The sequence below is a fragment of the Meles meles genome, chromosome 1 (genome assembly GCF_922984935.1).
Source record: "Meles meles chromosome 1, mMelMel3.1 paternal haplotype, whole genome shotgun sequence".
In the NCBI taxonomy this organism is placed as follows: Eukaryota; Metazoa; Chordata; class Mammalia; order Carnivora; family Mustelidae; genus Meles; species Meles meles.
In genome coordinates this window covers 64,439,889-64,511,977 of record NC_060066.1, presented here as the reverse complement: position 1 = coordinate 64,511,977, position 72,089 = coordinate 64,439,889, and the positions used below count along the sequence as shown (strand labels likewise).

The 72,089-nt window shown below is 35.8% G+C and overlaps 1 long non-coding RNA gene and 1 other non-coding gene across 2 annotated transcripts; both read left to right on the top strand.

Moving 5' to 3' along the window:
• The first annotated feature begins 40,095 nt into the window (after nucleotides 1–40,095).
• LOC123951160 lies at nucleotides 40,096–70,537 on the top strand. Its single transcript, XR_006820357.1, has 3 exons — nucleotides 40,096–40,152; nucleotides 56,358–56,455; nucleotides 69,658–70,537. It is a non-coding gene; the product is annotated as an uncharacterized LOC123951160 (long non-coding RNA).
• On the top strand, nucleotides 60,737–60,839 carry LOC123928413. The gene has a single exon (XR_006815692.1). It is a non-coding gene; the product is annotated as a U6 spliceosomal RNA (small nuclear RNA).
• Nucleotides 70,538–72,089: the final 1,552 nt, after the last annotated feature.

The window sequence follows — 72,089 nt, the reverse complement described above, 5'->3', positions numbered from 1 at the left end:
TAGGTCAGGGGAGGGGGCTTTTCGAGCTCAGTAAAAGAGGCTGTCTCTGAATGCAACCACTGAGCTTAACTTTCCATGAGAATGGCAGAAAGAGGCTTACTTTCCCCTTAGCCTGAAGCCTCTTCTTATAAGATCATCAGGCGCTAACACTTGGTGCTATCAGAAACGGCCCGTACTAAGGCTTTTTGGTGCCAGAGCCCTATTGACTAATAGGCACACACAAGGCTATTCTCACTATAAAAGACATAACAAAGGACCAGACTTCATCCTTTGGAGCACAGCCCTATGGTATCCAGAAGTATCTCAAATGCCTCTCTGTGACACTCTGAGAGAATGAGGTGTGCCTCCTCTTAATGATCTTGGGCTTTCACATGTACACAGTGAAGTCTGACTTTTTCATCCATAGTGCATGACACTGTTTTGCTATCACACACCTTGTCTGTGTTGAGCCAAACAGATAAAAATCCTTGCCCCAAGTGTATATTCCATTGAGAAAAAGAAAAACAGGAACAGAAAATAATGAAAATGGATTCATAAAATACATCACATGGACAGGTAAAATACATACATACGTAAAAGATATATATGTATGTGAAGAATATGTAGTAGAGAAGGTAAGTGCTTTGAAGAAAAATTTAAGCAGACAATATGGAGTGTTGGGGAAACACATATCTTATGATCTGTTCATTTACCAACAGCTGGATGTACCTACTCAATATATGTTCTAGGAGACACACACAGTGATGCTTATTATAGTAATGTTTAAAGTTTTTTTAAAAAGAGGAAAGTTAGATGTCCCTCAAAGAGAGGTCACCTGTTAGAGAGCTTCTGAGAGAGAGATCACAGTAGTCAACTATAGCTGATGGAAGGGAGAGAGATAAGACTGGCATAGAGAAAACTTGGCAAAAGATCATGGAGGTAGATTAGAGGAAAATAATCATAACAAGTAATATTTTTGGTGGCTTTCCATATGCTGGGTGATATTCCAAGAAGTTAGTATAACCCATTTAATCCTCACAACAACTCTATGTAGTAGATATTATTGTCTCTTACAGAAAGAGAGAGCTTAAGGGATCTTTGCAAGATCACACCTTCGTGGTGAAGACAGGCCTCAAACCAGACAGTCTGAGTTCAGAATTACCATTGCAACTGTGATTAACTGTTCTACATGCCATATGTTCTCAGTAACCATAAGAGCAGAGAAAGCATGAAGAATTTCCACAGGAGAATTTTTCTAGGAAAAATTATATTTCCTTCTACCTAGTTACCAACATTTATGTTCTGTGATTCCTGGACAAAGGTGTTATATGGAGAATAATTTATATGAAAGGAATCTAATTATAATATTTGAGATTATTGTGTTTTGCAGTCCCACATCTAGTTGACAGAACAAAGTTTCATCTTCATCAAAATCTGCTTAGAGCAATTTGTCTGCTCTCCTAGTTAGGTTTAGAAATATTTGAAGGAAAAGTATAAGAGTTTTGTATATATCATAAAAATATAATTGTCTCCCATCTGCTCTAGAGAGAAATTTCATTAAGTGCTAACTTATGAAGCCTAAAATTATTCAAAGGTATTTTTTCTTTTGTATTGTCTCATGTATGTGTTTTTGTGTTATTGTTACTAGCCTTTGATTTAATGCCAGATTTTTTTTAGTTATTCCATTATCATTTGCAGTGCGAATCATAAATCTAACATTTTAATGAGATGGCAATAGCTTAAAATCAGACACCAAATGTTCCAAATTATAGTGGGCCTGAATTTTTTTATTGCAACCATCCTTTTCCCTCAACTGTGAGATCAAGTGTGTGCTACATAATAGGGTTTGTAGCTCTAAGACTTCTAAAGACTTATAAAACTGCCTCTCTTATACCAAAAATATCAGAAATAATGTTGTACAATGTCTACAGCAAGAACATTGGTAATTTTGAACATGGTGAGCTTCTTTAAAAGTTTATTCTCTTCTTTTAATGCATTTATCTTTAGGTAGAGTTCATTTTATTGTTTAGCCATAAAAAGAAAATAAAGGAACATTTTAGACAGATTATTGGATTTATTGGCCTAAGAAAATACACTTTGGAATAATAAGAACCTTATTGAGTCATTAAAGACTGAAATATGGTATATTTGTTTCTATAACTTGAGTTCATGTGCTTCATGCTACATTGAGATTTTTAGAACTTAGTAACTTTTTTTACCTTGAAATAAATATGTTGTTCAACTATTAAATATAGTTTTCCTTCTTCCCAGAAAGTCTCAAGGATGTCAATAACTTTAAAATCCTGTGACATTTTTCTTTTTTGTAAGGAGGAAATAACCATAATTCAAATATGTTCTCAATCCAACCTAATCATTGGGAAAATTGAGAAACTTACTCCTCTATGAAGAATAAATGCCAAAATCTCCATGGGCTATAGAAAGTCACTAAGACTAATTTCTACTATTTCTGTATAGTCAGATGAAAGGAAGACTAGACATTAGTAACAAAGATTTGGGTTCAAGTCTCACTTCTGCCCCATATTCTGTGATCTTGGAAGAGTCTTGTTTTCCTTTTTTAACTTCAGTTAGGCTCAATTTCCTTGATCACATTTGTAAATATGAGATAAAAGTAGTGAAAGTAGTGCCTACCTTGGAGAGCTGTGATGCAGGCTACATAAAACAAAGGTTCAGTGTGGTGCTTAGAATATACTCAGAGCCCCATAAATGGCAGATCTTGTCATTATTTCTGCTTCCTTATTTCATTAAAGCCTTCATGATATCCTGGAGTTCAGTTTGTCAGGCATGCATGATAAAATGGAGAGACTATGATCTCTCCAAATGGTAACACTACTTGAATGTTCCAGGAAGCCAGATGTTGGGCAAAGAAAGCGTAAGTTTTTTATTTCAAGGCACAGTCACCCTAAGATAGCATGACCAATATATCAATATAACCCATGATTAATAATGCAGACATTGCACGGAGTGGATTTAAGTATGGGTCACACCAGGTGGTGGGTAATAGGGAGGGCACGTTTTGCATGGAGCACTGGGTGTTGTGCAAAAACAATGAATACTGTTACACTGAAAAAATAAATAAATTTAAAAAAAAAGTATGGGTCACATCATAAATTAACCCTGCTGACAGAAATAAAAAGGATCATAAGAGAATACTATGAGCAAAATTTGTATGTCAACCAATTGGGTAATCTAGATAAAATAGGCAAATTTCTGGAAACATGAATTATCAAAAGTGGCATAAGAAGAAATAGGAAATCTGAATAGATACATAACAAGTAATGAGACTGACTTAGTAATCAAGAACCACGAAACACAGGAAAGTCCAGGATAATTGGTTTCATTGTTGAGTTCTACCAAACATTTAAAGAATTAACACCAACTTCTCTCAAGCAACTCCAAAATTAAAAGATAAGGGAACAACTCTTAACTCAGTTTTCGAGGTCTGCATTACACTGATACCACAGCCAAGAAAAGACGGCACAAGAAAAGAAAACTGCAGGCCAACAACCCTTATGAATATAGATGTAAAATTCCTTTGGAAAATACTAGTAAATGGAATCCAACAGCAGAGTAAAAGGATTATAGATCAGGTCCAAGTGAGTTTTTTTTTTTAAGTTTTATCCCAAGAATGCGAGGGCGTTTGAAATACTGAAATCAACCAGTGTAATATATCACAGAATAATACTTCAATAGAATAAGGGGAGAAACCACATGACCACCTCAATTGATGCAGAAAAGCATTTGGCAAATGTCATGATTAAAAACACTCAACAAACTAGGAATAGAAGGACACTTCATTAACATGACAAAAGACATTTGTCAAAAACCTGCAGCTAACATCATACTTGCTATGGACTGAATTGTGGTCCCTCAAAATTCATATGTTGAAGCCCAAACCCCCAATGTGACTATATTTGGAACCAGGGAAATAATTAGGATTAAATTATGTCATGTGGAAAAAGAAGAACAAAGTTGGAAGGCTCACACCTCTTTAAAACTTACTACCATTTGATAGTAATCTAATCATTATGGTACCAATATAAGAATAAAAATATAGACCAATAGAATAACATTGAAAGTCCATAAATAAACCCATACTTCTGTGGTCAAGTGATTATAGACAAGGATGCCAAGACCTATCAATGGGGAAAGAATAGTCTTTTCAACAAATGGTGCTGGAACAACCAGATAGCCACATGCAAAAGAATGAAGTTGGGGGCACCTGGGTAGCTCAGTGGGTTAAGGTCATGATCTCAGGGTCATGGGATCAAACCCCACATTGGGCTCTCTGCTCCACGGGGAGCCTGCTTCCCCATCTCTCTCTGCCTGCCTCTCTGCCTACTTGTGATCTGTCTCTATGTCAAATAAATAAAATCTTTTTAAAAAGAAAAAAGAGTTGGACCATTACTTCACAACATATACAAAAATTACTCAAATGGAGCAACCACCTAAATGTGAGAGTTAAAACTATGAAGCTCTTAGGAAAAAAATAGGGAAAAATATTCATGGATTTGGCGAAAGATTCTTAGATATGACACTACCAATACAACTACCAAAAGAAAAACAGATAAATTGGACTTCATGAAGATTTAAAACTTTTTATGCAGCAGAGGACATTCATTATCAACAAAATGAAAAGAGAACCTACAGCATGTGAGAAAACATTTGCAAATCATATATCTTATAAGGGCCCAGCATACAGAATTTTAATGAACTCTTACAATGCAACAACAAAAGACACACAACCCAGTTAAAAATGGACAAAGAACTTGAGAGGGCAGTCCCTCAAAAAACATATTCAAAGCACAAGAAAACATGGTCAACATCAACAACCATTAGGGAAATGCAAATCCAAACTACAATAAGACTTTACAGCCATTAGGATAGATGTCATTTTTCAAAAAGGAAAGGAAAAGAAAAGTAAGTCTTGGCAAGGAGGTGGAGAAATTGGAACCCTCAGACATTGCAACCCAGCAAGTCCACTCCTGGGTATAAACCAGGCATAATGAGAACAAGAGTTCAGACAAAAACATATACACAGATGTTCCTAGCAGCACCATTCACAATAGCCAAAATGTGGAAATCACCCAAATGCCTATCAATGGATGAATAGATAAACAAATTGGTATACACATACAATGAAATACTATTCAGCAATAAAACGGAATGAGCTACTGATAGCATGCTACAACATACCTGAATCTTGAAAACATTATGCTAAATGAAAGAAGCTGGGCACAAAAGGTTGCATGTTGTATTCTTCCGTTTATATCAAATATCCAGAATAGACAAATTTGCAGAGACTGAAAACAGATTGGTGGTTGCTAGGGGCAAGGGGAGAGGAGTCGAAAGTGACTACTTAATGGGCATGGGAGTTTCCTTGGAGGTGATAAAAATGTTTTAGAATTAGAGGCAGAGATTGTAGAACACTGTGAATGTACCCACTGAATTGTGCATTTTAAAGTGATTAATATTACGTTGTGTGAATCTCCCTTCAGTTTTTAGGAAGGAAGGGAGGGAGGGAGGGAGAGAGAGAGAGAGAAAGAAAGAGAGAAGATGGAAGGAAGGAAGGAAGGAAGGAAGGAAAATTGACACCTGTCCCTAGAATACCACATCCAATGGCATTTTCTAGAATAAAAAAACCTGTAAGAATCAGCTCTGCATATCCAAAGGCAGACTCCCATCACTACAACTAAGTACAGGATTTCTTCTTGACCATTCTTCACGTTTCTGGGATCTGAGCTCTACTCAGGCAGGGTAGCCCTAAACTCCCTTGAGTTAGGTAACTTTCCCTGACTCCTCATATCTTCTGCTGCATGAGTCCTCCTAATCCCCACCACCATCAATCCCTACCATAAAAGAGTTTAGTCATCTATTTCATTCTGGCTCTCAATGTAAGCCTCTAGTATTAAAACAGAAGCCCGAATAAAAATACACCATTCTGGATCACCTTTACCCATATCTACCTATCACGTATCCCCCCGACTGCCCAGGATTCCCTCCACAGTCTAGCCAGATAAGCTTAAATATCCTTTTATTCCTAAAGCCACACTTACTCAACTAGATTATGTGGCGTTACAGCTCTACTCACAAGTATTAATTCTTTTCGAGACGAAATACATTTATTAGTATTATTTAAAGCCTGCTTGGCTTAAGTTAATTTCTAATCCTCTTATGAGTTTCTGGCCTTGGGCTTTAGTTAATCTATGCTGAGAATGGTAAACCCCATCCTTGCCATCCATTATCCCTTATTTTAATAAGCTTAAAAATGCTAACACACATTCAGCCTCTCCAATCCATAGCATTATGTCCACATGCAAATATTTGGTTTGTAGGATAGGACAAAGGGCTGCATAAAGGCAGGGCAAGGTTTTGAACTTCAGGAAGGAAAGGAACAAAAGGTGACTTTCGAAAGATATAAAAATTTTGGTTCAGAAATGTTGGACCAATAGCTTGCAAAGTAAGTTAACAGAAAGGTTTAAGAACCCTTCAGTCACCAAGTAGTAAACATCGCCACCCTGAGAGGCCTTTAATTTAGAAAGTCCTGCAGAACTAGAAAAGCAGACGAAGTCAAATCATACAAGACATCTTGCACCTTTCCAGCTTCGCTTTTCAAAGACTTTGTACTTGATCTTAACCCATTTAAACATGCCACTCCTAGGACTCACAAACTTCCAAAAGATCATTACTTCTGTAGTAATAACTAGCATTTATGTGATTACAAAGCAATTTTAAACACACTGTCTCATTTGACAGAATGGAAAATATAACTGTTATCACTCTCATTTTAGAGACGAGCGGCCTAAAAATCAAAGCATTTAAATAACTGATAAGCCACAGAGCTGGAAGCCAAACGCAGATCCTTTGATACTCACACTCTCCAAACTCATTATGCTATTTCTCAAATCACACATTATGCCTGACTGTGATGAATATCTTTTTGTCTCTATTATTTGTGTCTACTTTTTCTGGTAGGATTTTAGGTACATATAAATGGATATCCCATATGTGATAATTTTTAATTCAAGCAGACATTTTTTTTATTATTAGCTAACCTGTAGAAAACTTTGCATAAGACAGTTGGAAGATTACAACCAAAATAAATGAGTAAGACGTTGAAATGAATCTACTGAGTGATAAGATTTACACAAATGGCTAAAATGCACAACAGTGTTAGCCCAGGTTCCCCTACAATACAATCCCCCTAGGCACACTTAGTAACCCTATAGCATCCTGCAGGCCTCTCCTGAATATTGTGGCTTCATGTTGATATGTTACCAAGTATTATGGGGATTCTTATGATGAGAAACACCAGATTATAGAAAGCTGGTGGTAATAATAGGAATAACTAAAGTCCTATGGCATCTCAAAGAACATACAGGTTACCTCCAGTTGTGGAAATCTATAAAGGCCACATGGAGAAAGTGATATTTAAGTCATTAGAGCTGGTTATTGTTCTAATAGCAGAGGAAACTCATAAAGTATCATGAGTACATAGAATACATTTTGGAATGAAAATTATTTCAGCATAACTAATGCTTATGACAGGTATAAGGAAAGATAACGCCATTTTGAAAGGGGTTTTTGACTATTTATGCTAGAGAATTTAAATTAATTCAGTATGTTATAAGGAGCAATGATAAGCTTAGGGCTTTTAGAAACTGAACCAATGGATTGTCTAAAGTTCTCTGTTATTCTTTACTAACTCCAAGATGAGCTAAAAGTGACCTCTTATTTTCATTACTTAAAGCAAAAACAGTTGTTTTTTTTTTAGAAAAAGAAGAGCAGTTTATGTACTTTGCTATGCAAGTGAATCAATCATTTATATAAATGCAAAATTAGGTGTGCCAATATAATAGATAATTATTATACTTTGTGTATATTCATAGATTATTTATAAATCTTTCCTGGTAGACTTAAAGTAAATTTACCACACTGATCTTTGTACACCACTTTTTTTATATGTATCTATTTGTTTCCCTCTTGCATCCTAGTATAATTATTTCTCTAGCATCCAGCTAAAAAGCTTATTAAAGTACCTTGACTTGGGGAAGTATTTTGGATCCCAAATTTATTTGTCACTTACGATTGGGAGATTCAGTCATGGGGGGGGCGGTAATAATCCTACCAAGCAATCATTGAGTCATCCAAATATTTATCATTCTAGATTAAGCACCAAGTTTAGGAAGGCACAATCCTGCCAATGAGGAGCTTACATTCCAATAGAGGGAGACACAGGAACTAGTAAATTAAAACAATGATTCACTACAGGGCTGTGATAGAGGGAAGAGATGGTAAAGGAGTAGAGAAGTGTGTTCAGTTCTGGGGATGAAAATAAATGAGGGAGAAGACTGGACCAGATGTAGAAAAGCTTCTACTTACCCAGGGACATTCAAACCAGATTCACCGTATTGCACAAATCATGACCTGCAGATACTCAAGAGAAATTTTGCTTATCTTTTTGAAGCACTCACACTGGGCCCCCAATGCGAGTTTTTCATTTCTAATCATTTATATACATTTATGTCTTGAAGCCATGCCATTTCGAAAACACTCTCTAAATATAGTGAGATGTAGAGATGCTTTGTTACATATAATGGCAAAAATAGGAATAAACTATTAAAAATTTAATGTGTTAGATGCCAATTAAACAGTAAAGCAGCACTGGAAAGTTAGCATTTGTGATATACATGCACCAACAATAATAATAGGTCATAAAATTTCACAAAGCACTCACTGTTTGAAGTAAAAAAAAAAAAAAAAAAAAAAGTAGTTTGGCCAGTGCTGTGCGTGGAAGCTTCATCTGGCATGGCCTGGGTGGAATGAGAAGAGGGGACCTGGGTGACTATTCAGGGGACTGTTGCCAGAGTCTAGGCAAGTGCTAGAGAACTGGTAATAGTTAAGGCCAAGGCTTCCAAATGATATGATGTGAGGAGACAGGAAAGGAGAATTCAACATTACTCTGAGGTCTGAGGTCTGAGCAAGTGAAAAATTAGGGGTGTCATTTATATAAGCCAAGAAAAAAGCTGGCCTTGAGGGAGGGGTGGATCAGTTCTAGTTTGACTTCAAAATATGACAGCAAGTGATTGTGGGTAACGTTTGGTTCATCGAGCCGTGCGGACTGCTATCACTTATAACAATAACCTAACAGGCAAGATCAATAACACATTCTGTTGGAAACAGGGAAATGTTATTATGGTTTTTGATCAGCATATCCAAGTGATGAGTGAATTCTATCCCCAGACAATCACCCTTCCCATAGATTCCTGTGAGAGGTATGTGGATAGAGATTGATATTAGGGAAAGAAACATCTACTGGGATTTTGGCTCCAAAGTGAAACTTTAAACCTATGCAGTGCAAGGCTAGATTGTGGAAAGACTTAAAGATTCCTTTTGTCTAAGTGGCCTCTTTTCTCCTAGATTTCTCTCTGGTGGTTTCTTGACTTAGAGCTAAGTGCTGGGGATGTAGGTGTGAATGTGTATTTGTTGGAGTATTGGTGTGGGTTTGTGTATATACCTAGGACATTTATCTCCAAACTGGAGGAATTTCTGAATCTTAATTGCCTCCAGTTTGGTGATAGATAATAATAGCACTATTTAGCATTACTTCGATTATTTAAGTGTAACACAAGAATGAATGAATTAATTCTTATAGAAACCATGTATTACTAGCTTCATTTTACAAAGGGGAAAACTAAGCCAAAGAGAGGTTAAGTAAGTTAACTGAAGTTGTAGAGTTAGTAAGTGGCAGAATCAAGATTCTAATCCAAGCAGACTGTGACACTGCTTCTTAGTAGAATCTTTTTTAGTCAATTTCAAATTAAGTAACTAACCAGCTAGACTAGTGTTCTCCATCAACTGTGTAAGGTCTAATGATGGCCCACTGCTCTGCATCCCCTCTCTCAGGTCCAATGACCATAGTGTAGTCCCATTATATATTCTTCCCTCCATTGTCAAAGATAAATTGACCATATAATCATGGATTTATTGGTGGGCTCTCTATTCTGTTCTATGACTGTGTGTCTATTACTGTGCCAGTAGCATATGTATTGATACTACAGTTTTATATTATACCTTCAAATCTGGGATTGTGATGCTTCAAGATTTTTTTTTCAAGGTTGCTTTGGCTATTTGGGGTCTTTTGTGGTGTCATATACAAATTTTAGGATTATGTGTTCTAGTTCTGTGAAAATTGTTATTTTAATAGTGATTGCATTACACTGATGCAGATTGTTTTGGGTAGTATGAACATTTTAACGATATTTGTTCTCCCAATCCATGAGCATGATATATCTTTCCATTTTTTGGTGTTATCTTCAATTTCTTTCATCAGTGTTTTATAGTTTTCAGAGTATAGGCCTTTTAACTCTTTGGTTAAGTTTATTCCTAGGTATTTATTGCTTTTGATGCAATTGCAAATGGGATTGTTTTGTTAATTTTTCTTTCTGCTGCTTTATTGTTAGTGGATAGAAATGCAATGGATTTCTGTATATTGATTTTGTGTCCTGTGACTTTACTGAATTCATTTATCAGTTCTAGCAGTTTCTTTTGGTGCAGTTTTTAGAAATTTCTTCGTATAGTATTATTTCATCTACCAATAGTAAAAATTTTACTTTTTTTTTAACCAATTTAGATGGCTTTTCTTTTTCTTGTTTGATTGTTGAGGGTAGGGCTCCTAATACTCTGTTAAATAAAAGTGGTAAGAGAGGATATCCTTATCTTGTTCCTGATCTTAGGAGAAAAGCTCTGGTTTTTGCCATTGAGTATGATGTTAGCTCTAGGTTTTTCATATATGATCTTATTACATATGTTCCACTTAAACCTACTTTAACCTAAACCTACTTTATGGAGGGTTTCATTATGAATGAATGTTGTACTTTGCCAAATGCTTTTTCTGCATCTATTCAAATTATCATATGGTTTTTATCCTTTCTCTTATTGATGTGATATCACATTGATTGATTTACAAATATTGAATCACCCCTGCATCCCAGGAATAAATACCATTTTATTGTGGTGAATGTTAACATATTATTGGATTTGGTTTGCTAATGTTTTGCTGAGAATTTTTGCATCTATGTTCATCGGGGTAGTGACCTGTAGTTCTCTTTATTTGTGCTATATCTACTTTTGCTATCAGGGAAATGTTGGACTCACAGAATGAGTTTGGAAGCATTCCTTCACTTCTATTTTTTTGGAATAGTTAAGAATAATAGATATTAACTCTTATTTAAATATTTGATAGAATTCCCCTCTGTAGCCATCTGGTTCTGAATTTTTGTTTTGTGGAGTTTTTGGTTCCTGATTCAATTTCATTGCTGGTAACTGATCTGTTCGGATTTTCTATTTCTTTCTGATTAATTTTGGGAAGTTATATGTTTCTAGAAATTTATCTATTTTTTCTAGGTTGTCAAATTTATTGCATATAATTTTTCATAATATTCCCTTATAATCCTTTGCACATCTGGTGTGCAGTTGTTATTTCTCCTCATTCATTTCTGATTTTGTTTATTTGAGTTCTCTCTACTTTTTTTTTTAATCAATGTGGCCAAAGATTTATCAATTTTCTTGATCTTTTCAAAGAACCGGCTCCTGGTTTTATCAATCTGTTCTTTTTGCCATTTTAATTGCTATGTTTTTATGTGGACCACCTTGGGTTAATTTTGTTGGGAATACTCTGTGCCTCCTGGGTCTGGATGTCTGTTTCTTTCCCAGGATTTGGGGAATTTTCAGCTATTATTTCTTCAAGTAATTTTTTTCTATTCCTTTTTCTCTCTTTTCTTCTGGAATCCCTATAATGTGAAGATTATTAAGCTTGATGGCTTCGCTGAGTTCCCTTAATCTAGTCTCTTTTTTTGTTATTCTATTTTCTTTCGTTTGTTCAGTTTGATTGCTTTGCATTCCTCCCATCTCCAGTTCACTGTTCCATTCTTCTGCTACCTCTGTCTACTATTTATTTCCTCTAGTGTACTTTTAATTTCAGTTATTGAATTTTTCATATATGACTGGGTCTTAGTTTTCCATCTCTTTGTTGGTCTCACTGAGGTCCTTCATTCTCTCCTCAAGTCCAGTGAGTAACTCCATGACCATTACATGAAATTCTCTATCAGGGATATTACTTATTTCCATTTCATTTATTTCTCTTGCTGTGATTTTGCCCTGTCCTTTCATTTGTGACATATTCCTCTGTCCTCTCATTTTATTTCTCTGTGTCTCTTTCTGTGTTAAGAAAGTCAGCTACATTTCCTGGCTTTGAAAGTAGTAACCTTATGAAGAAGTGTTCCTGTAGTGCCCTGCAGTGCAAAGTCCCATGTTTACTAGAACCTGGGGCTTCAGGAGTGTCTCGTATGTGTATTGCATGCACCCTGCTATTGTGGCTGAGCTGCATTTGCCTTCAGTCCAGTTGTCTGCAATGGTTTTCTTTGTCTGTTATGGGCAGAATTTGGTCCCTGTGTTGTTAATGGGCTGGTGTAGGGCTGTTTTGGGTTTGAGTTTGTTCAGACCAGGCATTTTCCAGAGCTACAGTTGCACCACACTGTTGGGTTTCCCTGTGCTCCCTGAGACCTTCACTGGTGGGTAGGGCCTGCAGTCAGACCAGATGTCCACCTCTACTGCTGGGGCTGCAGTTGAAGTGTGTGTGTGTGTGTGTGTGTGTGTGTGTGTGTGTGTGTGTGATGTTCTTCCCTTCTTGCCAGTGTAGGAGTCACTTTGGAGTGACACTGACCCCTGTTGGGGCTGCTTGCATAATGCCACACTTGTTGCCCTGATTTAGATGGAGTTCTGATAAGGGTGTGTTGGATAGGGTAGCTCCATGGGAGAAGGCAGTGATGGGACATGAGCTGTTAACAAGCTATGTGGAGAGTGTTCTTACTACACTGGTTCCTGTAGGTGTCCATGTGTCTAGGCTGGGGGGCCATGGAGGGAAATGGTGCCTGCCTGTTATTTTATCTTGGAGAAGTCTCCTAAAGATTCTTGCCCCTCTAGGATACTTGCTGAGATTAGTAAATACATCTCTTTCTTTATACCCCAGGCATTTTTTAAACTGTTGCTTCTATGCTGTATCTCAGTGGGGCTTTTTGTTATACTGTGTCTTTAAAAGTATAGACTCAGTTTCCTATCACCCTCCAGCAATCTCAGAGCCCAGCCTGCTGATTTTTAAAATTCCAGGTGTTAAGCCCCACTGATTGTTAAAAACCACAAAGCTAAGCCCCTCTGGTGTTCATAGTTAAATATTGTAGGGATTCATCTTCCTGGTGTGGGTCCTCCATGACAGGGGTGTCTTGTGTGGGATCTGTTTTCCTCTCTTCACACCTCCAGTGTTCCTCCTTCCCTGTGATAGTTTTGTGGTTCAGTATGACTCCCCACTGGGTTTCTACCCTTTCTACCATTTTTTATGTGGCCTCTTCTCTATGATTAGTTGTGGAGAGTCTGTTCTGCCAGTCTTCAGGTTGTTTCCTGGATTATTTATACATATGGATATTCTCTAGGTGTATCCATAGAACAAAGTGAATTTATAATCCTTCCACTCTGCCATCTTCTTCAGAAACCTAATAACTACAGATTTTATCATTTTTCTCCAATTTAAGAGATTTTTAAGTCTATTTAAGAGATGCTTATGATTTTTTTTTTTTACTTGAGTGTAGTTGATGCACAATATTACATTAGGTTGGGGGGTACAACATAGTGATTCAACATCTCTATATATTATTCTATGCTCACCACAAGAGTAACTGCCATCTGTCACCATACAATACTGTTACAATGTCATTAATTATATTCCCTGTGCTGTGCCTTTTATTCCCATTACTTATTCATTCCATAACTGATAACCTGTACTTCCCACTCTCTTTCACCCATTTTGTCCACTACCTCACTTCTCCCCCTTTTAGGAGTCTGATTTTGCTTTTTGCATGTTTATTTACTTGTTTTGTTTTTTGGATCCCACATATAAGTAAAATCATATGGCATTTGTCTTTCTATGTCTGACTTATTTCACTTAGCATAATACCTGTTAGGTCCATCCATATTTTGCAAATGGCAAGATCAAAGGCTTAATCGGGGAAAGGATGTACTAGAAGAGTCCCCAAACTCTGCTACCTTTTGGAGCCAGTCTAAATAAGTATTAAAAGTAGGCATTTGTTGCAGAATTCAGAGTTTTACTTTTATCATGACATCATGCTGTTGGGGTACCCATTTTCCCTTATTTGTTCATAAATATGACTTATATTTCATTCACAAGAATCTCAAGAGTTTGAAAATGAAAGGCATTGAAGGTAAAGGTTGAAGTATTTTTTGTCATTGCCTGTGTTGCCTCTATCAACAATGTAAAGAATGTTTAGAATGTTTCTGTGTGTGGCCTAGACACTCTGGCTCTGTTGTGATGTTTCTGTAAAAAACAAAGAATCACCAAACTACAATAACCCATCAAAAAGTAAACACTGAAAGTCAAGATTCAGGTTTTACCCTTCCAAAGAATTTATTCTCAGATGGATATCACATTTGAATTTAACACAAACAAGTAGGTGCAAAAACTTTGGAAGAGATTTTTTTTCTGGTTGTTTTGTAGCTGCCATTCAGGAGCAAAAAGTTTTCTTCTCTTCTGAGTAGTGATCTTGTATTTTAGATATCAAAATTATGAACGTTTTCAGAGTCACACTGAGCTGATGCTGTCTCTGTTGGAAATAGTTTCAGGAAACCATCAGATCACTTCATGAGAATCAGAATATAATAAAAATATTAAAGTAGTTACAACTGAAGATTCTAAAAAAGAAATCCTCACATGTAGGGTAAATGAGATTTATTTTTTTATTTTTTTTTAAATATTTTATTTATTTATTTGACAGAGAGAGAGATCACAAGTAGGCAGAGAGGCAGGCAGAGAGAGAGGGGGAAGCAGGCTCCCCGCTGAGCGGAGAGCCCGATGTGGAACTCGATCCCAGGACCCTGAGATCATGACCTGAGCCGAAGGCAGCGGCTTAACCCACTGAGCCACCCAGGCACCCCAGTAAATGAGATTTAAATGCACGTCTTCTTCATATCAACATACATTCATTCTGTAAAAATACTCTAGAGACTCATAATTGAATGCTTATTTAAAATGAAGTGATAACTGGGTATTTACCCCCAAAATATGTATGTATTGATAGATGTAGTGAAAAGAAGGACCATCTGTACCCCAATGTTCATAGCAACAATGGCCACAGTCGCCAAACTGTGGAAAGAGCCAAGATGTCCTTCAACAGACAAAGGGATAAAGAAGATGTGGTTCATATATACTATGGAATATTATGCCTCCATCAGAAATGAAGAATACCCAACTTTTGGACAGGACTGGAGGAGATTATGCTGAGTGGACTAAGTCAAGCAGAGAGAGTCAAGTATCATATAGTTTCACTTACTTGTGGAGCATAAGGAATAACATGGAGGACATTGGGAGAAGGAGAGGAGAAGTGAGTTGGGGGAAATCGGAGGGGGAGACAAACCATGAGAGACTGTGGACTCTAAGAAACAAGCTGAGGGTTTTGGAGGGGAAGGGACTGGGGGATTGGGAGATCCTGGTGGTGGGTATTAAGGAGGGCTAGTATTGCGTGGAGCACTGAGTGTAATGCATAAACAATGAATCTTGGAACACTGAAAAAATAAAATTAAATTTATAAAAATAAATAAAATGCAGTGATAGAATTTTCAACAAAGGATACTCTGAACTATGGAAAGAAATGAGAAAATATCTTTTTGTAAGGAATAGGAGAAGCTCATAGATATTCTAATCCCATGATTTGTCTCAGAATAGCAGCTTCTTGGTCAGTCACACTACATTTATAAAAATGTGTTGTCTTCTTATTCCAAGTTTCCAAATGGTGGACTGAATCACACTTTGAAATATTGCTCTGCTTACCAAACATACTGAAGAAATCTTAATAGGTTCCCAATGAAGGAGTTAAAAAGGCGAAAGATTTATACGATCTGAAGAGAAACCAGAGTTGCCAATGAAGGAGTTAAAAGAAGACTTTTGTGGTAAGGGAATAAAGGTAGTTATTTTAAAGAGTTACAAAATAGGACACATAAAAATCTCAGTGATTTTTGGATGGGAAATAATTTTCCACCCATTCTGTCCCCTAAAAATCTCTATACCACAGTATTGTAATACACCAAGGAGGAGAAAATCACGCATATTCTTTAGAATATATTCATGTGCTCTCAGGATATAATTTTCCACTTTTTTGAAGTTAAATAAGGGAAAAATAGATTATTACTGGATACCTCTTTTCTAAATGATGGCCAAATAATGAATGACAAGCAATGGGATTATCACCATAGTCTTTCTGCATTTTTCCAAGCCAGATCTGGCCCATCAAAATGGAGTTTGCCCTTCATGATTTCTTTCTTTCTTCTTTCTTTCTTTCTCTCTTTCTTTCTTTCTTTCTTTTTTTCCTTCTTTCTTTCCCAGGGGATTTGTTTCTTCTTTTTGCCTTTTTTATTAACATGTAAACAAATGCCTATAAAATTTTGGTTTTAAGGGGTCCATATTCTAAAATGGTATGCCCAGGACTCTTATCTTGCTAAAATTCTTTACTTTATGCACCTTCTTTGCATTCATCAAGAAGTGAAATATTTAAAAAGAAAATTAAAAGACCAACACTGAGGTATAATAGAATAAGAGCTTGGTACTTGGTAAACTGAAGACAAAGGAAGAAAGAAAGAAGTCAGCAGAGAGGACAGGATTTTCTTTAAATGAATGCATAAGGGGAATTGAAACTGAATTTTTAAAAGCTGGTTGCTGTATTTTGTTTTAGTAATGGGATATATTTCGAATGTCATTCCACAAGTACAAAGAATTTTTCTATTTCATTGAAGAGAGAGAGCACATACTATTTCTCTAAGTTGCAAAGCTCTCTTTTAAAGGATAGAGTTCTAATGGATAATCCTTTATCTTTGTACAACAAAAAGATGGAGGTGAAAGTGAGGAGTCAAACATACACTATTAATATAAAAATCAACACATTTTTAAAAGACATTAAGTCTGTAGGCAGTTTAGAATGATCTGGTAAAAGGAATGTTTTAGAAATTCAGCTTCATGTGTAATAGAATATATGCGCCTAAAAGAAATTTTGGAGGGCCCTGGATAGCTCAGTCAGTTAAGTGTCTGACTCTTGGTTTCAGTTCAGGTCATGATCTCAGGGTCCTGGGATTGAACTCTGTGCTCAGCAGCCAATCTGCTTGTCCCTCTCCACCTCTCCTCCCCCTGATCTCTCTCTCTCTCTCGAATAAATAAATAAAATCTTTTAAAAAAATCTTTTTTTTCTAGAAGGTCAGGGGCTTTTTAAAAGCAAATAAGGGAGGACTGACTGCAAAGTTGTGTTTATGTACTACGGACTGTCTACTACCTTGAATACAACTGTGACATTTCTATCTCTGGAGTCCTACTATCCAGTGTCACTTCACGACATCAGCAATTCAGTGGGGCCTCCTCTTTTTGTTGTTGATCATAAGAACGGCAGATCTGATTCCAGAAGTACATGTGACTCTTACAGAATGAAATTGTGTAAACCAGAAAGAGTCCACAAAATCTACAGCATTTAAAAATTTATTTCATTTTAGCTAACCAACCACCACTTCCCAGAAAATAAAGCTTTTATCGTTTTTTGTTTGAGACAGACAAGAAATGAATATGCCTGGCTAATAATCTGTTACGGTTTATCAACGCATTATCCTTCTCTGGTCCTAGCTATATACCAGCAGCAGTAGAGCAATGGTCTTCCTCCCTCTCTTATTGTCTCCTTCCCTCCTCCTCTCTCTCATCATCTCTTTTTACCTTCTTTCTCCCCTTCCCTCCCTCCTTCCTTCCTTCCTACCTTCTTTCCTTTGAACTTTTTTATAGTGGTGTGCCTGGTGGCATAGTCTGTTGAGCATCTGACTCTTGGTTTCAGCTCAGGTCATGATCTCAGGGTTGTGGAATTGAGCCCCATATCAGGCTCTGCATTTGGCCTGAAGTCTGCTTGACATTCTCTCTCCCTTTCCCCTCTGCCCTTCCCCTCCAAGCTCTCTCTCTTTCTCACTGTCTGAAATAAATAGATAAATCTTTAAAAAAGAAGAAACTCATTACTTAAAAAAATAAGTTGTTTTTTACCAATAGACTATATTTTTTTAAATCATATTTCAAAAAAATTATTAAAAATGTATTTCAATAAGGGAAACAGAACAGTGAAGCAGTTTAGGCTGAAGTTTAGGTAGAGACCCAGAGAGCCCAGACCTTCATTTCCCCTACAAATAACCTTATAAGATATACAGAGGAAAAAAAAAAAGTGACAGTCCTAGCCCTAAGGAAACATACAGGGTAGTCAAAGAAGTACAATGAACACACGTGCAGCAATTACATGATGTACAACACATAAAATGTGCTAAACTGGGCCATCCAGACGGGGCCATTTGCACAGGAGTGCGTTGGAACCTCTCACCTGTGTTGGTATTTTGTCGCATCTTTCATGGTAAAGTTGTTTGGATTACCTACCAACTTAAAGGTGTAAATTTCCAGCAGAACCTTTTGAAATATTTGAGAACTCAGAGGAGGGAGCAAAAGCATCTTCCTAGTGATTGAAAAGAAAAACCACCAATTTCACTGGGCAGAAAAAATAAACAACAGAGCACTCTAGCCAAGTAGATACTTCTGGAGCTGGAGTTCCCGGGGACAAAGTGGGATGAAAGATATCTGTTGCTTTGAGAGTGTTATTCCATGTGTACTAAGGTCTCTTTTACCTTATTTCTGGTAATGCTCTGTTACATATGACTTATCCAACAAAGAAGTATGACTTCACATTTATTTGATAGTTGAGTTGCTCTCACATTTCTGGCAGAAAATGTTTGTCAATTCCTTGTAACTTTTTACCTAACTTTAATCAGCAAAGGACCTGAATATCCACATGATTTTGAGAACCAAAGAGTAAAAACGATTATTTCTAAGTGCTTTGTACACTTTCACTTAGGAATTTATTGAATTTTTAACATATGCCTATTTTCCATTACTGTCTGTGACCACATGACTGGGAAAGCAGATAGAGATGTAGAGATTTCATGAACTTAATGAAAACATTTCTTACTGGAAATAGTTCTCAATATTGAGTCTGATTATATTATAGTACTATGACAATCTATTTCCCTGACAGTTTGTTCTTGGGCTGAACCCATAAGATTATTTATTTATTATTATTTTTTTTTATTTATTTGACAGAGAGAAATCACAACTAGGCAGAGAGGCAGGCAGAGAGAGAGGAGGAAGCAGGCTCCCCACAGAGCAGAGAGCCCGATGTGGGGCTCGATCCCAGGACCCTGAGATCATGACCTGAGCCGAAGGCAGAGGCTTAACCCACTGAGCCACCCAGGCGCCCCAGAACCCATAAGATTATTTAAAAGGGTCTGTTCGTTATAGTCATGGGTACTATAGATACAGATAATTTCCATCCCCCCCCACTATTAACTGAAATAAACATCATAAAGGTGTTTCTTCCTCTTCTCTTTCTTGTTATCAGATGTAAGCTTACAATATTTAATGCAAAGGTGAAACTAACTGGCACCAGTGTGAAGTTTGGTATTCTAGGATAGTTTTAAACATATCTCAGATTCCTGGGTTGACGAGTCTTGATAGAATATTTAGTGATGTTAACTGGTTCTTTCATTGCAACTTTGCAAATATTCTGTCTCCAAAGAGGGAAACTCAGGTTTAAAAAAAAAAAAAAAAAGTTTCTTTTGTTCTAAATGATCAGTGCACATGAACAACTGAAATACTTTTTTGAATACTATAAAACTGCTTTTCAGATGTCTAAGCCTCATTTTTTAAATGATTTATCTGAGACTGAGGGGGTTAGTTTGTCCAAACAACTGATAAACAGTGGGTCTGGGATTCAAATTCAGGCCTGCCTCCACTATTAATACATGATTTAAAACCTATCTGTCCAAGGGTCTGAAGCCATTTTCTTTTTTTTTTTTTTAATATTTTTATTATTTATTTGACAGAGAGAAATCACAAGTAGGCAGAGAGGCAGGCAGAGAGAGAGGAGGAAGCAGGTTCCTTGTGGAGCAGAGAGGCTGATGTGGGGCTCGATCCCAGGACCCTGGGATCATGACCTGAGCTGAAGGCAGAGGCCCTAACCCACTGAGCCACCCAGGCGCCCCTGAAGCCATTTTCTAAACTGGTTTTATATTGTGAGATTTCTTGAGGCAGATTTGGAAATCATGTTTTTAGGAATATACTTTACCTGAACTTCCAAAATTATTAGCCTAAAATTATTCAAAATATTGACTTAATATCCTCTGAAGGTCTTTAGCATCTTAGGCTATATCTGCTTTGCCCCCAATGTTTGTTGTTGTGCTTTCTCTTTTTTCCTTGGATTGTCTCACCATGAGATTGGCAAGTTTGCTTGTCGTTGTAAGGAATCCACTTTGAGCTTTGTTCATTCTCTGTTTTATGTCTTTTCTCTCTACTTCATGAATGTCTTTTCTACCCATTATTATTATGTTCCTTCTATATTCTCTAGGAATGTTTTGCTATTCTTTTTGTTTGTTTACCTGCTTGAATTTTCTTATTTCCTCCTATATGCACATAAGACTGAGTGCATTTCTTTCACATTGTTTCAGCTGTATTTTACAAGTTAAAACTATTATTTTGTTCAGAATATTTTATCATGTTATTATGATTTCTTATTTGATCATGAGTTCTTAAGAAGTTTCCTAATTTTTAAATCTGTTTTTTCTAATTGTGTAGTTAATGATTTTTGGCTTAACTGCATTATAAACAGAAGACATGCTTAACTTGTTTTCACTTATTTAAAATATTGTTATAACTTATTTTATGACCAAGTATATAGTCAATTTTCTAGTAAAGGTCTGATTTGCTTGAAAAGAAAGCCAGTTGGCATAATGGCATATGCTCATTAGATCTGGTTTGCTCACCACTGTTCAAATCTTTCTTGCTAATTTTTAACTTTTTTTTTCTTTTTCAACTACTAGAAGAGGCATGTTAGATTTCACCACATTGAAGGTTTGTCTATCCCTCTAAATAGTTCCATTAATTTTTCCTACAGAGGTTTGGAAACCATGTTATTAGAGCCTTAAAATACTCTTCCTGGTATATTTAACTCTTTTTTCTTATGAAGTGATCCCTTTTACTTTAGTAATGACTTTCACATTAATGTTTTCTTGGTCTAATATGCATACTATTCCATGAGTATACTTCTAATTCATATTTTTGTGGTATATCTTTCCAACACTTTTTAGACTTCCGAATATGGCTTGAAATATGTCCCTTATGAACAGCACGTAGTTAGATTTTTAAAATATTAGGTCTGTGTTCTTTTACTTTGATTATTTATCTCATTCACATGTATTATTTAACAATCTTCCATTAAATATAATTCTTATACTTAATTTTACCTATTAATATTTTTTCCACTGAGGAACACATTTATTAGAGTTTCCCAGTGGTCAAAATGAATGTACTTATCAGAAGTAGAAAGAATTTTATGTGTTTCTGTTAATATGATAATAAGTAAATATGGTCTCTTCCTTGCTAGTGTGATGGGATGAGGATGAGCAACATAAATGATAACAAGATGATGCCATAATACCACAGAGCAATGTAACCATTTCTAAGTTGCATTTTGTTAAAGAATAATTAAAAACAGAGGAAATGGAGCCTGCATGCCAGGACTACACTTTCAAGAATGGCAGTGGGAAAATGGGAAACAACAGGAGAATAGGGCAAATGCTTGGGAAGGAGGTATGTCTGTGAGAAAGACTTTAATAGGTTGAAAAGGAATAGAGAAGCTGAGATCAGTACATCGTTAATGATGCAGTTAGGTGCTGGTGGATTTGGGGCTGGTGAATCAAGTACATAGGTGGAGGGATTTACTTGGGAAAGAGTCATTAACATAGTGACCACATTATGGACAAAGAAAAGGATAATAAACAAAATCTGCAATATTATTGGATTTCTTATTAGAGGTACCTGGGTGGCACCATTGGTTAAGCCTCCGATACTTGCTTTCAGTTCATGCCATGATCCCAGAGTCGTGAATTGAGTCTCATGTTTTTCTGTGGTCAGAGTCTGCTTGTGATTCTCTCTCTCCCTTTTCATCTGCCCTTCCTGCAGTACTCTCTCTCTCAAATGAATATTTTTTTAAGAATTTATTTATTTATTTGACAGACAGAGATCACAAGTAGGCAGAGAGGCAGGCAGAGAGAGAAGGGGAAGCAGGCTCCCTGCTGAGCAGCGAGCCCAATGCAGGGCTCGATCCCAGGACCCTGAGATCATGACCTGAGCTGAAGGCAGAGGCTTAACCCACTAAGCCACCCAGGCACCCCTCAAATGAATAAATTTTAAAAAATAAAATATAATATTGGATGTGATGGGATAGTTGCCAGAAGCTGCATATTCTAGTTTTCTTGAATGACAGAGAGAAAATATTTTTTCTTTTCCCTCATTCCTTTATTTGACTGATTTTTCTGGGCCACCACAGGTGCCTCTTTCACACCATTACTGCTAACTGGAGTAGAAGTCTAGGCTCTCTATATAACCTCCTCTGACATCTGAAGCGGGTAGGTGGGTAGGTTCCTCATTCCCATTTGGGTGGTGAGTTACCTGCTCCCAAATTAGTTTCCATTCACACCACAGTTGGAATAACCATCTTACCATTGGGCAATGTAAAAGACCTGACTTCTTCACCAGGCTTCCTCTGATACCACTTCAGGAATGAGAGGGAAGGATGCCTTGTTACTGTCTTTGGGAGTCTAGTTTCCTCTTGTGGTCTTCACTGACACTGCAGGGTCGGGGGACATGGGTTACAAGCCAGCAGAGATCAAAGTCCCAGCTCCTTGTGAGTGGTAGTGTGCCTCATTATAGCCTTTCAAGGATGGAGTCTAGATTATCCACTTTTCGCTAATGGCAGTCGGGTGGGCCACAATTCTTCTTTCATGTTTCATTGGGGTAACAAGATTATTGTCTATAAGTTTTTTGTCTTGCTAGGCTCCTAATGTCCCCCCTTCTCTTCATCCTTTGGATGGAGAGAGCAGAATTTTTTTTTTTCTTTTTGGTTTGCACCTGCTGGTATTTAACGGGGGTCTGCTTCCTCATCAAGTCTGGCATATATAAGGCAAACAAACAAACCACAAAAAACACTCAGAGAACTCGTCATCTGTCATTTCTTGGGTCCTAAGTTTCCTAGCTGATCTGCCTTCTCTCCATCTTTCAGAATCTTATAATGCTTGTTTTAAGTATAATGTACATGATTTTTAGTCTTATTAGCAAAATAAGGGAAAGTGATTTGATCCATTTTCCCAGAAATATAAGTCTCTAATATTAGGTATTAATATTTTAATTTTAAAAATTATCTTTCATTCTTATTCCTATCCACTCCCTCCCTCTTTCCTTCTTCCTCTTTTGCTCCCACCTTCTCTCTCTTCTTTTTCTTTCTTTCTTTCTTTCTTTCTTCTTTCTTATATAATTTCTTGCTCCATAATTTCTAGTTTTTCTTTTCCCTCTTAAACATAGAAAGCATCTTGGTTTTATACTCTTTATTTGATAATTCCAATATTTGAAAATTTTGTGGATTTAGTTTTCAATATCTCAATAATGTTGCATCAGTCCCTTTAGTTGTTAGCTAACATTCACCATCAATCAGTCATTCTTGGGGAAAATTATTTGTGGAACACATTTAGGCCTGACATAAAAAAAAGTTTTCTTTTAAAGAGAATTCACATTTGTTTCTGCCAAGTACCTTGGGAACACTACCAGTCTAGGTCCACTTTATAAAATATTCACAGTTTGAGGCTTATGGGATCCTTCAGTGATGTAACTTTAAGACCCCAATCCACTCAAGAACTGAGTAGTGATGATCCTGTCTCGAAGATGTACTCTTCCCCTCAGTCTCTTTCTGCTTTGTGCAATTGGTTTTGCAGTCCTCCAGGAGAGGCTGTCAGAGTGGACTGCTTCTGGGTCACTTCACCCTAATGCTGTTGTGCTTTGCGGGTTGGAATTTTGTGGATAGGATGATCACCTGAGATCAGTCCTCAGTCCCCCATGCCCTGTGAGTGAATGTAACAGCAGTTCCGGTTTTCATAGGCAACAATGCTCTCAGGGCAAAAGGTACCTTGGATACTCATTATCTTTCTCAGTCCAAACGTTCATTTAACTTTGGACTGATAATCCTTACAATTTTGTCAGGGCTTCCATGATTTTCAGAAGAGGTGAAAAAAAAGTTTTAATAGTTTTTAACAGCATAGTAGGTCTGTATAACCTGTATCTTTCTCAAACATGGAAATCTTTAATAAAAGATTAGCAAATTTATTCCAACACTGAAAAAGTAATACAACCTATATAATAAGCTATACTTCAGGATGCAAGATTTGTTTAATAATTAGAACCCTAATGATAAATTTAAGCCATTAATAAACTAATATACAAAGATCAAATTATCTGCATAGATAACAAAATGAAGTTTAATAAAACTCGGTAAAAATTTCTGTTAAAATAAAATATATTAAAACCCTCTAAATAAACCAGGAATGGAAGAACAATATAAAAAAGATAAAGATAAAAAATAAAAAGATAAAAAATATATTTCTAAAATCTATAACTAAAATCATAACTTAATAGTATAACACTAAAGTCATTTCTCAATCTCAAAAGTAAAACAAAAATTCCTCTATGCCATTATTATGCAATTTTTTCTAGCAATTTTAAGCAAATCAATCACATAAGAAGTCTTTACTATTGAAAAAGAAGCAAAACTTTCATTATTTAGAAGTTTAAGACATTAGATATAGTAAAATAAGAAATGTCTGTTTATAATAAATATGTAAGCATCTGTTTTAATACATGCAGCAGAATCCAGTTAGAAAATACATTAGAAAGAAAAAATGCCAATCAGAATAATAAGAAATATATAAAATATGTAAGAATAAGTATAAGAAAAATTGTAAGGGACCTGTATGATTAAAATAATCAAACTTTTATTAGGGAATATAAGAAAGCATGAATAAATTAGAAGATATATCAACTTTCCAAATAGGAAGACTTAAAATGGTAAAATTAATATTAGTCTCCAAATGACATATATATTAAGTCAATCCTAAACAAAATTCTATTCTGGTTAGCTTAAGACTGTGGCAATATTATTAAATTTTCATCTGAAAAAAACTCACAAAAATAGCAAAAACAATTTATGTGCAGGTATCACTGGCAGCTGGAAGAGACTCTTTTCTGCCCCTTGGAGTCATGATGTTCTATAATACTTCAAGGGCCACAGAATGTGACTGTGATACTGACATCAACACAGATCAGTGGACATAGTCACTCAAGTGTTTGAAATAATTTAGTATGTACAAGAAATGAGAACTTCAGGTCAGTAACAAGAAAATAAGACAAAGACAGATGCTTAATTTACTGAACCTCCCAGGCACTCCAATAATTTATTTTTAAAAAGTCTGCTGGATTGGGAGAGGGGGAGGGGGCTATGGACATTGGGGAGGGGAGGCGAACCATAAGAGACTATGGACTCTGAAAAACAACCTGAGGGTTTTGAAGGGTCAGGGGTGGGAGGTTGGGGGAACAGGTGGTGGGTAATAGGGAGGGCACGTTTTGCATGGAGCACTGGGTATTGTGCAAAAACAATGAATACTGTTATGCTGAAAAAAATAAATAAAATGGGGGGAAAAAAAAGTCTGCTTAAAGTACAGGACACTGAAATATAGGAGTGCCTTCATCCCATTGTATGAAGGAATTTCGTTTGACTTACTTGTAAGTAAGTGAAGAAAATACATGAAATGTTATCTAAAACATGTTCATAATTCTGATTGTGGTAAAAAGGATGAGACATATGGGGCGCCTGGGTGGCTCAGTGGGTTAAAGCCTCTGCCTTCGTCTCAGGTCATGATCCCAGGATCCCGGGATCGAGACCTGCATCAGGCTTTCTGCTCTGCGGAGAGCCTGCCTCCTCCTCTCGCTCTGCCTGCCTCCCTGCCTACTCTGTCTGTCAATAAACAAATAAAATCTTTAAAAAAAAAAAAAAGGATGAGACATTTGAAATATTACTTAGACATTTTAAGATTTGTAAGCAAAGTATATTATACACTGACTGACTCTCATAAAAATACTCAAGGGTGTGTAACAGTCCGTGGAAAACTGAATCAGCATAGAGGAATAGTGAAAGTGGAGAAATGATAGGTAACAAATGGTTATGGTGATTTAAAACTAAAAAAAAAAAAAAAAAAAAAATAGGAACTTTTAAGTCCCATAACAAAGAAGTCTGCCATACCTCTAATTTCAGGAATATAATGAACCCATAAATATTGTGCTGAATTAAAAGCTATTGAGTTGAGAGTCAGTGGAACTGCAAAGGATTGTGGCCTACATTCTCCTGGCAAGCTGCTGATCTAATCTGACAACCTGGACTCCCATTAAGAGAGTTAATTGCTAGGGAATGAAACAATAGTTTCCAAGTATAAATATTTGTATAGAAAATATTAGGGAGTATGATTCTAGTTCTTATCATCCTTTGAGATTAGTTTATTGGCACCGTACACTGTGAACAATGCATTCATATTTATGTCATGAAAACCAAAGAACCTGCAAATTCGAGATAAATCGTTCCTTTAAAAACTAAGCTTTTGAGATTACATATTTGATTAATGATATAGTCATCTTTTTAAATGTCCTAAGAAATCATGAAGTGGGTGACTAAAGTTAATCTTTTAGAAATATCCACAGAGAAATAAAATACAGTAATTAGTAGAATTACTTTCTATTTTTAAGCAATTGAAAGTATTGAGAATAAATTAGACTGTCATTAGACTGGACATGTGGAGGGTCCTTGGAATTCCCAAATAATATCATCTAAATTATAAAGACTTGCTTGTAACAATAGCTCTTTTTTATATCAAGTTTTATTAGATAGTTAATTATCCAGAGATGCAACTATGATATTTATTGTAAGCCTAGCATATATTCAAATGCTTAAACTCTAAAAATGGATTAATGTCCATAGAATAATTGCTCTTAACCAAGTCCTTAATTGGGATAATACTTGCTGTTTGTCAGCTATAAATCATCTTTTAACTCTAAGCAGCAGGCTCCTTAGTTGTTGATAGTCATTATGTAAGAAATAATGTTTTGGAATTTCACAAGTGTATGCAAAATTCAGATATTTTCATTTTTGCACAGGACTACCTTAGTTAATATCTTTAGAGAAACAGAGTTCTGAAGCAGACAGAATGTTCAATTTAAGGTAATAAGTGATTAATTTTCAGAATAGAACAACAAATAGAGTCCTAATTAATGAATTTGATAATGCATGGCAATTTGCTATTGAGGACATGACTAGCCACATTTATAAAATAGTTGTATAACAGAGAGTTAGCAGTCAAGGACAGAAGACAGCCCCTAACATATATTCATCCGGAAGTCATTTATACTCTTTTATAGAGGAAAGTTAGTGTTTGGCTTCAGATCCTCTGTCTTAATTCAAACTACATTATGTAAAACAGTGTGTGAAGCTGGGTCTCTGCCAAGAAATATACCCTGTGAAATGTGCACGTCCTTGTAGAAACTCAAGTGCATATGCCTAATTTATGCATGTGTATAACTGAATGAACTAAAGTCTACTAGTTCAAAGGAAAAAAAATGTTTACAATTGACATTAAGACATTATCAGATGGGTTAATTATTTTTCTAAAATTACTTTGCTTTAAATGTATATATTCATATTATATTGATTTGTCTTATAGGCATTCCTAGCATCTGCATAATTGACCCAGGTAACGATTTTATCACGCCTTCAACCTAAAAAATATTACATTCACCCTCAACATTAGGCATTCATTACTTTGAACTGAGTTTGTGATCCTCATTGAAATGCACACATCTCTGAAGGGAGTTACATATATATGATGTTAATCTCAGTAACATTTCATTATTCATCCTTTAGCAGAGTAGTTCAAGTTCACTGAAAAAAGATTTTAGTGTATCTAGGAAATAGGAATTTCCTAGGAATATCCTAGTGTATCTAGGATATAGGAAAAATCTGGAGTTTGGAACTAAGATCAGTTCTGATTGGAGAGGCATAGTTAGATGGAAGACATTCAAAACACTGAGTAAGGGAAGAGAGGAAGAGGGTCAACACAGAGAAAAATAGGATAACATTGAATTTCAGTAACAACTTGTCTAATTCATACTCTTAACTTTTGTCCTGGTAAGCTCTGTTCACAAAAATCAGGTATTCTACCATATCCTGGACAAAGTTGGATATATGTAGTTCCAATCTTACAAATACACTATCTAAAACTGATTTATGTGTTAGTTGTTTAGAACCTAGAAAATACTTTCCTAGAAAAACAGTGCTTTAACTTATGGATAGGATCCTGGTCCAGCCCTGAAATTCTGTTTTAACAATGTAGACACATAGTAACTGTTAGCTATCTATTGCTTCAGAAATGACCACCCCAAAATTTAGTAAGAAAATGTGTTTTTTATTATTTCTCGCAATTCTGTGAGTCGGCTGGTTTTTCTTTTCGTGCGGTGTTATATTGGGCTACAGGTATCTGGGGGCTAAATTGATGGAAATGTCCAAAGTGGACACTCACATACTTGGCAATTGATGCTGGCTCTTGGCTGGGAGTTCAGCTGGCTAACAACCAAAGCACTTACACATGCCTTCTCATTAGATTTGGCCTTCTTATTACATGGCTATTGGTTCAAAGAGGGAACATCCCAGGAGCAAGAGTGCCAAGAGACAAAAAGGAGAAGCTGCCAGGCCATTATGGGTTACACCCAAAGCTGACAAAGCATCACTTCAGCCATATTTTTCAGGCAAAGCAGCCAGAGAGCCCACTAAGATTCAAGGGGGTAGAGAAATAAACCGTATCTTTTGGGAGAAGGGTAAAGTCACATTTCAAAAGAGGTTATGGGATTACAGTCATTTTTGTGGCCATCTTTGAAAGTACAATCTACTAATACCACAATCTACTAATACCACAAAAGTGAATTTATCACTGTGTAAGGAGATAGCCAAGATGCATTGTACTAAGATTGAGGACTTCAAGGCTTCACACCCGCCTCTACTTCATCTTTGTAAGTTTTAGTAGCCTCTTCTAAAACATGAGATGTTATAATAATACAAAAACTGCCTATTGAAGTGGTTTATACTTATTTCTTTATTTAATATAAATGATTGCTCTCTAAAGAAAGGCCTTTTATTTTTCCTATTTTAGGGTTAGAAAACTGAAATTAAAAGAGATTAAAGAACTCTCTCAAAGTTACAAGATGAATCAGTGACAAAACTATGATTCCTCAGTATTCTCACAAGGATTAAATAAGGTAATATATGTAATTGTAGAAAGAATGTTCGTATCTTCAACATTTCATATAACTAATTCATAATGTTGCTTTAAAATGAAACACATTTTCATTATGAGTTATTTCAAACATGCAGAAGACTTTAGGAAGCAATAGAACAGATACAAAGAGAACTACTATATGTGTATTGTTTAGTAATTATCTGACACACTAAGGGCTCAGTAAACTATAGCTGTCATTGTTACTGTTATAAACAGTCTCCCATTTTAATGAAAATTATGCTGCTTAATACACCACAGAAGCTTGTAATTTTTGAATTACAAAAGAAAATTTCCTCCTAGTTTTAGCACCTTTCTCCACCACATTCTCTGATACTTCACAGTGTGGCAAGAACTACTCTACTTTACTCTTTGACTGAAAGATGCGCTTTCTCCATGACTATAAAATGTCTACCTTGTAGGTGTTCGATACTAGAACTACTTTGGTGGCTTAGTCAGTTGAGCATCTGACTCTTGATTTCAGCTCAAGCCATGATGTCAGGATGATGAGATCAAACCCTGTGTCAGGCTCTGTTCAGGAAGTGGTCTACTTAAGATTCTCTCTCTTTCTCTCTGCCACTCCCCTCCATGCTTGCTCTCTCACTCTTTCTCAAAACAAACAAGCAAACAAACACCCTGATTTGGAGAATAAGGTAAAGAAGATAGTTCTTTAGGCAGTCCCAAGAAACAAGAAATTAAAGAGAAAACCTGTTCTAAGTGGGATACATGGGAGACAAAGGAATTAGTGAAGAAATACATTATAGGCTCTCTCACTCTCTGAAAGTAGAGCATTTCTATTAAAACTTTTGTAAACTGAAATGTATAAAATGAAAAAGCAATTCCCATTAATTTACATGGAAAAAGCTTTGAGCATTCCCAGACCCCAAAATAACTATTCTTAGGCTTTTCTGATACCTTAGACCACATCCTGCTAATGGATCCCAGAGCAAACCAGATAGAGCACAGAGGCTCACAGACACAATTCAAAATCATGGAGGCTGGACTCTGAGACACCGAGTGTAGTTCCTAGAGAAGGAGCTTGGCGTGTCTACTCTTACTGCCCAGGGTGCACACTGCCTACATAACCTTGTTGAGCGCTATTTTCTCTTTTTCCTTTTTCCATGAAAGTGAAAATATTCCTCAGATTTCTTTCAGTTAACAAAAAGGGATACTAATGTAGGCAGGTCTTTTGTAAAAAGGAAGTGATAAAGGTGTACTTTTGAAGGGTGGGGAATACATGTATCCTCAATGTAAATACACCAAGAGTTTTTAAAACTGGTGCCTTGCTAAGTGGAAGGAGATAAACTTTTGTACAATAATGGGGCTTTTTGTAGTCTCTCTATATTCAGGAGAAGCTAGAATGTGCATCCCAGTTCACCAAGAAGAGTCTTATTCATCTTTGAGTATTATTGTACATCTTTTCACTCAAAAATCCCCCAATTTGGACATGAAATTACATGGTCAGCCCATGAAGATTTAGTCAATGGAATTACAGTTCTTCCATTATCCAGTCAGAAACCCGAGTTTTATTTATGTTCTCTTAGCTTTCATTCATTCATTCAGCAAGAAAGCAAACAAGCAAACAAGCATCTACTCACTGCTGAAATCAAGGTGTTAATCACAATACCGTTCTACACAAGGCTTAGGCTCTTCTTTCAAGTTCACTGGTTGTTGGTAGAATTCATCTCTTGCAACTGTAAGACCAAGGGTCCTGTTTTTTTTCCCAGCTATTGGCCAGAGACCACTCTCAGAAGAAACTAGTGGCCAACTTCAAGTTCTTGCCATGTGGCTGTTCATAGTTACAAAGTTGCTTGCTTTCAGGAAAGAAAGTGTATGTCTCTGATTTCCTAGTCTGTGATCCACTGGATAAAATTCTCTGCTTGTAAAGGACTCATGTGATTGGGTCAACCTACCAGATCATCTCCCTATTTTAAGGTCAACTGATTTGAAATCGTAACTACACCCACAAAATCCCTCACAGCAGGAGCTACATTAGTTAGTGTTTGATTGATCACATAGAAGATGTGTGTACAGCAGGGGTCAGGAATCAGAGTGGATTGGGGGAATTAAAACTCTGGCTACCACAGGGGACACAAGGAACAGACTTAGAGAAATCACAAAGAATGGGTTGTGGGACCTTAGCATTTCAGACTTTCTCAGTGTTTGTCAAAGTGTGGTCTATAGCACACTTTGTGCTTGTTAAAAACACAGATTACAATTTTAAATGTAGATTTCTGAAGAAGATAGCAGAGTAGGAGGATCTTAAACTCACCTGTGAGTTTAGATCCTGTGAATATACCTAGATAGCCTTCACTTCACTGTAAATAATCTGGAAAATGGCCCAAAGAATAGACTCTTCACCGCTAAACATAGAGCAGAGGTCACATCAAAAACAGTAAGAAGGGTGGAGACATGCTTGGGAACCAAATTGACCCCTGAGACTATCTGCAGGAGGGAGGGCCACTGCAAACACAGAAAAGACATGGGAGACCCTCGCTGGGAAGACAAATACCCGTAACATTCATGTTTGAAAACTAGAAGGACTTAACATCATGAGTTTTTATAATCAGTGAGACTTAACAGCTGGAACTTTAAAAATCAGTAGCTCTACGGTGGGAGAGCCAGAGAGTGATAGGAGACTGAATCCCTGGCCTTCAAGAGACAGCATAACAAACAGCCCTACCAAAATAGAGCTTAGAAGCAGCAATTTGAAAAATGTCTGGGGTACACGGGAAGATTTCTTGACTAATCTTAGAACATGCACTGGAAGGGCAAGGTTCTCTGGGAGACTTCTCTAATAAAAAAAGAGCTGGTAGGGACCATTTCCCTGTCCACCCCCAGCCTAGATAAACAGATACCTGCAGGAACCAGTGCAACAGAAACAGTCAACATTTTTTGCTAACAGCACAGCCCACCCCTGGACCCACCCACTCCACCCCACTCTCGACAACTACCCAAAGCAGCACTGGGTCTCCTCCCACAGCTGACAGCACAAACCTTATTAATGCTGCCCCTGTGCATTCTGCTATGGACTTGCACCCTCCAACCCAGCTGTGGCAGGAGTCAACCCAAAGCAGCACCACAAGCATAGCAGTGTGTTAGCAGCCTTCACAGGAGTCAGCATCAATCCAAAGTGACTCCTGTCCTGGGAAGAGGAGAAGAGAACCATATACACCAATTTGAATATAGCTCCAGCAGTGGGCTGGGGGCAGACACCTGGTCTGACTGTGGGCCCCAACCACCAGTGGAAACTTCTCGGGAAACGGAACATAGAGAGTACCTTGCAGCTCAATGCCTTCGTAGCTCTGGCAAACTCCTGGTCTGACCCAACTCAAGCCCAATGCAGTCACAGATTAGTCGATTAACAATACAGGAACCAATCCTGCCAACAAAAGATAAATAGTCATTGTAGATAACTAAACTGAAGGCAAATATGGCTGAGCCACAGTAGTAGGGCTCACACAACAGACATAGGAAACACCCTTCAAGTGCCAGGTTCTGTTGAACATAGGACACTGCACTGTAGGGCACTATAGGATTCCTTCTTCATAAGGTCACTACTTTCAAGAGCAGAAGATATAGATGACTTTCCTAACACATAGAAACAGACACAGAGAGATAGATAAAATGAAGAGACAGAAGAGTATATCACAAATGAAAGAATAGGACAAAATCACAGCAAGAGAACTAAACAAAATGAACATAAATAATATGCCTGATAGAGAATTTAAAGTAATGATCATAAAGATTTCACTGGACTTGAGAAAAAAATGGAGGACTCAGTGAGACCCTCAACAAAGAGAGAGAAAACATAAAGACCCTGTCAGAAATAAAGAGCTCAATAACTGAAATTTAAAAAGCATAAGAAATAGGTGGCAAACTAGAGGAAGCAAAAAGAATGGATTGGTAACCTCAAGGACAGAGCAAGGGGAAGCAGTCAAGCTGAAATGGACAGAGAAGAAAGAATAATGATTTTAAATGACAATAGACTAAGGGAACTCAACAAAACCATCAAGCATAATAACATTTCCATGATAGGGATCCCAAAAGGAGAAGAAGGGACAGAAAATTTATTTGAAGAAATAATAGTTGAAAAATTCCCAAATCTGGAGAAAGAAAAGGACATCCAGATTTAGGAAACATAAAAAGGCCCCAACAAAATCAATCCAAGTAGGCCCACACCAAGACTTCATAATTACTGGAGAAATTAAAATAGCAAAAATTAGTGATAAAGAATTTTAAAAGCAAGAAGAGAAAAGGAAACATGTACACATTGGAGAGGATGTGGAGAAAGGGGAACCCTCTTACACTGTTGGTGGGAATGCAAGTTGGTGCAGCCACTTTGGAGAACAGTGTGGAGATTCCTTAAGAAATTAAAAACAGAGCTTCCCTATGACCCTGCAATTGCACTGCTGGGTATTTGCCCCAAAGATACAGATGTAGTGAAAAGAAGAGCCATCTGTACCCCAATGTTTATAGCAGCAATGGCCACGGTCGCCAAACTGTGGAAAGAACCAAGATGCCTTTCAACGGATGAATGGATAAGGAAGAGGTGGTACATATACACAATGGAGTATATGCCTCCATCAGAAAGGATGAATACCTAACTTTTGTAGCAACATGGACGGGACTGGAAGTGATTATGCTGAGTGAAATAAGTCAAGCAGAGAGAGTCAAGTATCATATGGTCTCACTTATTTGTGGAGCATAACAAAGAACACGGAGGACATGGGGAGATGGAGAGGAGAGGGAGTTGAGGGAAACTGGAAGGGGAGACAAACCATGAGAGACTATGGACCCTGAAAAACAACCAGAGGGTTTTGAAGGGGCGGGGGGTGGGAGGTTGAGGAACCAGGTGGTGGGTAATAGGGAGGGCACATACTGCATGGAGCACTGGGTGTGGTGCAAAAACAATGAACACTGTTACGTTGAAAATAAACAAAGAAACAAACAAACAAATAAATAAATAAATAAAAAGAAAACAGGTACACACAAGGAAAACCTCATAATGTTATCAGCCAGTTTTTCAGCAGAAACTTTGCAAGCCAGAAGACAGTGGCATGATGTATTCAAAGTGCTGAAGAAAAAAATCCTGCAACCGGGAATACTCTATCCATCAAGACTACCATTCAGCATAGAAGGTGATATAAATATATAACATTTAATAATAGAAGGATAAATGAAATTTTCCAGACAAACAAAAGTTAGAAGAATTCAATAACATGAAACCAGCCTTACAAGAAAAGTTCACTCAAAGTTAACTTTGAGTGGAATGGAAAGACTATAAACAGGAATAAGAAAAATAGGAAGCACAAAGTATTAAAATTAAGTATGTCTATAAAAATTAGTCAAGGGATTCACAAAATAAAAGGATGTAAAGTATGATTCCATGTACCCAAAATGTGTGGGGGGAGGGGTAAAGAATGGGTTTGGACTTAAGCAACCATCCACTTCATTTAGACTGCTCCTTGAAGAAGATGCTATATACAAACCATATGCTAACCATACATCAATACCAACAAATATGCAAAAAATAAAGAACAAGGAATCCAAGTTTATCACTAAAGAAAGTCAGCAAACTGACAGAAGAGAACAAGAATAGAGTGAAACAGAAAAGAACTGCAAAAACAACCATAAAGCAAGTAAAAAAGTGATGATAAATATATACCTATTAGTAATTACTTTGAATTACTAAGTGAGTTAAAGGCTTTAATCAAAAAACACAGGGCAACAGAATGGATAAAAATGCAAAGCCAATCTATATGCTGTCTACAGGAGATTCCTTTCAAACTAAAGACACATGCAGGTTGAAAATGAAAGTATGGAAAAGCATTTATCATGCAAATGGAAGTGAAAAGAAAGCTGGGGTATCAATGCTGGAGTTGGACAAAACAGAGTTTAAAACAAAGATTGTAACAAGAGATGAAGAAGGACACTACACAATGATGAAGGGAGGAATCCAATAAGAAGTTATAACAATCAAAAATATTTCCACACCCAACATGGGGCACCCAAATACATAAAGCAGATATTAGCAAATATGAAAGAAGAAATCAGTAGTAATATGTTAATGGTAAGTGTCTTTAACACCCTACTTCCATCAATGGAGAGATCATCCAAACAGAAAATCTACAGGAAAATAGAGGCTTTGAATGACACGTTGGACCTACAGATACATTCAGAACATTCCATCCTAAAACAGTGGATCACATATTCTTTTCAGGTGCACATGGAACATTTCCCAGAATATATCATAACAGTAGGACATAATACAAATCTCAACAAATTCAAAAAGACTGAAATCATATCATGCATCTTTCCTAACCACAACACTGAAACTAGAAATCAACCACAAGGAAAAAATCTGGAAAGAACACAAAAACATGGAGGTTAAATAGCATGCTATTAAATAATGAATGGGCTAACCAGGAAATCAAAGAGGAAGTAAAAAAAAAAATACACAGAGACAAATGAAAATAAAATTTTAGATGTGTACTTATTTATATAATAAAGATTCAAGTTCACAGAATTGAGTTGATTATAGTTCTCAATCCTATACATTTTGTCAATTGTCATTTATGGGACCACTCTTTGCTTTTATATTATTCCTCTCCATCCCCATTCCCATTCCTACTTCTGATCCCCACATACAGTATGACTATAGTATATTTAGTATTGTTACTAATCCACCTTCTGCATGTCATTAATATATGTACAACCTTGATAAATACACAGTGGTTTTGGTGGGGTGGTATTTTATCAGACTGGTCATATAAGACATTGTGCTATAAATCTCATTCATGTTCTGTTGCTTTTTTTGTCCCTTTTACTCACTGACTGTTGTAAGAGTTTCTGTCATATTCAGATTCACAATTTGTTCATCCACTCCTCTAGAATTGGAAACTGGATTGCCTCCAACTTTTTGTAATCACATCCTTTGTTCTTTTATGGAGCTGTGTGAGAGTTTCTCAGGGCTACATATCCAGGAATGGAATTGCTGTGTTATAAGGCATATACACACTTGATTTCATTAAGTGCTATCAGATTTCTCTGCAGAAACCTTGCACTAGTTCAACCTTCCATCGGAAGTCCTTGAAGGCTTTTGTTTCTCTGTACATCTCCCTACAGTATGTATTTTTTAAATCCTATTTTTGGCATTCTAGAGGGATTAAAAAGGTGTCTTGTTAATTGAAGTACATGTATCTGATTACCAGTGAGACTGAATATTTCTTCCTGTCCTTTGTTTGGTATTCTTTTGGATATTTTGTCTTTCTCTTGTTTTATAGGAAGTTGTTTTATATTCTAGCTTTTAGATAATGACCAGTTTTAGAAATTGCAAATACATTATTCTGTCACCTGTTAATTTTGGCTTTGATATCCAATTCTAGTTGGATAGAATCTAGAATTGTGATACTTTCAAATTCCTTATTGTATATATGATGTTTACTAAAAATCAAAGCATTATTAGATACTTTATCTTTCTTTGGAGTTACATATATAAGATAGGGATCTAATGTAATCATCTCTTCTCCATATTTTGAGCTGATTATTCCATATCCTTTATTGATCATTTCTCATTTCTGAAACTTATATTTTCTCATCTCTATCAGATTATTATCTATAAAATGGCCTTATTCTGAGCTTTCTCTACTCAATGGGCTTATTGGACAGCTGCTGTGCTGACACAACGGTATTCTAAGTCTGGTAGTTTTATAGCATGTCGATAACTAATAGGGAAATCCACTTTCTTTGGGGATTTTTTTGTTTTGCTTTGTTTTTCTAAAATTGCCTTTGATGTTCATTCAGATACATTTTAGAATCAGTGTGCAAGTTTTAGAAACAAACAGAGATGTTGTAATATCCTATTAGACTCTAAACATTTTCGTTGTTCTTGCTGGTTTTCGTTTCTTGCTCTTGTGAATTGTATTTGTTTTCTGTTATAACTTCTGCTAGTTTCTTATGTGGACAAAGGTTAATGGCTTTTCTTTGGTCATCTAGTAACATTCTTATATTCTCACTGTAATGATTCACGTGTTCATAAGCACAATTAAGGGCAATTCCCAAAAAACTAATACCTAAGGAGAGAAAATGTATTAAACTGGTTACAGAGTGACCTAGATAAAAGATACCCTTGATAGGAAGGAGAGAAAATGGATTACAGATTGCAAAAACCTCTTGCCAAAACTTAATGCACAAATATCTTGTTTTTAATATCATTACTTTAAATGTAATTATACAAGTAAAATAATACATTTCTGTAACACAAGATTCTATAACACATTGCATATTTACTTTTTATACCATTACAATATTGTGCAATACTGTATATACTTCTGCTTTTTTAGTTATACAATGAAGATTTTTACTTTATTGATTTTTAAAAATATGGTCTTTAAGTCTTTAACCATTTTCTTTTTACTGTTCATTTTATTGCATATAATGCATTATATATGTAGGTGTGTGTGAGTATGTGTATATATATACACAGAATAGTGAACAAATCATCTTTCTACAGTTTGATAAATGTTTATGAAGTGAAAACACTGATATAACCAGCAGCCAGACTAAGAAACACACAAAAAAAGCATAATTTTGAATGTTTAGGTTGTTTCCAATTTCCCAGCACATAAAAGTTTATTTACAATTCTGATTTTATTTCCTTTGGAAAGATTCCTAGAAAATCAGTTACTAGTTAAATAACAGGAGAATTTTTAAAGTTCTCTCAATATATTGGCAAATGCCTGTTGGGAAAGATTGAATCATTTCATAGATCCAATAAAGGAGCTCATGGAGAAGCATCTGTGCCTGTAGAGTACTATTGCTTTGTTAATATTTTCCAACTTGATGTGGTTAAAACAAAAAAAAACTTCATTATTGTTTCAATTTTTACTACTTAAAGAATTGTACTCTTTGGCATCTCTTTCCCTGCAATTCTCTCTCCTTCATTTATATTTATTTTCATTTATTTTTTCCACTGAAGTTTTACTGATTTTTTAAATTGAAAAACAGTTTGTATATTAAGGGTATTAATGATATAAATCGTTTTCTACTTCTGACTACTGTTTTTCACTTTCTAGATGGTTTAAATTTAGTTTTAACTTTTCAAATATATACATGTAATTCATTTAGGGATAAGTAATTCTAGAAAGCTTGATCGTTCTATTATCTATCTATTATCTAGCTGTCTATCATCTATCTATCATCTTCTCAGTCTATATTTCAATGACCCACAACAAAATTTTCCTTCTAAGAGGCACTAACATTTTCTTTAGTGCTTTCTTTTGGCATTCATATTTGTATTTATAAATAGCATATTTCTATTTCTATTTCTTTCTTTCTTTCTTTTAATGTTAGTCATTACCTTTTGACTTCCTCTCATGAAAAATTAAGATTTCTCTCTCTTTCACTGCCTCACTACAACACACTATCCACAAACACCTTACCCATCCACCCAATACTAATACAATAATACTATTTTTTAGGTGTCTACATCATCATGAATATGCAATCATGTAGCATCACAGCTACACCATGTACAAATGATAACATTATTTTCAGTCTTCAGTACAACTTTTTGTTTCCCCTGGAGTTAATATTTCTTGTTTTCTAAATTGCTGTGTCTAGTTCTTCCCCCAAGCACTCTAAATTGTGTTTCTTCCTAGAAACACAATATAGAATATAGAATATAGATATCCTATACATTTAATCAACCAGGAGATATTTCTTTCTCCCAGAGCCTCTGAGCAGCTGCAATCTGTATATGCTATTCCCTGGGCCTTCTGTTCAGATGACATCTTAACACGTCTTTCTGCTATCTCCCTCGTATATTTGAACTCTGGTTTTCTAGATTTTGTGATTTATTCCTTCTTTGTTTAGTCCCTTGTTTTGATTGAAAATTGCCTTAAAATATTGCCTATCTGAGATTATTTTCATCCTTCTCTCACACTTTACTGTTGCTATGTGAAGGTTTTTCAACTCAATGATGAGATATCACCATGCATCCTCATTTTCTGGACTCAGCTCGCAGAATTTGGCTACCAGGTTGTACCCTCCAGGCAGATCAGACAATTCTTTTCTATGAAATCTTGACCAGTCTAAAAATAAAATAAAATAAAATAAAATAAAAGCTAAAGATAATGCCATCCTGGGCTCCCTAATGAAATAAAAGAAAATTCCCAGATAATAGTCCAACAACCAGCAAATTGCAGTTAGAAATTTTCCCCAATGTTTTGAAAGCACTGTTCCTTTTTCATCTAGCTGTGAGGGTTACTGTTGAGGGTCTCTTTCATTCCAAATTTATCTTTTGAATATAATCTGAATTTTTGTTTTTCTTTCTGGAAGTTTTCAGGATTTTTCTCTCAGTCTTTAGAGCTTCTGAAATTTCATGATATTGTACCTCGATATGTTTCCATGTTAGCCATTTGTAATGAGCGTTCAATGTACCCTTTCAAAATTTACACTCTTGTCCTTCAGTTAAGGAAATTTTCTTGAAATGTTTTTTTATTTATCCTTCTGTGTTCTTTCTTTTTACTTTTTTTCTTTAATATCTACTATTAAGATATCAAGCTTTCTGGATGAATACATTGATTTTCTTACATTTTACTTCTTTTTTTTGTTTTAAGATTTTTTATTTTTTTGACAGAGCGATCGCAAGTGGGCCGAGGGGCAGGCACAGAGAGAGGGGGAAGCTGAGCAGAGAGCTCGATGTAAGGCTCCATCCCAGGACCCTGAGATCATGACCTTAGCCGAAGGCAGAGGCTTAACCACTGAACCACACAGGTGCCCCTCTTACATTTTACTTCTTGAGTTACATCTTTTTATCTTTCTTTTCTACGTTCTGCAAGAGTTTCCCATGTATAACCTTCTTCCTTTAAAAAAAAAAGCTATTATATTTGTATATTTTTTTTGTTTCTGGAGTGGTCCCCCTTTATTTTTTTTTAATATTAGTTTATTTGTCCAGTACTCAGTCCTAAGTTTTTTTTTTAAGATTTTATTTATTTGTTTGACATAGAGAGGGACAGCGAGATAGGGAACACAAGCAGGGGGAGTGGGAGAGGGAGAAGCCTAGGTTTTCTTTCTTTTTATATTTCTTTTTTTTTTTTAAAGATTTTATTTATTTATTTGACACAGAGAGATCACAAGTAGGCAGAGAGGCAGGCAGAGAGAGAGGAGGAAGCAGGCTCCCTGCGGAGCAGAGAGCCCGATGCGGGGCTCGATCCCAGGACCCTGAGATCATGACCTGAGCCGAAGGCAGCGGCTCAATCCACTGAGCCACCCAGGCGCCCCTTTCTTTTTATATTTCATGTTGGACTTTTCTTGACATGTCTAGTTTTTACTGGTTTTCTGTTAATGTAAGAGGAAGTGCCAAAGCACTAACAACAATCCTTCTGTGCCTTGGGCTATCACCTGCAGGCTTCACTACAGGCTACGGTGCTGGGTGGTTTTTGTAGCTGTTGATGTTGTTTCAATGGGGAAACCATGATGTATTTTAGGTTTCTTTGGAGCTGTTCAATATGCCACAGAAAAGAATCTTCTACTCTTCTGCCTGGAAGGTATAAATCTGGCTGCCAAAACTCTGTGGACTGACGCCAACAATGGGCAAGGGAGTGGTTTCTTAACGTTCAATCTGTATACTTTCCTTAATCTGCTTCTTCATAATAATCTTGCCTACTACTGTATCTGGTGTCCTCCAATCTAAAAAACATGTTTTGCTCTCTTCAGAGAGTATGCCTCTGGTTTTCTGCCAGGTAGAAAAGGAGAAATTCCCCAGCTGCTTTTTATAGTGACATTAATTAGGGTTGGGGATAACTTCTTTCTAAACAGAACTTCACACCACCCCTTTATTTTGAGCTCCAAACTCACTCTCACTTCCCAAGGTACCTGGTACTGATACCTGCACTTTGGGGGAGTCTGCAGCTCAAATCAAGTTGCTTCTCAGCTTTCCTTACTGCTGACAGAATTCTCTCTCCATTTGCTAAATCAGTTTTCAACAATCCTTTTGCGCCATACTTTTGAGTTACGTATCTGTGATCTTCATTTCTCTTCTCCCTTTCCTTATGAGTTCACTTATTTTTTCCTTTAGCATCTATGTCATTTGGATGGATATTGGGAAGAAATAGAGGCAATTTTTCAGTTCACTCTCAACAACTTAATTTGGCTTTGAATATAGAAATATTTCACTTTTATAAAGTGACATTTATTAACCTTTTCCTTGGCAATATTTTATCTGTTTTTATGTTTAGAAGTCTTTCTATATTCTAAAATTAAATGTGTTTACTCATGTTTTCTTCTATATTTTATGATTTCACTTATATTCAATTTCTAAATTCACTAGGATTTATTCGTATGTATATGTTCTTTAAATAGTCAATTGTCCCTTGCCTTTTGTTGAATAATTTCTTATTTCGCCATTGTTTGATTAGGCTGTGTTTATAACCATTCAATTCCTATAATATCTAGGAATGCTTTTTGTATTTTATGGATGTGTTGATTTACTATCATGGCTATTCCATAAAACCACATTATAGAGAAATCTGAGGGCTATCTTTAAAAAAAAAAAGAAAACTTTGTGATTATTCTTCATGGGAAATAAGTAAGATAATTAGATGCCAAGTGTGTTTAATTCTATTTTTAGAATACAAAAGTAACTTTTTACTTTATAATCTAGCTAATAACTTTAAGTGTAATTTTTAAATTAAATTCAATAATTTGCAGATACTTTATCCAGTGGAAGAATACAGAGTTCAAAACAATCAAAAGAAACCTTGTTGCTTAATTATCTTAAAATTTATTTAACTTGCATTGTTACATTTTCATCTAGTTAATTCTGGTTCACTGGTTTTAATTCCACCGGCACTTTTTGTCTAATTTCTTTCTGTATTAATCTTGAGTCAAATATTTTTCAGTCTCATGGCAGAAGATAACTGTGGTCCTGACATTCACATTAAAAACTGTGGTGGGGGGGCGCCTGGGTGGCTCAGTGGTTTAAGCCGCTGCCTTCGGCTCAGGTCATGACCTCAGGGTCCTGGGATCGAGTCCCGCATCGGGCTCTCTGCTTGGCAGGGAGCCTGCTTCCCTCTCACACTCTCTGCCTGCCTCTCTGCCTACTTGTGATCTCTCTCTGTCAAATAAATAAATAAAATCTTAAAAAAAAAAAAAGAAAACTGACGTTTAAAAAAAAATAAAAAAAAATAAATAAAAACTGTGGTGGGAGTTTAGGTAAAGAACAAGTCAGATTGTGTTATGGACTAAATAATGTGCCCCCCCCATTTATATATTGAAGTTCTAAACCCCTGTACTGCATTTGGAGATACGATCTTTAAAGAGGTAATTGAGGTTAAATGAAGTCATAAGGCCAGGACCCTAATCCAACAGAACCAGGGGCCTTATAAAAAGATGAGACCCAAAGATGAATGCACACTAGGAAGAAGAAGGCCATGTGGAGACAGAATGAAAAGGCCTCTGTCTGCAAGCAAAGGAAAGAGGCCTCAGGAGAAACCATTCCTGCCAGGGACCTTTCTCTTGGACTCTAGCCTCCAGCACTATGAGAAAATAGATCTGTTATTTAAATAACCTAATGTGTGGTAATTTATTATGACAGCTTTAGCTGACTCATACAGGTAGATAGTTGTAAAAGATCTTTATGTGTGTGCCTTCAGTTCATTGGACGTATTTAGGAAAACTGATATCATTGTATTGGCTTTCCTTAAATAATTCTTATTGCAGGCTATGAAACTAATTTCATGACCCACTAATGGATAATTTTTTTTTTTTTTTTTTAAAGATTTTATTTATTTATTTGACAGAGAGAGAGGTCACAAGTAGGCAGAGAGGCAGGCAGAGAGAGAGGAGGAAGCAGGCTCCCTGCAGAGCAGAGAGCCCGATGCGGGGCTCGATCCCAGGACCCTGAGATCATGACCTGAGCCGAAGGCAGCGGCTTAATCCACTGAGCCACCCAGGCGCCCCCCCACTAATGGATAATTTGAATTTTAAAATGCAGATTTGTCCTACTGCATCAACATCACGTCACAGGACGGACAGGAGGGAGAGCATACCCACTTGTGTGATCATGAGCTATGCTTCCAGAAGAGCAGAGTGATTAGCTGGGTCACTCTCATAAATGGGAGAGGCCGCTTAGATGGATTTCCTGTTGCTTAAGACAAGAATGCTACTTCTTCACCATGCCAAAATTTTTGTGTTCGGTCATACATTTATTTATTTTTTATTTATTTGTTTACTTATTTTCTTATTTATTTTCAAGATTCTTTTATAAGATTTTATTTATTTGAGAAACAGATATTGAGTGAGAACAATAACTGGGGAGAGGGGCAGGTGGAGAGGGACAAGCAGACTCCCTGCTGAGAACAGAGCTGGACCCGGGGCTCCAGGAGGGGGCTCAACCCCAGGACCCTGAGATCATGACCTGAGCTGAAGTCAGACACTTAACCAGCTGAGCCATCCAGGTACCCCTGATCATACCTTTAAATAAAGCAAGTCACTCAGTTGTTCTCTATTCCAGTTTATCGAAAGATAAAATGGAAATACCTCCCAGCTTAATATCAGACATTATTTGCGCTAAGTTACACGTGAAAAATAGCTGAAAAGTAAAATTTAGAAATAATTTCCAGACCATGATATTTAATGGCTTATAATTTATTTCCCTTTTGTATTTTCCCTTGCCAAAATATGTACAAGGAAGAAATCACAGCAATAAAAATAAATGATTATAAAATAAAACAAATGTATGAGTAGATAAATTTGAAGAATTTTTAACAATAAAGTATTCCATTCTTTGATCTTAACTTTTTTTTATCAAAAGAAGATCAATTGATTGTATCATGTTATTTTAAAAAAAAAATTGAACATCATTTGGTTATGGTCCATAGACTGATTACATTAAATTTAATTGCATTTTGTTTTCAGTATGATGGCTTACTGTTTTGATTTTTGTCTATTTATAAAATAATACAAACATTGTATGAATTGAGAGCTATGGTATTTTTTTTAGGTTTCTAAAATTACTAAAATTCCACCTCACAGAGGTAAAAATTGCTATCATCAGTTTTGTTCCAAGATAAAATGGAAAAAGTACGAAGGAAAGACAAATGGGAATGGAGAGAGAGAGGTCAAGCACCATCAATTCTGAGCCTTGGTTTCCAATGCACCATTTAGATCTTTAGTAAAGTTCCTAACAGATGCCCTACAAGCTCTGCATGGATTTGGGGGGACACTAGGAATGGACTGTGTTTCTCACAGGAGCTGGGACAGCAGGTAAAGGATATGGGGATGAGGACAAATAGTCATGGTGCAGCCGATGCCTGGGCTACAAGACTATGTTCTCCCCACATATTGTAAATATTGTCCTCTACTCTCATTGGCTAGTCATCTCCATGTATATTTTAAGATAAATCAGTTGATTTTTTATTTGCCCTCAACGTGACCTCACTTGCCCCTTGAGCCTCTTTCTCTGGAGGCCCCATGGTGCATTCTAGACCAGTCACTTCTTCCGATGGGGCTTGTGCTTTTGAAGTGTGCTCTTCAACACTGAAATGAAGAGTTTGGAGAAGAGTCTTTAAAATCTCTGTCTCTAGAAACCTCTCCGGTCTCTGTGTAAGATCTCTAAATATATGTTTCATTCCTTGAGAGTGGACTTCTTATTTTATTTCTTCATAGTTTCCATAATGCCTAATATTTCAGCTCAGTTCCATACACATTTATTACATTATTAATTGCCTACCATGATGCTGGCACAGTATGTCAGCTGAATGATAGCCACTAAATAAATAACAAGTCTAATTCTTCTGATAAAGTAATAACTTTAACAAAAGTCTACGTGTTGTAGCTGGTTCTACTAAGTTTTTTTTGTGTGTATTTGTTCATTTTTGTTTGCATGACAGAAATGCTACAAATTGAAATGCTCCCAGGGACAGAATTGATAATACCATAAATAACACTTATGAATTATTAGTTTATTAGAACATAGCTTACTTGGTTACTCTAACACTTGAATAATCTCAGTGAGAAACAAACCTTTGCAAAACCATTTCTATACATGTTTAATATGTTTTTCAGCAAAATCAGTATCGTTGCTTAAAATAACATAATGTCATAACATAATGACCAATGAAAGCTGAATACACCTGTGCTTGGGGCCCATAAAAAGAGCAAACTTAACTAAAAGTTAAGCGTGTGTTAAACCTTGACTATATTTTTTCAGAATTAATGGAAATGCAAACTTCATATGGAGCCAAATCTCCAGGTGTGACTCTGCCAAGAAAAATAGATCTTTGAAGGGTAAAAGCAGGTGGGAAACAAATGTCTTTCTAAAAATCATTCCATCATAACCACTTAAGGAAAGTACTAGTAAAATTCAATTGCTCAAAATCAGCATATCCTCTTATACCAAGGATATGGCCTATTCTAACACATGAGGTTTTATTTCTGACATTCCTATAATAATCCAACTCACCTTATTCACCTGTGTTTTAGTTACTAATAAGTGTTTATGTGTAAATGCTTTGTCATTAGTGCTAAGCCAGAGTGGCTTCAAAGAAGAGTTGATTTTTCACTAGAATCTTGCAATCTGTACTAGCAGTTCACCAGTGAAGACATTAAGAGGAGCTCATTCAAGCCAGAAATTGGAGTCAGCACTGATGGACTCTTCACATGATAAGGCCATTCATAATGAGGCCTTGCTTCTTTCCCTATGCTGAGCCATCTCTTCCTGTCCTCTATTTAGTCCGATATCCAATATCCAATATCCAATCATGCTCAACTCTTCGTTACTTCCATCAATTGCACATACACTTACTCTGATATTTGCTTGAAAAACACATTCAGCTTTTAAAAATAAATTCAACCATTATTTCTTTGTTGAATCTTATTCCTGCCCACATCCCCAAGATAAAACCTCTCCTTCTTTTGTGTCCCCAAGTACTTCATGTCATCTCTTTGTTTACGTGGGAGTCTCCCCTTCTAGTCCCTTTAGTGCAGAGCCTTACTTTTTAATAATCATGGAACCCTGAAGCATAAAACAGTGCCTGAGACAGTGGAAAATCAACAAATACATATTTAATAAGTAGAATCATTTATTTATGGAAAAACTATATCAGGTTTGAAGGAGCCCATTCTTTCCTACAATTTGGAAGATTTTTAAATGATTAAAATTAAGACATGCTGTTAAAACACTTAGGCAAAACTAGACTTCTCCTAAAGGGTTTTAATCATCAGTAATTGGACCCTATGTCCTCCTTAATATATAGCTTACATTTTTCTTAAGTAAATTTTTAAAAAGAATTTAAAAAGGAATGGTGTACTGAAACTGAGAGTGGAGAGCCAGTGTCTATTCCTTATTCTATATTTAATCTAATATTAAAGACAGTCAGTATCTATTAAAGTGAGTAAAAATTAAGTAATTTTTAAATTAAGTAAATTTTAAATTTTAAAGTAAATTTTTAAGTAAATTTTAAATTAAGTAATTTTTACTGCTTTGAAATTTTGAAATGATTAAAAGACTTCAAGCATAAGTTATGTGATGGCAGATACCTATATTATATCATATCATATTTTGTGCCCAGGGTATTTGACTTTAAATCCAGTTCATTATCTATGTTATATTATTCCACTCTGACAGATCTTTAAACAACAATTGCTTTTTATGAATAAGTTTAAAAATTAAAAATGATGTACTTACTGTAAAATAAGATTTAAGTAATGTTCAGTAAAGTATAAAGAAAAAAGTCAATTTTTTTCTGAACTATCCCTTCAGATATATCAGAAATAATCACTATTAATGGGTTAATGAACGTTCTTCATAATCTATTGTCTCTGTATTCTCTCACACATTCATGCACACACATACAAGTACACAAACATATACACACATACACACACACCCAATCAGTTGAAGAAATAGTGAAAAAGAAGATGATATTTAAAATAGTAAAATACTAGATTTAAAATAGTAATAAAGATATACCTTTAGGGTTACTATTTTAAATACAATTTTCTTTCTGACTACATTGTTTCATATTTCCAATGCAATGTAAGTTTCCTTGTTTTATCCCTGTCTTTAGCAGGAATAGGTCTAGGTTTCCAAATCATGTAAAATGCTAGCTTGGGGATTGAGATATATATATTATAATGTCAAGGAAGGAATAGCCTTTAATACTTTCCCTGTATCTATAGATTTGATAAGTGGTTTTCCTCAATAGAACTAAGAATATGGTGAATCAGACCGAAGGATTTTCCTAATATTGAACCATACTTGCAATCTTGAAGTAAATACAACTCTTTCCTTAATTGCTATTGGATCTGTTTGCTACTTTTTTAAAAAAAGATTTTATTTATTTATTTGATAGACAGAGATCGCAAGTAGTCAGAGAGGCAGGCAGGGAGAGAGGAGGAAGCAGGCTCCCCGCTGAGCAGAGAACCGGATGTGGGGCTCAATCCCAGGACCCAGAGACCATGACCTGAGCGGAAGGCAGAGGCTTTAACCCACTGAGCCACCCAGGCGCCCCTGTGTTTGCTACTTTTATCTTAAAAATTTTACATTGCTATTCATAAGATCAATCTATAGTTCTTTTTGTGTACTTTTAACCCAATTTTAGTAACAAATAAAAAATTATTCATTTAAATGGAATGTTTGATATGTGAAAATAAATGAGAGAATGGCCAGCAATAAAGATATTTAATACTGGCAAAGATAACAGTGAAATTGAGACTATTTTTCTGAGATTCCTTCAAAATAAGATATTCATCTATCAAAAATAGTAAGTAACTTTTTTTCAAAAAGATTGGACCCTCAAAAAATTAAAAATAAATAAAATAAATTTAAAAAAAATTGGACCCTTACTGGGAATTCGTTCCATGGATTTTTTAATAAGCTTTTTGCATATGACATGTTTTATATTCATAATCTACTAAATTAAGTTGTATCACAGGCTAGTTAATGTTAAAAAAAAAAAAAAAGGCTAAACCCACTAAGGATATAAGTACATTCACAGGCCACAGAATTAGTAAAGCAACCAAAACACTTAAGCACTTTATGATTCTCCTTGTTACTCCTGAAACTCAACATAAAAGTTGAGTTCTCATTTTACTTGGCTCTAATATTAACATTATCATTGTATTGAATTCCATTGTGTGTTGCAAAGCTGAACCTCAAGATATAGGATTATATGGCCATAAATTAGAATTATTTGACATGTGTCAATAAAATAACATTGCCAAGCACTAAAACGTGTTGGCTTTGTGTCAAGTCTGAGGTCAGGATTTCTAAGAATGACATAGTCCTTTTTCTTGCCTGCTTATTGCTATGGCCCTCAGGCTGTAGTAACCAGATGTCTGGCACTTTGCATTTAAAGGTCTCACAGTTTTAGCAGATAAAGCCTCAATTTTCCTTTCTTTAACTCAAAGTTTTACTGTTTCCATTAAATATACTTCTTTTTATTAATCTTATTTTTTCTATAATCTATCATCAACAATGAAAAATAAGAAAATTATAATTTATCGGGCATTTGAATTACCCTTTCAACTAAGAACCAAAGAATAAATACATTTAATTTTTCCCTTATATTGCTTAAATTTTGTTGTGTAAATCATAGATACTGTTTGAAATTTAATCTCCCTATGCATTATAAGTAATTTGATGGCAGTTTCTTATCTTCTTCTTCATCTCTGAATCTCCAGTCCTCTATATACTTAAGCAGTGTGCAATAAATAAATGGATGGAAAGAATAAATAAATGGATGAGTCTGGAACTAACATCATTTGGAGCAATGACCTTCTAAGACTACTTCCATATTGTGAATCAAAAACAAAACAATACCAAAAACAAAAAAAAAAAAAAAAGAAAAAAGAAAAAAAGAAGAAACCAACAACAAAAAAACTGGGCTGAATTAGTTTTTTAAAAGATTGTTGGCTAAATCCCTATAGGGGAATTTATAGTTGGATCTACTGTCATAGCTAAAGAGAATTGAATCTCATAGGATCCAAAATGTCCTCTTAGGGATGATAGCAACTTTATCATTAAGTTCCCTTTATTAAATTTTAAAATTAAATTTTATTGTGGTAATTATGATCAACCATCTGGGTTTTATCAGAGTAACTTGAAGACCATAAGAGTTCTGTTGCATCTATAATAATTTTCAAGGTAAAAAAAAAAAGCCTTTCATAAAATATAGGAAGAGATTGTAAACACTATCTAATGAACAGCTGAATCCCAGACTAGTGCTATAAAAATAGAGTCAAGGAGTGCCTGGGTGACGCAGTTGGTTGAGCATCCAACTCTTGGTTTTGTCTCAGGTCATCATCTCAGGGTCATGAGTTCGAGCCCTGTATTGGGCTCCACACTGAGCATGGAGCCTACTTAAGATTCTCTCTCTCTCTCTCTCTCCCTCCCTCCCCCTCTATGTTTCCCCCCAATCTCTCTCACTCTCTGCAAAATAAGTAAATAAATCTTTAAAGAAAAGAGAGAGAGAGTCAAAAAACAGAGGCCATGAAAACACCAAGACTGATTTCAAGTCTGCCCCAACAGAGACACCAATGAACCTGGGCATTGAGTCCCATAAGAAATAAAGAAATGTATAATTTAAGGGGCTATCAGAAGGACTCAGGAATCAAGTCAAAGAGGCTCCCACTAGCCAAAGATGGTTCGAACAACCATAGCAGTGCATTGAAACACATGTTTAAAATCCATAATTTACCACACACGTAGGCACATCCACATCCATTATTGCCTTCATAGGTCACCTTTAGAGGATATTGAGCAAAACACCTCAATATTTTTAGAACTGGTAATAAGGGGAAACAAAGATTTATCCTGCCTTTCCTATATGAACTATACTCAAAGTAACCCCATAAGTGGATTAAAAGAAGTTTCTAAATATAGAATCATCCCAGCTAATATATGAAAAAGGAATGGTAGAATAAGACTATTATTTTGCCATTGCTTGTGAACTAATAAATCTAAGAAATAATTACTAAATGCAGTTAACACCGCAAATACTGAGGTAACCGGACATTCATGCCTGCTGTTGCAAACATACAACACCATCTAGGAAACTGTCCTGCCAAAAAATTAATTCTCAATCTGATCGAGGCATTAGAGGACCTTCCAGTCTACATGAAATAGAGGAGACAAGGGAATATGCTACATGATATTCTGAAGATTCAGAAAACAGCATGCAGATGGTGAGATACTCTAAAACTGTGCTTCTCAAAATGTGGTCTCCAAAGAGAAAGGTTTGGGAATTGTTACAAGTCCGTAATGAGATAAAGAGCTTGTGCCAGAGTATAAATCAATTACATCACTAAGCACACTCTTCAGTTCAGCCCAAGGAAGCTGTGTGTCATTGTCATTCTAAGTCAATCTTCTTATCTCATTCAGACCAGCACTATTGCAAAAATGACCTGGTATCTTTTCAAATTTATATAAAACAGAGGAAATAAAACTCACAAATTAAAAGAGATCTAAAAGAAAAATCAACTAATTACAATGTCAAGTGTATTTTTACACTAATTTTAGCAAATTATAATGAAAATGTATAAGAAAATCAAGAAAATTTGAGCACTGGCCAATAATATTAATGAATAGGGGCATTGTGGCTATAGTTAATATTTGGAGACACAATTTGGAATATTATGGATAAAATGATATGATGTTTCTTCAAAATAATATGGATGGATGTGTGGAGTGGGTAAGATGTGTCAGAGTATCAGGATCAGACATGTTAAGTTGGATGGTAGATGTATATACTTCCTTCATGTTATTTTCTCTACTTTTGTATAAGTTAAAATTTTCCAAAATAAGAGTAAGATCTAAATAAAGAAGAAAGCCTGAATTCCATCTCTGTAAAAATAAATAATAAAGATAGAATTGGAGAAAGTGAGAACTAGAATTAGGACCAAAATAACACTGAGTAATTTTTAAATAGGCAGCAATAGATTATAAACCTATAACATGCATTCTGAATGCATACCCACAGTTTTCTTTGTCAAAAAATCTATTTTTCTAACATTGAAATTTAACCATAATATAAGGACATATATGGAATGTTCCTATGACCCACTATTATGAATTGAATTGGGCTCCTCAAAAACATATGTAAAAGCCCTACTCTGGGACTTCTGAATATGACCTTATTTGGAAAGAGTTTTGAAGGTGTAATCAAGTGAAGATGAAGTCATTCAGGTGGTCCCTAATCCAATATGGCTGGTGTCATTACAAGGAGAGGGAAATTTGGATACAGGGAATAACAGGTAGAATACTAAATGAAGATGGAGACAGAGATTGGACTGACACATCTATTAACCAGGAACACCAAGGACTACTGGCAATCACCATGAACCAGGAGAGAGTCACAGAACAGATTCTCCCCCAGAGCCCTCAGAAGAAACCAATCGTGTTGACAACTTGCTTTCAGACTCCTGTTCTCCGGAACTGTGAGACAATAATCTTTTATTGTTTTAAGCCACTCAGGTTTGAGTACTTTGTACTTAGCAGGACAAAGTACTTATACTACTTAGCAGCCCTAAGAAACTAGTAGGGCCAGTGAGCCTGATAAGAATGGTGGTTACATATCTATGTCAGTACGTTTGAGGGAAGCGAGGCAGGGAGAGGGTGGTTCCCTATGTTTTTACAAAGGACTTTTTATCAAAGATAATGTCATCATTTAACAGCTGAGTGAGTTGTTGACTTTTTTATTTTCAGATTTGCAGCTCTGTGTTCTCTTTTTAATCACAAAGCTTAAGAATAAACAGCTACAGCACTTACTTATGAAGCAGGAAAGGAAAAGCATCCAAAATGTTCACAAAGCAAGTAGGCATTTTTTTCCTGCAAAATAAACCATGACTATCCAAAACACACCAAAACAACTGGTCATTATAAATGAAAATCTGATTTCTTGGTGAACTTTTGAAAATGTGGTCTGCTAATTATATGGGTATCATCTGGGCCAACGTTTTCGAGTCCTGTGCTCCAATAAGCACTTCTAGATGGCCAACTTTTGAAAAACATTATAATGAAATTCGATTTGTTTGTGCACACAGTTCCATGGAACAGGAGACGATTTTAAAACCACATTCCTTACTACAATTGGGAGGACAAAAGAAGAAAAGGAAGAGAAAGTGGAGTGTAGTGCAGGAAAGAAAAAAAAGACCAAAGAAAAAAACTTACAATGGGTAACAAACACGTAACCCCTTTTCTCTGCTTGGCTTCGTGTACAGTTAATACCGGTTTGCTTTGTGATGAATAGATTTGATGTCTTACGTCTGCAGTATATTCTCTGGAATGACTAGCGAGTGACTTCTGTGATATAGCAAGGACCTGAGTAAAACAGATCATTCACAAAATGGTAGTAAGAGCAAAACAAAATCAGTCCTAAGAAAATGAGGACTCAGGTTTTCCTAGAAGAGGATCCCAGGGAATGAAACTCAACCCAAAAGAAGTTTATCTGCCTTTCACAGTCATAACTTTTGTTGGCAGTTCTTAACTCCTGGCACCATTCAAAGTTTCATCAGTGGTGAGACAACTCATTGTTATCCTTTCAGCACCTTTTCTAAGTGCAACGTATGGTACTTTCCCGCTGCCTTCTAGCAGCTGCTGTCATGCTCCACAGGAAGTCTTCCAAGTTCTTCAGAGTTGCACCAGGGAAATAAACCTAGGAATGGAAAAACATTGTCACCCCCCTAGGTGCTCCTTAAGCTCTTTAATATCAGAGACCTGATGTTCAATCCAACAGTATTCTGAAGTAGCCTAAGGATAGAGTATCCACCATCACTCATGGCAAGGCAGGTTGGGAATGAGAGGTGAGTATATTTAAGAAAGCAAGTGAAAAAGCATGTTGATTTAGATGATGTTATTTCTTAAGAAAACATGAAATATTTCAGTTCAAACAATTTCCAGAATTTCCAGCTCAGGGACAAAATTTGACCCAACAATATGATACATGTTTCTGACTAGAGTTTCATGTTTTTCCAAGTCAACATTAAAGAAGAGATCAGATGGTATGAGAAAGAAGAGAACTGAGTGAGCAAGAAAGGTAAAGTAGACTGGCAAGAAAGAAATCAAGGGAGGATACACAGAGAGAAGTGGAGAACAAAAGAGAAAAGTATCAGTTGAGTAAGTTCTGAGGTTAAACGTTAGTTATTTATTTGGTTGCCTAGAGTTATCCAATCTTTGGAAATGCTAATTAGCTTATTAGTCATTGCTCACAACTTGTACTTCTTAAACTTAAACCAGAGGTTCTCAGTTTTGAGTATAGATTGTAACCACATGGAAGTTTAAAAAAAAAAAAAAAAACACAATGTCTGTATCCTTTTTTTTTTTTTTTTTTTTAATTCCTGATCTGGGTACAACCTGTAATTGTGCTTTTTTAAAGTTCCTCAAAAAAAATGTAATGTGTAGCCAAAGTTGAAGTCACTTCCATGAAGCTCCCATGACCGTCCAAACCAGAGCACCCTCCTCCTCCAAAATAAGGGTGAATCAACACTCCCAGAACTGTGGGATCTACCCATATTTTAGACCAGTGGCTCTCAAAACAAGGGATCCATCAAAAGCTCTATGGAACTTTTTAGAAGTATCGATTTCTAAGCCCCATATTAGTGATTCTAAGTCAGTAGGTTTTGAGGTTTTTCTTCAGCATTTGTGTTTGGAAAAACCTACATGGATAGCTTTGAAGCAAAACAAGTACATAAAATCACCGATCAATTCATTCAGACTTTGAGAGTCGGGAAAGTATCCAAAAACAGAGATGACCTTTACCAAACATAGAAGTTGCTCATGCTGCCCTAACAATGTAACATAACTCAAACAACAGAGATTTTTATTGTCTCACAGTTCTGGAGGCTGGAAGTCCAAGATTAGGGTGTCAGCCTGATTGGTTTCTACAAAGGGTGGTGAGGGATGAGCAATTCCATGCTTTTCCCGGAGTTCTGGTGGTTTGTTGCCAATTTTGGTGTTCCTTGCTTGTAGATCTCTGCCTTCATGTTCTTATGGTGTTCTCCCTGTGTTCATGTCTGTGTCCAAATTTCCTCTTTCTGTAAGGATAAAAATTATATTAGATTAGGGCCCATCTCAATGATCTCATTCTATTTAATCACCTCTATAAAGATTCTGTCTCCACATAAAGTCACATTCTGTGATACTGGTGGTTAGGACTTCAACATGAGTTTTGGGAGGGCACAATTCAGCTGGTAATATCAGATGTCACCGTTTTTGTTTTTGTTTTTTCTCCAAAAGTACTTTGGCTTTGGTAATACCTATATTGTCAATTCTCAAGGAATTAGAACTCAATAAAATATAAGTAGTTAATTGCCCTGAACCTAACCTAACTCTTGTTTGTAATCTTAAAAACTTTAGAAATTGGATTCTGTAGCTCATCTATCGATCATCTAATCAGATAAAACTGTAGAGAAGACATTTTACAATTGCCTGTTTGCAAAACATCAACAAGGACTTTATCATGTGCTAGACTTGAAGAATGCATTGGCTTTGAGACATTTTTAAATTAAAATGGTGGTGAGAAAACAGTTGTATCTGATGCTAAAACTATGACACTTTTCCCTAACAAGAATGTTTCTACAGTCCATGAGTTGTTTTTCCAGGCTTGAGATAAATTTTGTAGGGAAAGCTGTACTCCTGGAGACAACAGATATTCTTCTGATTCTTCATTTATCAAGCTCGTTTTGGCTCATATTCTTTCTAACCTCTTCCCCTTTTCTTCTTGAAAGTTGAGTATCAGGTCTTTGGCTGTATATGGTTATCTGAGATGGTGAGATCTAACCTGAAGTCCGCAAACCTTTAATTAAATTGATCCTTTAAAACAAAATGTAAAACATTCTTTTTTCCACTGTACAGTTTCTAAATAGAATTTTTATTTTTTGTAAAGAAAAAAAAAAGAAAACCAAACCTGAGAACTTTTTCAAATGGTCTTATCTAGCATGAGATCAGTAAGTTATTTTTCCAAAACCATTCAATGTACTGATGTTTTATGATTTTCCAAAGGAAAAATTGGAAAATAACATCACCTTAGCACAGGCAAGGATCTAGTTCTTACCATTTTTGAATGCAGACAAATCGATTAAATCTCAGAATTCAACACACGAAGAAACACTGAAAGTGTTTCTGTTTTATGTTGCATCTGGGAAAGAAGAACTAGGGAGAAATAATGGATGAAATTAAGATAAGAACTAGTTTCACGGCAGTTTCACCAAGAACTGTCATCATCTGCTCATGTAAAAAAGGATGTCAGAGCAAGAGACCTTAAAAAAGAAGAAATAAACAAACTGGAGCCAAAACATGAAGCTGTGGATTTGGGTTTGTTCTGGGTTTTCACAATTTCTCTTTGGAGACTTCGCTTGAAGATGAAACCCTGTCTGAAGCATTCTGCCTCCCTGAAGGGATTCCATATTTTATAAGATAGGGAACAAGGAGTGTGTGTACGTGTGTGTGCATGTGTATATGTGTGTGATTTTTGGATTGTGTGAATGTTGCCTTTTCTCTGATATACAAAAGCAGCATAGTTTATATGCACATACTTTCCACCTAGAGAGAAATGAACCCAGAATGGAGGGAACATTTTGTCTGAGAGCCTCAGCTGGGATGTGGAAAGCAAACAGAATAAGGTGAGTTGAAGGTTAAGCTGCGTTGTACTGATGTAGTAATGTTGTCTTTAGAACAAATTAGCTCACTGGGACTTGGTGACACAGTGGTGTATTAAACCCTTCTTTACTAAAAGAACATGTGCAGATTGTTTCTAGCTTGAAAAAGGCCAGTGAAAAATGACACAACGATCAAGCTTGAAAAATGTTTACTTTGCAGAAAATCATTTAAAAATGGAATCTCAATTTTGTTGGCAGCTTGGTTTTTAAAAGGGCTATTTATTCTAGACTGCTGCAGCATATGGTTTATTACAGTTTATATGGTATATTGGAACTCATGAGCTCAAGCACCTTAGGGAATGTTTGTTTTTATTTTTTTAAAGGTGGTTGGACTGAAATTCAGTATGAATCATATAAGAGAGATTTAGAAGCACGTGAAGATAAATGTTTCCCATGTGACACCAAACAGCATATTTGGAAGGTGAGCCTATATAAATAAATACTAGAAAAGACCATAGTTTTAACAGGTATCAATAAGGAATAGGATTGTGTCTTCCCTTAGTTTGAGAAGGAAATACAGTTTTTTATACTAAAAAGAATACTATCGTCTCATGTAAATTTCTGGAAGCTCCATTAGTGTGGAACTAGTCTTAATGTTCATTCTTTCATATTGATTCACTGACTCATTTGTTTGTTACTGAGTATCTGCTTATTATAGTATCTGCTATTCTGCTTGGCTCAACAGGTATAAATCTTAGTAAGACACACTTCTGACATTGAAGAAACTGGATAGTAGCCATTTTTCCTTTAAAAATATTACATTAAAAATTATATTAAATATATTTGCTATATAGTCACATAATTAATGTACAATTATATTGTTAGTCATTAAACACTGGTAAATCATCTGTTTCTAGATACCTCCCTAACTCATTATATCAGTGACCAGAACAGTATCTAGCACTTAGTAGTGGGTAATAAATAACATTTTTTTTGAATGAATGAATGGTAGGGTGGGTGAATAAATAACTAAAAAACATGTATGTTTTGCAGTTGGAAGTTATTCATTATTTATTACTGATACACTTAAAAATTATAAAAATAAAAACTTTTTAAAATGTGTGACAGAATAAATTTATTGATCTGGAACTTAAAGACAAATATGTAGAAAAAACTGTATCTCCTGCCTTTCTATGACCTCTTTTCAATAGCCCTACTTCTTTTTAAAATAATATCAGGGGAAGAAAAGAAAAAAACCACAGCCTTTTAACTAGGTCCCAAGAATAGCATTAACATAATTAGCATAGTGTATGTCTTTACACAAATAAAATGCAAATGAAAGCCTGTTATAGGTTCTTTTCTAATTGTGTTTATGTTTGAGAATACTACAGAGAGTGAAGCCTTTTACTATAACTTATTGTTTCTTATATTTTTTTTTTAATTAAAATTATAAGGGCACGTGGGTGTCACAGTCGATTAAGTATCCCATTCGTTTTCTGCTCAGGTCGTGATCTTAGGGTCACGAGATCAAGGCTTGAGTGGGACTCCATCCTCAATGGGGAGCCTGTTTGAGGCTCGCTTTCCCTCTCCTGCTACCTTTACCTCTGATCTCTCTCTCTCCCAAGTAAATAAATCTTTACAAAAATTAAAATTAATAAAGTTGGACCTATTATTCTTGACATTTGATAAATAAGCTTATTAAAGGAGACTGTCTTCTCTAACAAGCAGTATCATTCCTTATTTGATAGTACATCATTGTTGTAAGAAGCTTTTCAATAGAAAGAATTGAAATTTTACAACTCCATTAGTGAGGAGAAACTAGGTTGTTTCCTAAAGTGTATTTTGCTGATTTCATCACATACTTCCCAATTAATGCACTTTCCCCAGAAGCTTGAGTATAATCTAATAATTTAACATATAGTATCTTACTTGATACGTTTCTAATTTTTTTATTTGTATTTGTTGACACGATATTTTGTGTTTTTCCCCAAGTTTGGTTATTAAGGAAATGATCTACTTTTTTATTATAATTACATATGAGAAACTGATTTATTGTGACTTTTATGTCTAAAGACTGATTTGAGTTGAATCACTTCAGAGAAGCATTTCTCTAATTAGTTGGGTAATTTATATTGTTCTAATAAACTTGATTTTAATAACTATTGCATGTACTGTTTCTTATAGTACATGTCCCATTTCTTCATTAGTAAAAAGGAGAGGATGACAGTTATCATTTCACAATGTTAGAGAAACAAACACATCCATTTGTGCTTGGTACAGTGTCTGGCACAAAGTATATAATGCTATTTATTATTATAAATAAAAATTGTCCAATATACTTCAGATTTACAGATGTCACTAAGATATAGAAAGTAAAGTAAAGGGGATTTTTCGATATTGCATTTATACTAAATGAGCACCTGTGTTGGTACATTAAATATATTTATTTACTCTTAACCTCAACCCTTTGAGGTAACTGTATGAGCTTAGATAGGATGGATGTAGCATCCAGCTCACCCAATATCCTAGTGGTTAATTGTAATTCATGTTTCTTTCTCATTCACCTCACAGTTGACCATGGATTCCCCCCAGAAAACACTACTCCACTCACACATCCTGAGAACCAGGCCGTTTCTATAGAATGGTTCCATCCCCTTCTAAGGCTTCAGAGTTCCAAAACTGGGTCTCTGTCTCCAGGGAGCAGATAGAGAAGAGAATGTCAGATTAAAGAAAAGATCAAACTTAGGGTCAAGGTTAAAACAATAATTATATGATGTTATAATCTTGCTCTTTCTTAAACTATACTACTTATTCCTCTCTGTGTTCCTACCATTTCAAATTAAGCATTTGTTTATTGAATTATGCATTCAACAAATTACTCCCTATTGGTTCACACAATATGTTAGCCGAATGAATTAAATATTGAATTTACTAATATAAGAAGTCACTGCTTACCTATAGATATTATCCAGAAAAATATCTCTATCAGAATCAAATCAGAATCTTTATTGGCAACTTCCTCCATATTAGTTTTACTCTATGGTTCTATAAATTTAGTGTCACAATATTTAATTGCGCTAGGATTTATTTGATATTTGAAATTAGGATAATTTTATTTCCAATCAAAGTGAAAATACAACAAAATATTGGATTATTCTCTATTTTGTGCTTTTCTAATGAAGCATTAAAAAAGCTAGTCTTCATTTAGATTTAAACTTTAAAAACATTGTTTCTGATGAGATGTCTCTTCTGACACCGAGGAAAGATTTAAATGACAAGATTTCTGATTCTTAATAGGAACTAAGGTATCCAGAAAACTTCTTCCTTAAAAAGAATGAAACTCTTGATAGAGTAGGTTATTAGATACAAAGTACAGAAGAGAAACTGAACTGCAGGTGAAAAATTAAGGTTATAGATTTACAAATGATTTATAAAAAACAGGAAATCAGGCTCTGTTAGCCTACAAGTAGGTTTAGAATAAGAAGAGTGACCAGAGGGGTGCCTGGGTGGCTCAGTCAGTTAAGCATCTGCCTTTAGCACAGGTCATGATCTCAGGTTCTTGGATCTAGCCCTGCATCAGACCTTCTGCTGAGCAGGGAGTCTGCTTCTACCTCTCCCTCTCCTTCTCTACGTGCTCTCTCTCTCAAATAAATAAATAAAATCTTTAATAATATAAAAAAGAATAACTGGAACCCCAGATAACATCAGTGTTTACTGTGCCAGTAAATATCTTCTGAATTAACCCTACTTTAAATGAATGCCAACATTTTAAGAATATTTGGAGCCCCTGGTTCTCCTATCTATTGAGCTTAATACCCTAAAACTTCTATTAAAAAAGAAAAAAGAGGGGCGCCTGGGTGGCTCAGTGGGTTAAAGCCTCTGCCTTCAGCTCAGGTCATGATCCCAGGGTCCTGGGATTGAGCCCCACATCGGGCTTTCTGCTCTGCAGGGAGCCTGCTTCCTCCTCTCTCTCTGCCTGCCTCTCTGCCTAGTTGTGATTTCTCTCTGTCAAATAAATAAAAGATTTTAAAAAAAGAAAAAAGAAAAAAGAAAAAAAAACTTACCTGGATTCTAATTCTGCTGTATTTTTCAATTACCAAAGCAAAGTTGTGAGATATCCAAAATTTCTTTCTTGCTAACTCATTGAGAGTGAGCTAATTTTTCACTGCAGTTAGTTTGATTTTTACATTACTAATAGCCTATCTTATTTTTTTTAAAGATTTTATTTACTTATTTGACAGACAGAGATCACAAGTAGTCAGAGAGGCAGGCACAGAGAAAGAGGAGGAAGCAGGCTCCCTGCAGAGGAGAGAGCCCCATGCGGGGCTGGATCCCAAGACCCCAGGATCATGACCTGAGCTGAAGGCAGAGGCTTTAACCCACTGAGCCACCCAGGCGCCCCACTAATAGCATATCTTAAAACTTTGGTATTTCATTGGTTTTGAATTGTTCTAAATGGTCTGTGAAACAAAAGCAACACTTGGACTGCTGCATACCCTCATAGGACAAAACTGGATACTATACAAAGTATGAATGACCTTGCAATAGATACTTTGGACCAATTCTGCTTTGGAGAATGCATTCCCATAGAGAATGTGTGTCACTGGATTCAGTTAACAAAAGGAGAGAATTATACAAAGTAGTAGACAAGAAAATTTAATTATCAAAGTTAACACGAGAAAGCTAAAATCACCAAAATAATAAACAAAATAGCAAGTTTTGTACATTCATTTCTTTAGCTTTTAGTTACAGTTTGTCCTACTGGCTCCAGCAACCCATAGGCTAAAATTGGAATGATACAGAGAAGGTTCACGTAGCCCCTGTGTAAGGATGATATGCAAATTCGTGAAGTGTTCCGTATTTAGTTAGTCATATACTTTTCAAATTATGTATATAATATATGTAGACATTACACATTTAATGATTTCTTTTATTTAGATATCATTTTGCAAAATGCATAGCACATTCAAAAAGGATTTGGCAGAGTATTTGTCACAGAGGAAGAACAGATAAATCTTAATTGTAATTTGCTAAGTTCTTGGCATGCATTGTCTCATTTCGTACTCACCAGCCTATGAGTACATGCTACTAGCGCTGCTATTTAAGGGAGGAAATGAAAGATTTAAAAACCTAAATAATGTTTTTATTGAAGTACAATTGAAATAAAATTTTCTATTAGTTACAGGTGTACTTCATACTTATTTGGAGATTTTTACACATTATGAAATTATTCCCACGATAAGTCTAGTTACCATCTGTCACCATATAAAATTATTATAATACTGTTGACTATATTCCCTATGCTGTACATTACAATCCCGTGACTCATTTATTTTATAACTTGAAGTTTGCTCTTTGGTCATATACTCTTACTAGACCTGAGAATTCCTTTAATGTCCTGTGATCCCATGTGTCTCTTCATTAGCTTATCTCAATCTACTATCGCCTTTATCTGTCTCTCTTTCCTCCTGTACAGGCATGACCCATTTTAGGGGCAATATTTAATCCTGCGTAAGAATATATATAACCTAAAAAATAGGTAGGCATGGCTGTTTATAGGCCATATATGTGTCTGTTTCAGACATGATTATGTCTCAATAGGAAATTAGAAATGGGCAAGTAATAGGTAAAATAATTAAAGTATAGGGTTTCTATTAGCATCAAATAAGAAGAAGGCTCAAAATGTAAATAGGGGTTGGTTGGATTCTAATCAATTCTTCTTGAGAAATAATATGTCCCAAGTTTTAATGATCATTCAGATTAAAGTTAGACATTCCCATAATCTTATTTCAGCTAATGATATATGAAATCACTTCCTGCTGAGGCAGCCATTTCCATAAATGCCAATATTTATGTTTCCAGTATTTAAAAAAATCACAACCTTCTTAGTCTCAGTATACTCAAATTTAGTACCAGATTCTGAAACCCTGAAATAGTACCTGGCCACCTACCTTTATTCGTAGACCAATAAAATCTGGAGCCTTAAAAATGCCATCACCTTGTTTGACTGCATTGAACTGTGAAACCTGGAAGGATGTAGAAACCAGAACAGGCTGCTAAAATGAAGTCATCTTGCCAAAGGGACAATTTGTAATGGGGCATTGTGCTGACAGGTCTGCAGGCCTACAGTCTAAAGTCAGTGTGTACGTCTGAGCTCAAAATAGACCTTGTGTGTGACAAAAACAGCATTATTCTCAACAGTTGAGGGAACTTGATGGATATTGCTTCTCCGAACTCTGGAAAATTAAAATTGAGGCCCTATGGGAAGGTCTATTCATGTAGCATGCTCTGGTTTCTTAAAGAAATGATGGTGTGTTTAGAAAGAATGTGTACAAATGCTCACTGAACGTGAAGAATTATCTCTGTCTTTATTTTCCAAATTAAAAAATGACTATCTATCTACATATATAGTCTGACATCATTTTTTGTGTCTTAATCATTAAAAGGTTTATCTCAGTTTAAACTTGAAACCATATTTCATAATGCATTGCTTATGGTGAAAAAAAATTAAAATGATATTAAATAGCATTTTCCCAAAAGTCTGGGTGGAATTGTTTATCTAGAACCTGATACTTTGTTGACAGAAATACCATAGTATCTGGAGTAGTTTCAGGAGACATAAAAGTTTCTTCTTTTTGTAATGCATACTTTATGCTCTTATCTGTAATCTCTATGATCAACATAAGCAGATTTTCGCTTTGATTTTTTAAATTTTCAAACAGAAATATGCATGTGCAAAATAAATCTTTCAATTTTAAATATTTGTCTATTGTAGGTTTCCAGATACCTCAAAATTTAACATGCTCCATGTTAATTTATAGATCAGACAATTCTCCCTTAGTAAAAGCAGAATTTATTTTCTTCGGTGGAAAGGATTTGTCTGACAGTCTTCAGCAGCCATTTGGGGTGGAAGAAAATCAGAGAATGAGAACTGTAGTCCTAGCTCTGCCAAGTTTGTTCATCCCTCTAGATCAGTTTCCCCATCTGAAAGATGAAGGGCTTGAAGTCCATAGCAATAGTTCATATTTCTGAGAACTTGTTTCCGGTCAGGCACAAGAGCTCTACAAGGACACTCCTAATATCAACTGCATTATGTGAATGAGGAACATTAAGACACAGAAAGATGAAGCAGCTCTCATGAGTAATAACAGAGAAAGCCTGAATTTGAACCAGGACACTGGCTCCACAGCCCATGCAAATCTGCAACTCATTCTGTCTTCCCAAAGTGTTTTCTAGCTGTGAACAAAATGAATGATTCTACCTCTTGCCTTGTTATAGTTTGCAGTTTAAATTTTTGTGCTTGAATTAAGATTATGTTTTCCCACTTTTTTTTATAGTAAACAGTCTATTAAAGTGTGGACATGTAAATAGGATCATATTAGCGCTGTGGTGTCCAATTAAAGACAGCTTCTTTTTCTTTTCTTTAGTTCTTTTGAAAATGAAGAACTGACCTACTTCCTATATTCACAACTAAGCAAAGAGAAAGAACCTAATAGTCATAAAAAAGAAAATAATGTCTGGAAAAAAATGAAAAAGTAAGATGGCCCATTTCCACATCCAAGTAACACATCTATTAGAAAATAAATCACTTTCTTTCAACCTGCCTAGTCCAACATTGGGAGATACAGAAGCCAAACAAACTTTCTGATCATTTTCAAAGTTGTATCTAATAGAGGCAAATTCCAGCTGAATATGTATATGGATAGATATAATTAATTTTATAGAAACAAGTCATGTGGAATAGATGAATAGTTAGTAATTTAAATCATTCCATGAGCTCTGAAGTACCCCAAATCACACACTAAATTAAAAACACTTGTTCAGTTGAAATGGAAACACTGGCTGGACCTAGCTACACCCAAATAAAACCAAATAATTATTCTGAACTCTAATTCTGAAAAGTGAAATTATCAGCTGTTATTTGGTTTGAAGAAAAGTTTTAAATTTGACCAAATTAGCATACGTTTTTTCCTGACTTTTGCCAGCTCCAAATGGAAAACCCCAGCCCATTTCGTAAGATGTTTAATGTGCTCTCAAATACATCCTATCAGAAAAGAAAATTACAGGCCAGTATCCCAAATGAATACAGATGCAAAAATCTTCAGCAAAATATTAGCAAACTGAATTCAACAATACATTAAAAGAATCCTACAGGGATGAAGTGGGATTTATCCCTAAGATTCAAGAATGGTTCAACATCTGCTGATCAATCAATGTCACGGATCACTTTAACAAAATGAGGGATAAAAGTCAAGATCATTAACAGAAAAAGCATTTGACAAAATTCAACATCCATTCATAATAACTCTCTGCAAACTAGGAATAGAGGGAATGTACCTCAACATAAGGAAGGCCATACATGATAAATGCACAGCTAACATTATACTCAACAGTGAAAAGCTAAGAGCTTTTAAGATCAGAAACAAGACAAGAATGCTCACTCTTACCACTTGTATATACTACTAGAAGTGCTAGCCAGAGCAGTTAGACTAAAAAAGTAAATAAAAGGGATCCTAAATTAGGTATGGAACCACAAAAGACCATAGAATAGCCAAAGCAATCTTGAGAAAGAGGAACAAAGCTGGAGGCACCACACCTCCTGATTTCAAACTATACTATAAAGCTATATAAAAACAGTATGTACTGGCATACAAAGAGACACAAACATCAAAGGAACAGGATAGAAATCCCAGAAATAAACCCATACAACCATGGTCAATGAATCCATGACAAGGGAGTCAAGAATGTACCATGGGGAAAGAATTGTCTCCTCAACAAATGGTGCTGGGAAACTGGACAGGCACATGTCGAAGAATGAAACTGGACAAAAATCAACTCAAAATGGATTAAAGATTTGAATATAAAATCTGAAGCCATAAAACTCCTAGAAGAACACATAGGGGTTAAGCTCCTTGACATAGTCTTAGCAATGGATTTTTGGATTTGTCACCAAAAGCAAAGACATTAAAACCAAAAATTAATAAGTAAGACTACTTCAAATTAAAATGTTTCTGAATAGTGAAGGAAACCATCAACAAACTCAGAAGGCAGATTATAGAATGGGAGAAGATTATTTGCAAATCATGTGCCTGATAAGGGGTTAATATCCAAAATATGTATAACACTGATATAACTCAATAGTGCAAAAAAATATTTTTAAATGAGCAAAGGAGCTGATAGACATTTTTGCAAAGAAGATATATAAATATATACATACATATATGTGTGTGTGTGTATAGATATATATAAGTCAGAGAAAAATGAATACTGAATAATCTCACTTATATATGGAATCTAAAAAAAAAAAAAACTGAACTCAAAAACAGAGAACAGTTTGGTGGTTGCTAGAGGCAGGCTATGGGGGCTTGGGGTCAAAACATACAAACTACCACTCATAAAATAAAGAAGTTGCATGTAATGTGCAACACGGTGACTATAGTTAACAATATTGCATTTTATATCTGAAAGTTGCTTAAAGAGTCGATCTTAAAAGCTTTCATTGCAAGAACTAATTGTAACTATATGAGGTGGTGGGTGCTAACAAAAGTGGGACAATTTTTTCACAGTATACACATATATCAAATGATTATTACATTGTACAGCTTAATAATACCTTGTTATATGTCAGTTTTAGCTCAACAAAACTAGAAAAAATAAAATTCCAAAACTATTAATTTAGAAAAAAAAAAGAGTATGAACACACCACAAAAATAGAATAGAATAAATCATCCAGACTCCCAATTACAGAGGAAAAGACTAAAGAGAAAAGCAGGTAAGAGACAAGTACAATATGTGATAGAGAGCCTAACAGTATGAGCAGTTGCAGTCCCAAAAGAAGAGCAAGAATGCAATACAAAAAATATTCAGTGGTAAGAACAAGAATTTCCACACCAATGGGGAAATCAAGTCTGAAATTCTAAAGCACATTACAATAAGAATATATATATATGTGTATATATATATATATATTTTTTAATGAGGAAGGAGCCCACCAAATCGTAATGGAATAAACAAAAAGAAAAACAGAAGACCGAGGGATGCCTGGGTGGCTCAGTCGGTTAAGCATCTGCCTTTGGCTTAGGTCATGATCCTGGGGTGCTGGGATCCAGCCCAGCTTCTGACTCCTTGCTCAGCAGGGAGTCTGCTTGTCCCTCTGTCCCTCCCCCTGCTCGTGCTCACTCTCTGTCTCATAAATAAATAAAATCTTTTAAAAAAGAAAGAAAGAAAAGAAACAGAAGACAGAAAAATTCTGAAAGGAGCTTGAGACAAACAGCCCAGTACTCACAGAATAGGAATGATTAATTACAAACCGATGAAAATCAGTGGTACAGGCATCATTAGAGCTATAAGCCATTATACTGTAGTTTTATGAATTTCTTATATCTAACAGTTTTGCTTCATAAATTTTATTTATTTATGTATTTTTTATTTATAGAGAAAAAGAGCATAAATATGCACTGGAGAAAGGGGCAGAGGGGGAAGGAGAGAGAATCTTAAGCAGGCTCCACACCCAGCGTGGAGCCTGCTTGATCTCACAAAAAATTATGGGTACCATCTGGAGAAAAACAAACATAGACACATATTTTTAAACCCAGGAGATGACAAAAGGAATAAGAGAAATTGAGTAATCAAAAACTACCAATAGGAAAGTGAATTTATACATAGTAAATATAAAACATGCAGCAAAATGTCCAGGAAGAGTCAAACATAGCAATAAAAATAATAAATTGAATGAATTAAATCCTCATATAAAAAGGCACACATTTTAAAAATCCAGTTTAAAAAATCAGTTACATTTCTTTCATTACTAGATACACATAACAAACAAATTACCCAAAATGAATGGACAAAAATAAACCTGTTACTACCTGCAGCGGTGATAGTAATAACTTATTGAATAGGTTTCTGAGTGAAAAGCATTCAGCTGGATGGAGCTCGATAGCTCAGTGTTAAAAGATGAAATTTATCAAAAAGGTATAACAGTCATGTGTGTTTATGCTCCAAATGATATGGAGCCTGGGTGGCTCCTTTGGTTAAACATCAGACTCTTGCTTTCAGCTCAGGTCATGATCTCGGGGTCGTGAGATCAACATTACACATTTGTATAATGTCTCGACCAGTTTGGAAATCTTTTCCCACATTGTATTAAATTTCAGATTTACATTGGCAGAGATTGGTCAGATATCCCTACAGGTTTTCTTTCAATTTGATCATCACGTCATCTTATATTGCATGTTCCACTCTTCCTTTCTTCACTTTCCTTTCATCAAATTCTACTGTGGAATTATTCTGTGCAGAGACAATGAGTGTGTACTTTCTGAGAACCAATACATCTGAAATAGTATTTTATGCATATGTACTATTTTCCCTGAGCACTTTGAAGACTTTATCTTCCTGCATTGTAAGTTTCATAGACGGCTGATGAGAGCTTCGGTCTCTTTCCACAGTAGGAGTCTTGCTTTTTCATAATTCCTTTTATTCTCATTACTCAGAAATTTCAGGAGGTCTGCCTAGCCCTTCGGGGGAAGGGCTATATGAGTTTCTTAATCTTGGTGTAATTTTACATCTTGCCTGTGATTGCCTTCCCCTTCATCTCTTTTCATCTTGTTCTGAAACTACTGGTGAGTGATACTAACTATGAGATATTACCTTTTCTCCAGTACCTCTCTGCTTTGCCTCCACCTTCTGAAAGGTTTCTTTTTCTATCAATGTCCAATTCAGTGTCTTAGCCAGCTCCAGTTGTCATAACAAAATATCTTAAACTGGTTGTCAAAACAACGGAAATTTATTTCTCACCATTCTTGAGGCTGGGTGTTTGTGATCAAGGTGCTGGCATGGTGAGGAGAGGGCCCTCTTCCAGGGTGCAGACCACTCACTTCTCCCTGATTCTTCAAATGGCAGAGAGCAGAGAGGTGAAGGAAGTGTCTTGTGACCCTCATTAAAAAAAAAAAAAAAAAAGGCACTGCTCCCATCATAAAAACTTCACCTTCATGATCTGATTTAAACTTATTTACTTTCCCAAAGGCCCTGCCTTTTAATTTCATTTCATTGAGGGACTTTATTTCAATGTATAAATTTGGGAGGGATGCAAACATTCAGTTTATGATAGTCTTTAATAGACTGACATTTTTTAGCCCCTCTATTAAACTTTTAATTTTGGCCATCATATTTCAATATCTAAGAAATGTTTGCCAGTCATTCTTTTTCCCCTAAAAGTACAAGTTAGATTTTATTTTTTTTTTTACTTCTTGCAATTTTTGTGTTTTGTTTTACCATTTTACCTATTTCTTGTGCAGTCATTGTTCTAATTTCACTTCTGTTCTTCATATTATTAGCTTTGCAGAGACCCTTCTTCTGGCTCTTTTATTTCTGTGCTCCCTAGTCCTCTTTTCCTTGACCCTTGGCCAATAGCTTCATATTTAATTACTCTGATAGGGACCTCTTTGAAATCGTTGTTTCTAAGCTGAGCGTTTTTCTTGGAGTTTTGATAGAAAGCACTAATCTTACCTCATAGCAATTCTCCCTCCCCCTCTCTCCCCTCACTCATAGTTTTTATGTTCATCTGCCTTAATCTCCCAGGGATATCTCATTTTTTTCAGATGCAGTCATGACAGTCTTATTTTTTCCCATCATGTCATGATTGTGGATAAATTCCTTTAATTAATACATATTTTATTTTCACTTTTTCATAGATCTTTTTCATAGACTTTTTCATAAACTTTCATAGACTTCACTTTTTCATACTTTTTTTTTCATAACTGTGAGAGATGAGACATACAAACACATGAATTTACTTGGCCAAATTGAGCCAGAAGACTCGAATTGCTTTTTCTTAGAAAAGCCTTACCTAGGGGCGCCTGGGTGACTCAGTGGGTTAAAGCCTCTGCCTTCGGCTCAGGTCATGGTCCCAGGGTCCTGGGATCGAGCCCCGCATCGGGCTCTCTGCTCAGCGGGGAGCCTGCTTTCCTTCCTCTCTCTCTGCCTGCTTCTCTGCCTACTTGTGATCTCTGTCTGTCAAATGAATAAATAAAATATTTAAAAAAAAAAAAAAAAGAAAAGCCTTACCTACATCTCACCATTAGAATAATATATGCAAAACTAAAATACAGTTGCTTCACTTCCTGGGAAAGAAAGTGTTCCTTCTACTGGCAGTCTTGATAGCCTAAGAAACAAATCTAGAGATGTAGGACATACATCCTCAAGTTTATTTCAGTGACTACTTTTTACAAGAAAACATTAGAGGATTAAAAACTTGCTACCTCTGAGCTTTTAAGAGTGGAAATCATTTTTGTTTGTTTGTTTTCCTTTATGTGAACAGTTCTTAGCAGAGTATAACTTGATGTGCCCTTTTAGAAACCTATATCTTTATAATCAATAAATTTGATTTTGAAAAAATTAATCTGGAAGTTGAATAGAGAATGCTCCTACTAGAAATAAATAAAAATATGGGGGGGGTTGTTTGTTTTTTTTAAGTAAACTTCAGGCACAGCATGGAGCTTAGTGGGGGTTTTTAACTCATGCCCCTGAGATCAAGAACTGAACTAAGATCCAGTCCCATGCTTACCTGACTGAGCCATGCAGGCACCCCATAATATGGGGGTTTTTTCCTCTTTGTTTGTATTATTCTATTTTCCAATATTTTTGGTGCAATAAACTCCATTAAGAACATTTTTTTTTTGAAAGGTTGAAACTTTCTGGAGATACCAAATAAAATTCGTGGCGCTACACACTGCTGGTGGAGAGCCTGAGCACAGGTGCTGTGGATATCACCACCATTCACATCACAACCTTTAAGCAGGAAGACCACCTCAGGATTCATCGATACAGACATAATGATTTAGAAGCCTGGTCCAATTATTTATCATTAGGTTTTGCGCCAGTTGATCAATGAGCAGCAGGAAGTCCAGATTTAATAGAAAGTATCAGCAAGGAATCACTATCACTGACATCCATCTCGTGACCACCTCATGCTCCCCCCTGGTTAAGTCCCCTAAAAGCCCTTTCTTCCGTGAGAAAGATTACATTATGGGAATGATGCTGTTGCCAGCGCTCACTGGTCACTCAGGCAGCACCGTTTTGCAATCTGTAGCCTTCTTGAAAGGAAGCTGTGGGACCAGAGTTCCAAGTACGAGGCCCTCAAAGAAACCACCGGGGTCTCCGATGGTTCCCCATTCAAGTCTGCAGCCTTTCAGTTTCTCATTGCTTGTACCTTGTTAGCATTTTCACCTAAAAGAGACAAAAGCATGGTTTTCCTTAAATAAATGTAAGGCTATATCCTGCTTTAGAATGCTATAAGACTATGAATCATGAGCTAATATTCTTCAGACAAGATGTACTAGCCTCTATGTCCCTAGTGCGATACCTAGCTATTTCCAACAGAGCATTAGTCATTGGTCCTGGGATTTTCCCCAGTATTTTCCATGAACTTCCATATGTTCTTCCAGTTATTTAGCTTCTTGTTTTTTCCCCTAGTATTCTGTCTAAGGAAAATTTCTCACAATAGATGATACGTACTCTAGTTTGGCAAGATACCCACCATGAGCACGTGGGTAACTGAAACCCTAAATGCCTATTTGCAGGTCCTTGTTTTGGTTTTGGTTTTTGTCCTAATGAAGGGATAAAATTATAAGGATTTATATTTGGAAAGTGTATCTGGAAATTTACAATAAACCAGTAACTAGAGAAATTTCACATCATGGAAAACTCGTCTTTGTTGTTTTCGTTTTTTTACTGTATTTCACTATTTCACTACTTGTCTATTTAAAGAGAACAGACCAAAAAAAAAAAAAAAAAAAGAATTGCCACATTATTATTTGCTTTTAGCATTTCTTAGAGCTTTATTAAGAAGGAAAATGTTTACCCATACTGACTACTGTTCTTTTTATGCTGACAAAAATACAAACTAGATACAGAAAACAAATTTAGATTGGGTGGGGGGTATAGCTCAGTGGTAGAGCATTTGACTGCAAATTTAGATTGGGTTACACATAGAGCCATAAAAGGCCCTAATGATTTTATCATTCAGTATCAGTGTTGCAAGTGATTAAAAACAGAGAGAGACTGTTTGGTTCATGGTCTTCTTTTTTTTTTTTTTTTTTTTTTTTTTTTAACTGAGAAGTGTACAAAACCTCATCCTGTCAACTAAATATTTTGTTGGAACTTTTGAAACTGATTTGAAATTTAAAGTTTCTGTCCTGTGCTTAATGCTTTTCTTCTTTGCGGTACCGGGAAGGCTTCGTAGGTCATGGTTTCTTATTTCATTTAAGGGAGGAAACTTCTTTCTTTACGTGTTGCTTGTGCCTTTCATTTCCATCTGCTAAGAAGAACTCTCCAGGAGAGTAACAGCAAAAAATAAGCACCACCAAAAAAAACAGCCCTCGGGTAATAAAATGCATCTAATTTCATATTTATCCAAGCCCAGAGAGCACATTTGGGTTTGCTGCATCTCCAGTTAAATGACTGGAAACCTGAATTCATCAGAGGTGCAGATATATTATCTGTTTTCAGCATTTCTGCCCTGGAAGTATGATTTCAAAAATTACTGGCAATGATGCTTCATTCACTACAACAGCAGGAGAGCTTTGCTCTGAATAGGGAAAACTTTATAACAATTAGTGCTGTGAAATAACGAGATGGACTGCCTCCATGATTCATAAATTCTACGTCTCCAGGGATGTTCAAGAACCCCTTATTGGGAAAATTGTAGAGCAAAACAAGATAATCATTAAGTGTCTTATAACTGATTTCTATTACACACTTACCATGCTCGCAGTGGAAGATAGAGAAGATAAAGATAAGAAATAGAGACTGAGCCATCTCACTTCATGAACCCAAGGAATTTACTCTCCCACCTGGTAGACAAGACAAATAGAATAAGAGGTTCTGATGTCACTGGTAGTGACCAGTGTTCTAGGATTTCTGAGGAGGCCAGAATGAATGAGAAGTGAAGTAATCTGGTAAGTATTTAAGTAGAAGCTAGAACAATGCCTGGCACAATCAAAATGGTAGAGATTGGGTTGGACAGAATTAAACAAACCATCTTCTACATACAATAAAACAAAAAATAAAGAGGAGGGCACGAGCACTGTGCTCAAGAAAACCTATTGGAGTAAGTT